The sequence below is a fragment of the Salminus brasiliensis genome, chromosome 7 (assembly GCF_030463535.1).
Source record: "Salminus brasiliensis chromosome 7, fSalBra1.hap2, whole genome shotgun sequence".
NCBI classification, from domain to species: Eukaryota; Metazoa; Chordata; class Actinopteri; order Characiformes; family Bryconidae; genus Salminus; species Salminus brasiliensis.
The window spans coordinates 33,448,701-33,508,700 of NC_132884.1; the positions used below are offsets into that span (position 1 = coordinate 33,448,701).

At 40.7% G+C, this 60,000-nt stretch overlaps 1 protein-coding gene across 1 annotated transcript; it reads left to right on the forward strand.

The window, feature by feature from the left end:
• Positions 1-17,543: 17,543 nt before the first annotated feature.
• Positions 17,544-36,115, forward strand: slc2a1b (solute carrier family 2 member 1b). The gene is made up of 10 exons (XM_072684682.1): positions 17,544-17,981; positions 26,361-26,456; positions 30,001-30,161; positions 30,784-31,024; positions 31,285-31,447; positions 31,601-31,788; positions 32,075-32,179; positions 32,308-32,409; positions 32,539-32,742; positions 32,888-36,115. The coding sequence occupies exons 1-10, from the start codon at positions 17,967-17,969 to the stop codon at positions 33,086-33,088; spliced, it is 1,476 nt and encodes a 491-aa protein (XP_072540783.1). The 5' UTR covers positions 17,544-17,966; the 3' UTR covers positions 33,089-36,115.
• Positions 36,116-60,000: the final 23,885 nt, after the last annotated feature.

A 60,000-nucleotide genomic window follows, 5' to 3' on the forward strand; every position in this document is an offset into this window, starting at 1 on the left:
GGCATAGGCTTTTTAAAGGTTTGAAGGAGGACACAGCAGTGATTGGGTGTTATGGTATGTACTGGACTCTCATTACGCTAGGACACCTGTAACCTGAGAAAGTAGGAAGCATGGCTACATCAACATAATATTTCAGGTTCAGTAACACAGCAGTGATTGCCAGTGATTACCGTTTTTTCATATAAAAACATTTGAATATGAATTTTGATATTCAAAACCTGTTTCTTTATTTAGCTAGAAGGCTAATGTTGCAAATATGTAATGCTTATAACAGCATTGGGCAAATTCCAAGCTTAAACCACCGCACATTTGCCTCAAATGGCTTTGAGTTGTTAAATCGTCCTAAACGTTTTTATGTTTTTTATTCTGACACTTTATGAAAAACTGACAAAACAGACAAAGGTAGGCTATGTTGCAACACTACAAACAGTAGTAGCAGCAGTTGTAGCCTCTTGAAACCTGAAAGTTGTCTGCATTTCTGTGCATTTTTTAATAGATAGCCGCGTGATGAACCCATGGAAGCACGTTATTTGGGATTACTAAACTCAATACGATTTGGGGCCAGGTGTGATAGGTCAAGAATACAGTTTATACCATGCTAATTTCTGGAGTATACACCTCTATTACTTATTAGTTACATTAGCCTCATTGCCCCAGTGAAAATCTAAAGAAGCAAACTTTGGATACCAAACATGTCTTGGCTGATTGACTTTAACTGGGGTAAGCAAAACATTGTGTACATGTAATTTCTGAATATGGGATCCTATAGTGCACATTCCTCCCCTCTCAGTAATTCACATTAGTCTGTGTTAGTGTTAGTAGACTTGGCTATGGGCCGTGGTGTGTACGTTTGTGCTCATATATCTTCCTCTATTTGTAGCCTGAATGTATAAAAGCACACTATTTGCCTTCCATGTTGGCAAGTAAAATCCCTACTGTATCCAAGGCCACATTTTAAAGAGGGAGGCAACTGCATAGTTAACGTCAGCGCAGGATAGATTCCTTTGTTTTGTTTATGCCGAAGATGGGTTACAGCTTTCTGTATAGCTTTCTGTATCAAGACCTGTGCACAATAGGTTTGCTCAACCTCAATAGAGATCCATGGAGACCTTAATGATCGCATAGAGTTTGAACTAAAGGGTAACATAAGTCAGATAAGTCTAACCTTCTTTAACAAAACCTAGGCATAGCAAGGAACAAGGGAGCATGGGAAAGTGAAGAAAACCACTAACCCATTGCAGTAAAACTCCATATTTCTCTTTTCACTGTTTCCCTATTCGTTCATTCCCCATTCTAAATACCTGTAAAATAAACCAACCCTGTGACCCTTCTGGGACCATCACTGGAATTATTAGTTTACCAGTTCACTATACACAGAGATCTGGCCCAAGTGCAATATGAACTCCATCCTGGGGCATTCTGGGCAGTAAAGGACATTGTGATAAACTTACATCTGACTGGTTTGCTGTAGATTAGCTCATTAATAATTCAGCAGCCCACAGTTAAGGGAAGCAACAGGCAGGTAGAAAAAGACAGCCATGCTGTGCGGAAAGGGCCTGCTTGTTATATCACTCCATTTCCTCTTTTCTTTAGAGGTGGGAACTTTGACTGAAATTGGATTCATAATGATTCATCAGTCACAGTATGTGAGTTCATCACAACAGTCATTTGCCCATCACCCATGGGCACGTAGGGGAGAAACACGCAGCTGGATGCTCTTGAAAATCCACTGCATCATGGAATGTGTGTGTAGATGTTTATATTTAATGCATTAGGCAATTAGTGACAATTTGCAAAATGTATCAATATGATAGAGAGGTGACTTAATATGACACATTAAAAAAAATGAAGAGGGCCTGTAAAGGGCCTGTGAGTAATGTTGCTTTACATTATAAAATGTTTAACCAAATGATGGTATTTGCAGCTCTAAATAAATCTGGTCATGGGCTTAGTGTATGGAAAAAATATACAACATAATGAGCATAATACATTGTTAGGTATGGCAGAAATCTTCATATACTTTGTGGGATCACTGTAAGGTTTATTAGGGGTTCCTTGGATTTGAACTGTTCGATTCATGAGATTCAAGTTGGACCTGTGGACCTGTTTGGTGAATTACTACATTTCAGTGTTCATTAACCATTCAGACCACATCCTCCACAGACCTTCAGAAACCCCACAGGTTTTTCTTCATGATTCAACTGTTGCTAAGGCCCCAAGTGTAGACACAAACAATCTCTTTTGTGTGTGAAAACTAAAAAAACAGGCATCTTCACACCAGTCCAACACTTCAGCAAAGAAAAAAGATGAAAATAGGAGCCATCAGGCTGCACAGATCCAGTTTCAGCTGCTTCTTTCCAGATAACTAACCAAGTGTCCACCAACAAGGGCCTTATTATACTACCAGAAAGGTGCTGCATAAGCAAGAGCACGAACAAAGCAAAACCACCCAATTATTTAATTATATTCAAAGGTAATGTCTGGTACAAACAGGTCTACGTGTCACATGCTTCATCAAGCAACATCCAGTCATAATTCCTACTGGCTAGAACCATTTTTGGATGTCCATACATGTCATTAAACTGAATATATCTGATGGTGAGTCATCGTTTGGCCAGACTGACCTGAACGTATCTCGCAAAGTGAATTCCTTATCTGTCAATGGAGCAGTTGTCAAACATTCATAATAGATTGGTTGACCATGGTCATATATTTTATGGGGAGATTATATGGCCATAGGTTGGTTAGACAACAGGGTGCAGGTGGGTAGTCAGGAGGAGATAGTTTGTCTCTGTCTGTCTGCTAATGCGATTGAAATAAGATATAAGTTCAAAACACACCCAGACGATTTAGGGCCTTGATGTAGGTCTGGAATTGAGTTTCTCACACTCATAACAATATTACTTAATCCTAGAAATTGTCAGAATTAATAAGTGAATAACAATAAGAGTTACATTCATAGAAATGTAACTTTTATGCCTTTTGTTTTAGAAAACTCTTTCATAAGCTCTGTTTGGATGAGATTAGTTTTACACATCTAAGCTTAGAGGTATCTTTTGAATTATTAGCCTATTCTAACTAGCTAAGGCTTTTCTTGGGTAAATAGCAAAGCACTTTGTAAGTCGCTCTGGATAAGAGTGTCTGCTAAATGCCGTAAATGTAAATGTAAATGTACACGTGGGGTTGGAGTATTGTAATTTTATCACAAGACGTCAGTAAAAATGACTGATGTACACGTGATAAGACTCTCTGGCTACTCAATTTACACACTGCCGTCGCCTCCAAAAAAAATGGGTTGAAAGCAATCTCATAACCCACTTATAGTAATAATGATTATAGTTAATAACACATATGTAGGCTATAGGCTACATATTTATACCTGCCTAAAGCTGCCAGCAGTGTAGGCCACTGAGGAATCTTTTGGCTCATCTTCTGGATTTGACTTGGTTTGCCACAGACTTCAATGACTCAAGGTATCTGTGTCATGCATGATGAAACGAAATGCCTCCTTGAGTGCTTCCATACTTGAGATGGGACTAAAATCACAGAGAAACTGGTAATAGTTGCATTCCTCCATCTCCCCATGTAAAATTAATTCCGTTCGAATGGGTCTGTAAACTTCTAGCACCAGTCATTGATTTTCATTGACTGATTTTAAAGCTTGCGTTGGTGTATTCTTCCATTCTCATTTCTTCATTCAGAATTCTCATAACTCTCACTGTTATTGTGATTTTGCCTTCCGCTGTCAATCAGAGGAGGGGGAATTTCCTTTTTTAAGTCTTGGTTCCGCTTAAGCTTTGTTCCTCATGGCCTTGTAGTTGCTTTTAGTTTGAGCCTTTAAAAAGGTCTTTGTGATGACCTTCATTGTAAATCAATACATTGATTTGACAACCGTCAAAACAATGAGGTTCACCTGAAAAGGGGGGAAAACAGAGGAAGTAATGTGTAGCTTCGAGGACAGAGATCAGTAGGTGTGGCATCACACGTATAATGTTTTACAATTCTGATGAAAGATTCTCATGATTCATAAAACCTGGTTGCATCATGTGTCCTATCCTCTTCCCTTCTGATATAAGGTCAGTCATGGGCAGGGGTGTGTTAGTCTATGAGGATATGACCATTTGTCACATACCTACCTTCATAATGTAATATCCTATAGCAGGGGTACCCAGTCCTGGTCTTGAAAATGTCCTGTAGAATTTAGCTCCAACCCTAATCTAACACACCTGATCCAGGTAATGAAGGTGCATCTTCACATTAGGTGTATCTTCAATATTAGAGGTAGATCTGAACTTCCAGATCTTCAGGGCCATGGTTGGGCACTCCTGTCCTACAGCTTGTGGCAGAACCAACTTCAGTAACTTGATTCCTGCACATTTACAATCCATAGAATTTCTGCAGTTTTTTTACACTGATCCTACTAATATGGACCAATGTCAAAATGTGGTTTCTACACTTACAATCTCTTGCCTGTTCTGCCAAGAGCCGGAGAGAACAAAGGTCAGCCCACGCCTCCTGCAATACAAGGCCTGCAGCCACATCCTTATAAACCAACATTGCAGAAGGCCTTAACTATTGAGAGGACAAGGCTAAGTTTTGCCATATGATCCTCAAGATCCCCAACCAATTGGTGCACTGTAGAGCAGAGGGAAACACAAGGTTATCTGCATGTAGGTGGAAATACAGCCACTTGTGTCCTCAGACACCACCAGCATCAGATGGCATGTAGAACTGTTGGGTCTTGAACCTATTTCCCAATGGCAGAATGCAACTCTACACTGCTTGGTTTGCATATTAAAAAGATCCCAAAGTCAATTTACACTGATCAGCCATATTTGAAAAACATCTGAGCCACTTTGACGAGGCCCAAATTATGATGGTTAGACTTCTGGGTCAGTCTTGTGGGTTTTTTTTTTTTGGTATGCAGTGGTCAGTACCAACCAAGAAATTACCTGGTCCAAAAATAGACAACCGTTAAATCAACAACAGGGTCATGGGTACCTAAAGCTCGTTGATGCAATCTACAGAGACCCAACCTCACAACTTATTGGTGCTTGGGACCTGCTGCTAATGTTATGGTGCCAGATACCACAGGACACCTTCAGAAGACTTGTGGAGTCCATCACTCAAATGGTCAGATCTTTTGTGGCAGCACAAGGGGTTAGGCAGGTGGTACTAATGTTATGGCTGGACAGTGTATACCGATGCATGTTTTCTAATCTTCATAATTTCATCCAGTACTAATCTTTTAATGACATATTTAAAGAACAGTGGTACTAGCAGTGGTACTAGCAGCAGTAAGTCTCATAATGCTTCTTATCAATCCATAGTCTTAAAATGAAGCCTATAGAGCAAGTGTCTCTTAGATTTGTCAAAGCACTTGCAGATTAAAGAAGATAATTCCATCTTTTTGTGAAGCATTGGTAACGAAGATGATGTGTGACATGACTATGCGCAGGAATACCAAATCTGCTGCTGTAACATGGCCAACCCTCATTTAGAGTAATTCTGCAAATCCCCCTTTGACAAGATTTTGGCACAGTTTAGAATAGATTTAACAGCCTACTTAAATGCTGGATGGGGCCAAGCACACTGCCACAGTAGACGGCCTATAGAAAAAAACAAAGGAAACAAAAGACAATACCACAATTTGATGGATTCTATATTAGAAAAGTCAGTCCTAAAAGGAAAATTCAGGCTTTGAGCTCAGGAAACTTCTGTATGAACTTAGTTTGTGTCATCAAGGCCCTGCACTCGGTATGCGCTGTTCTTGCACATGAAACTTTATGATGCAAAGTTTCTTCTGTCAGATGTGTGCCAAATCCCTATTGCATCAAGTGGCCTGACCCTTTGTACATATGCCTAGGGTACTGTATGTACCAGCAAATGTGTTAACACTAATAACCCTAAATAACGTTTTAAACTCCAATCAGAAGTTGTTGTTATTAAGTTGATGAATCTGTTTATTTAATGCTTTTTTAGTTGTTTCTTTTTTAATTTAGTTGATTTGTTGTTTTAGTTTGTAAACTGCAGTCAGATACTACTTAAAAGATGACATAGCTGCTAAATATTGATTTAATTAAACTTAAAAGTTAACAATAACATAACATAATAATAAACATAATTGCTAATAAACATAATTGTTTATTATTTTGTTAAAATGTTTAATAAGGTTTGTTATTATTTAGTTAAATATTTGATCAAAATGTATAATGCTAGTTATTGTTCTTAATAATACAATAAAATAAAAGATTCTAGGTCAATTACACTCTAGCAGTAATTAAATTCTAGCAGTAATTTCATAGAACAATGCATATTCTGAAACATGTGGATGGGTTTTTACTTTCCTGGGTATTCTGAAATCATAACCTACTCATTGTATTACATAATATTTCAGTCATTAATGATATTTTATTATATTTTATTTATTAACATTTAGATACTGACAGTGTTATAAGCAAGACCTTTAGAGGATAAAAAAACAGATTAACATTTCAAAATATACAAATAAACTGAAAAAGTGGGGAATAGTTTATTCATGGTTTATTATCAATTATTAAATGCGAGAAATAACAATAAATAATAATATAGTTAATAAAAATATTTTGCAACATCTAACTGAATATATGATCTAAAATATGATAAAATATTACAGTATAGTATATGCTCTGTTGTATTTTACATTTTACTTTGCATTGTAACTGTCATGCTTTTGTCCTATTTCTGTGTGTCTGTGTTTTTCCTCTGCTTATCTGATTGCCTTGTTCATCATGTGCTCTTTAGCACATGGCTCTGTTTTGTTTGTGTATTTGTCGCCTCACTTGTCTCTGCCCTAGCCCTGCCTAGTCATTAGTGATACCACCTGTGCCTTCTTTGTAGCCCTGCCTGCTCGTTATCTTTCCCAGGTGTACCTTGTCAGTGTAAAAGTAGTCCCTTTGTTTCAGTGTTGTGTGTGTTTCACATCATTCCTTAGTTTAGTAGCCTGGCTTGTTTGTTTCTTGTCTGCCTGTCTGTCTATTTGTTTCCTATCTGTCCTTCAGTTTGGTTTTCTGGTTATGTTTTGTTTTTGTAGAAACATGTATAGAAAAAACTGATTTGTTGTGCTTTAATGTTGGAGGTGGATAATATGATGATATTATCGATATTGCTAGGATTTAAAGAGCACTACGCAAGTGCACATTTCTTTACAGAGAGTGTAACCAGTTCTGTTCAATTATGTGGAATAGAAAACAAAAGAATAAAATTCACTGTACTCAGTATGGGAGAATATTTGGATAGTGTTTTTTAACATCTGCAACTTTTGGGGGGTTAATTAATCTTATCCCCACCACACGTTCCATGTTTGCACATTAATGTATCTATACTGTATTGTTTCTGTTCCATGTAGAATCATGATGGTTCTGGATGAATGCAGTTTCACCCCACTGTGTACTTGTACTCAGATGGAATGACAATAAAGGCCTCTTGACTTGACCTGACTTGACTTTACAGTGTATGTACTGCTCTGCTTTGGTCAGGCCTCTAATTTTAAAGTTCTGAATTTTACTTGAGACCTAAAAACAATCCAACATGCAGCTCTCTACCTCACTGCTGATTTGGTACTTCTACTCAAGTTACTTCACAGAAATATCAACACATTTTTACGTGATTAATGGATTATTTCTCAAACCTGCATTCTGTTTAAGTAAAATATTTTTGTACACCACTGAGAGCATATTAGTACTTCTTCAAGCTTATTATCTCTGTAGTAACAGCACTTCATTTGGAGTATAATCTTCCTGATCACTCTCCATCATTACCCAAGTGATCCTTCAGATCTCTTAAGTGCACCTGCAACGCTAAATCATCAAGAACCATCAAAGGCCTACACAATTACTGCTGTGTTAGAATGTAGGCCCTGTAAGGAGTTTAAATTCGAGCAGGCTAATCTGGTTATATAATGCTGTACTTACCACATTTCCAGTAAATGCCTGGTTCTAAATCCTCCATTCTGCTGGTAACAATAAGCATAAACAAGCATGCAACACAGTCTTAAAGGGTTTAAACTTGACCTATCCTGACCCTAAAGGTAAAAGTAAGCTGCCCCACACTGTTTATTCCAGTCAGATCCCACTTTCTGCATTAACTCTTTGCTTTCCATGTCTTGCATGGCTTCTTGATGCTGTGTGCATGGAGCAGATTGAAACGTTCCAAGTGTTTAACAGCTCAAAGGTCAGACACGCAACAGTGCTGACACTGCCACACTTACACAAGCCCAGTGGGTCCTCATGGGGAGGATTAAGGATTAGCAATAGCAACACTAGCGGAGAGACGAGCTTTCATTTGGAGCAGAGGTTGCAGATGCATGAAGACGTATTTGTTAATCTAGGTGACGATTGATGTCTGGGCAAAGTAATAACGCTCACCACTAACTAACATTCACTATATGTCCAAATGTTTGTGGACACCCCTTTTGACGAATGCGTTCAGCTAGTTTAAGTTGCATCCATCGCTGACACAGATGTGCAAATGCACACAGACAGCTTTTCTAGACCCTGCAGAGAAGTACTGCCAATAGGATAGGACACTCTACATAAACATAACACACAATCATAAACCTTGGCACTGTGCCTAATGTCAGGCGTAGGCTAGAGTATTAAGCCCCCCACGATTGAGCTGTGGAGCATTGGTATTGTGTCCTCTGGAATCATAGTGCTCCATCCAATACTTTTGGGATTTGGAGATGACATCTTGAACCCACTAACACACTTGTGGCTGAATGTAATCTGAACCTCACAGCAATGCCCTAAAATCTAGTAGAAAACCTTCCCTGGATAGTATAGACAGGTATTCCAACAAAGGCAGCATGAACTCTTACTTTGAATACCCTTGATTTCAGAAGAAACAACAAATGTGTCCAGGTGTCCAAATACTTTTGTCCATATAGTGTAGTAAACCAGTTCGTCCATGCGGTCACGCACGCAGCAATAAGTAAGAGTTTCAAGATTGCTCATACAACTCTAAGAGACATTTTGTCAACCGCCATTCTCTTTTCTTATGAGAAATAAGGTCATCTGAGACAAATGTTATATGCTGTCCCTGGTGGTGTTTCCCCTTTCACTCTGTTCTGAGACCAGCATAACTTACAGCTATGTTCACATACAGTACCTTTCAACCGCTATTTGTTTGTTTGTTTGTTTATTCACCCACAGTGAACATTGCATTAGCTGTGCTCTTTCTAAGCTTTTGTGTTGAAAAAGAAAAACTAGATGTAAAAATATCTGCAGCACAAGTAAACAACAAGGTGTTATGAATAATTGCATCACATATAATCATGTGTTTGCATAATCTGGGTACCCAGTGGCCTGTGCCTCTCCCAGGCCAAGAGAGTAACACTGCACTGTGCCACACTGAACTACAAGGCTTCAGTGTTTCTCAGTACTTGTTGTTATTGTGGTTTTGTATGATCATAACTGTAGGCCTTTGCTCTCAACTGTGCCCCCCCACCACACAAACACACTGCTGTAGTATTGTGTAGCTGATAATGTCAGTTAGTAATACTGGAACAAAAACATGTACATGGAACACTACTGAATTATACATTAGTGGATAATGCATAAATAATGGACTGTTATAAATATTTAAATGAAAAGATATATATGCACACACTCACCAAGGCATTTATTAGGAAGACCTGTGCAGTTATCTAAAGAGCCAATTGTGTTGCAGAAGTGCAGTGCTTAAAATTAAGCAGATAAGGGTCAGCAGCTTCATGTAATGTTTACATCAACCATCAGGATAGGGAAAAAAATGATCTCAGTCATTCAGGCATGGTTGTTGGACTCATAGAGGCTGGTTTGAGTATTTCTAGACCTGCTGATCTCCTGGGAGTCTCTGGAGTTTTCTCAGAATGGTGTAATGCAGAAAAGACAAAGAAAAGACTCAAGTGAATGGCAATTCTGCAGACTTCTTGTTGATTAGAGAGGTCAACAGAGAATGACCAGACTGGTTGGAGCTACAGTAACTCACATAACCATGAGGCGGAAGGGCTGCAGCAGCAAAAGACCACGTCAGGTTCCACTTTCAGCCAAGAACAGAAAGCTGAGGCTACAGTGGGCACAGGATCACCTACGCCGGTAAACAGCTAAAGCCTTGGAAAAATCTTGCCTGTCTAATCAATCTTGATTTCTGCTGAGGTACACAAATGGTAAGGTCAGAATGTAGCACCAACAGAATAAATTCACTGACCTAATCTGCCTTGTGTCAACAGTACTGGTTGATAATGGTGTTGTAATGGCATGGGGAATGTTTTCCTGGCACACGTTGGGCTTGTTAACACCAATCAATCATTGCTTGAATGCCACAGCCTATTTGGGGATTGTTGTTGACCACTGTGACCCTTCATTGCCGCAATTTACCCACATTCTAATAGCTACTTCCAGCATGATGATGCATCATGTCTCAGTCATGTCCAGTCACCGAATCTGAATCCAATAAAACATTGTTGGGGTGTTGTAGAAGATTTGCAGCATGAAGATGCTCCTGAAACTTCTGCAGGAATTGTGTGAAGCAGTAATGTCAACTTGACCAAAATTTAAAAGAATGTTTTCAACATTTAGAGTAACCCATGGTAAAGCAAAATGAGGCCTTAACCACTATTAGTATAGTGTGCCTAATAAAGTGCTGTATACATTTGCTAATTGTTAGATACAGTATAATACACTAGGCAGTGTTTTCAGGTATTCCAGTGTGTTAGTTTCAGAACTAGATGTCTTGTAATCGAGGTGAAACTTTTATTTGTTTTGTCTACTGGTCAGTCTAGCGATGTGGGAGATAAAGCTGTGTGCTGGCACTGGTCAGGAGGAGTGTGGCATGCTTTCCTTTCTTACTTGTCTGAATCTCTAGGACCATGTTTCAGCATTTGTGCCTGTAGGGTTGGGCCAGAAGGGCAGGGAGGGCACTGGGTGGTGTTTTGGCTTCCTTGTCAGACGTGTTGGGCATGTTCATTGGACTGAACCCAAGAACATCCTTGGCTTACTCAGTTGTGATGGTCATGTGTGACTGTTGGCATAAACCTTAGATCCACAGTGAGCTAGTGGTGTACTATACCAAAGGCATTTAAGCGAAGATCAAGCATTGCTTGGCCGAATGACACGGTAGCATTCATGGACTCTAAGGGGTAACACGCCTGGGGACCCAGTTGCTGTTGGATACTAGTAGGGTCAGCTGACAGGGCATTACTTGGGACAGCTACAAAGATGGATTAGGGTCTTGACCGTGTGGAGTTCATGTCCCTGAGCCACAATGCCAAATGATCCAAGCCTGCTGCTGTATTTGGTTGTATAGGAAATATATGAACTATATATGCTCTGCCTAGAAATACTAATGCTGTAGTGACTACTGTGTGGTTGGACTAGCGTTACAGAAAGTTGAATGCTTTTTTGGTATGTCTGTGACATGTAGCATGTGAGGTATAGAACAGTTATCGTTTTGGCATGGGGGTAAATTCAAGACTGTTGTTTTCCAAATTAGGTCCCTGAGCTCAAACACACTGATCTTTCTAGGCTACACAATATATGTCCAAATGTATGTGGACACCACTTCTAATAAATGCATACAGCAACTTTTACTGGAGCAGATAAACATGAACCTATTGGAACCATGCCTAATGCCAGGCATGAGCTAGAGGGGGTATAAAGCCCCCCTGCATTGAGATCAGTAGAAGCAGCAGTAGAACTGTGTTTTCAGGAATGATGGCGCTCCATGTTGGGGATGAGGTGGGTTGGTGATCATCCAATATCCTGACCTCATTAACGCTCTTGTCGCTAAATGCAATCAAATCTCACTGCAATGATTCAAAATCTAGTAGAAAGCCTGCCCTGGAAAGTAGAGACAGTTACTCCAACAAAAGCAGGATAAACTATTGTTAATGCCCTTGATTTCAGAAGAAATAGTTAACGCATTCTATCAACTGAAATAGTAATGTGGATACATTTAGACTGTTACACTGAAAAACAGGAAATTGCAAGATTGCTTTGATCTAATGCAATGCTCAACAACTGGAGATAATACACTAAAAGTCAGCTAAATAAAAGGTACTGTCATAAGAAGTGTCAATAAGCTGAACAGCATTAAATTTTTTTACGTAATCATTTTGAAAACAGACTTCAATTCAGTCATTCTGGAATGAAGCCCGAACCCTTGTTGTATAGTAGTCTTTCACAGTAGCCTTTGTTCTTGCCTAGATATTATACACTTCAATGATTTAACACAATGTTGCTGTCTAAACTTGCCCTCTGACTTGCCAAAAAATACAGTGGCACACTACAATAAAGAAAAATGAGGTTAATTCAGGGTGAAAGGCTGTATGTCAGTTCAGGAATAGGGCCAAAGGCTAGTAGTATGACTCATTACATTATTGTCAGTCCCCACCCTGCCATTATTATTGTAAGAAGTCACCTTTAGCCTAAATTGGGTTTCTTCTAATACCTTAAGCACAGATTTAGGGAACATAGGTAGCTCCCATGTACTGCAAACCAAATGTCTCACTCTTGTTTGCACTAGTTTGCACCACTAGTCATGCTCATAGAATAACGACTAGTGACATTCAGTTTTTTAACTGCTAAGAAATAGAAATGAAATGTAAAATGCTTCATATGCTTTACATATATGATTATAGAAGACTCAATGATGTTGGAATAAGTTATGTTGGACATTTAAACAAGTTATCATAACCAACATGAAGCTGCCTTGCAAATAAACAGTAGGGGAACTGTCTACACTTGTGCTACAAACAGTTAAGAAGTCCTTATGACATTTGAAGGTGTGACCACAGAGGAAATGAGAAAACATTTAGCTGATACAGTTTCAGTTGAACTTATTTTGGTAAATGAGATGTATTAGTGGATAATATTTAGAAATATCTTTTCTAAAGTGTAAAGAACACTGTAAATGGTCCAAACCAGTTGACCCCTTGAGAATTCTGGGTTCGGTGCATTCTGTAGGCTTATACTTCAAAATTGCTTGAAGAGGTGCATCCTGACTGAGCTATGAAATCATAATAGTTAGAAGTGGATGTCTGGACTGACCAGCAGTCCTGACCATTGAAGGGGTTAAATGATTTTCTTTGTTAATTATATTTCTATTAAATAATGTTACTTAGTAATGATTTTACATGGGTTAACAGGGAGCCACTAATAGATCCAGGCTTCCATTCCTCAGTCCTATATTGTAAGAATGCCTCAGTCAGTTTGCACTGTTTGCAATGTAATTAGTAAATAATAAACCAGCTCAACTGTATGGGGAAACAAATTACGTTGTAATAAGGCTTCTCAAAAATGTCTTGTCAAATGGCTAAAAAGTAGAACTTACTATTTTACAAAGCTTTACCACATACAGTAAGTCTGAGTGAGGCGGACCAAAGGGGAAGTGGCTGACGTGCAATGCAGTAGGGCCTGCGATGGCTGCTAAGCCCTGCATTAGTGCAACAAAAGACCCAGTGAATGGGATCAGTTATCCAGGTACGTGCAGGAGTCCACTAGCCCAGCCAAGCCAAGCCCAGCCCAGCTCAGCCCAGAGAGCTCATGGCTACTGAGCGTACATTAGTCTGATTGGCTCGGACACATTTGTGAATTAACCCAGTGGATGTTTGAACAGCACTGTGGTGAGAATCCAAGTAGCGTCAAGGGGCTAATAACAACAATGCACATATCCAGGGTGTCGTTCATGTTGCTGAATTGCATACTGGTGTCCAACAATTGTAGCATGTCACATAGCTTACGATAATGTAATCATGATAGAATAGTGCACTATAGTTTATAATCTGCCAACGAAATGATGTCTGGGAATGCAAGAGTATGTAAAAGACTTTGTTTCACAACCCAAATGTCTTGCCATTCTGTCTAGACAAATTTGTTGTGTCAGGTCAGCAACTTTCAGCTCAGCAGTGTAAATGGACCTGACCTTCAATTCAGCTCACAGGTTTCCAATCATCTCATTGAAATTATATTACACAATGTGGACAAAAATATTGGGACACCTGCTCATTTATTGCTTCTTCTGAAATCTAGGGTTTTAAAAAGTTGAGTCAATCCTGCTTTTGTTGGAGTAACTGTCTCTACTGCCCAAGGGAGGCTTTCGGAGTGTTGCTGTGTGTATTTTGAAGCATTGCTGTAAGGATTTGGTTGCATTCAGTAACAAAAGTGTAAGTAAGGTCAGAATGTTGGATGATCACCACCCCACCTCATCCCCAAATCCCCAACTCATCCCAAAAGTATTGGATGGAGAACTTTCATTCCAGTGAACACAGGCAGTTCAACAGCTCCACAGCCTCTAGCCTGGCATTAGGCATGGTGCCAGTTGTTTATCTGCTCCAGAGAGTTCTATTCTGTTGGTAGTACTTCTCTACAGGGACTAGACACACTGTGTGTGGGTGCGATTACACATCTGTGTCAGCAATGAGTGCAGCCTAAAGTGGCTGAAGGGGTGTCCACAAACATTTGGACATGTAGTGTATAGCATGTTCACCAGTGCTATGGGAAGAGGGCAGTTCATGAAGATGGATGCAGATCATTCAGCAGTATTTCACAGTTCATTTAGTAAACTCTTACACAACATATCGTGGCCAGGCCTCCGATACTCCATGTGTGTTTTTGCAGAGGAAGGTTTTGGCAGTGGAACGCTCAGTCTCTGCATCTTTATGATCACTGTGTGATCGTGCTGCCTTTTCCTGCCCCTCTGAGCTGATTCTTTTGTTTCTTTTTTTGTCAGTCCGGTAAACGGATGCTCCATCTCAGACAAAAGGGAATGAACGGTAAAGAAGTGCAAGGCATTTTCCTCTTTTTTTCCCCTGCATTATAGACATGTCTTTCTAACACATGACATACCTGGAAAAAGCACCGATTTTTCTTTTTCTTTTGCTGTACACACACTTTCATTTAAACTAATATTTTCTTCCCCATGTTAATTTCTTTCCCATGTTGTGCTCCAGAATGAAGAGAATCTGGTCCCAGTAGCTGGATACAAACAAAGTTCAGAAACAAGTCTTTACAGGAACAGTATTGTCATTCTGAAAATTCTGTTCTTTAGAAGACATGGTCCAAACTGGGGGTGTCTTCATTGTGTGGACTTACAGTAGTTAGAGGAAGACCACCCACTGGATGCAAGTTGTGATTATTTATTACAGAAATAATCTGACGGCGCAAGTCAGAAACTATTGTTTTACTTCTGGTACTAGAAATCTCTTGGGACCTCTTGGATTGGCATTATCATGCTTATTGTTGGTTCTTGTAGTTTATAAAAGTTAAAGAGGTGCGAGTCTTCTTGCTCTTCCTTCTCTCACACAAACTGTAGTGTGATCTGGTGCGATTGAAGGCCTAGAAAGCCCCTGACTTTCACCAGACGTCTGCTGTACAACGAATGGTGTGCATTTTGGTATAAACCCTCATAAGGTTCATTGGGAACTGCTTATCCTATCATGTTTTTGTCTTTACAATCCCTCTACGGTGTTTGTGTGGTTTAATAAAAAAAACAGTCCAACCTCAGTTTAGCTTGACTCACTCTTTTAAAAAGCAGGCACATATGTTGGTGTAATGTAGGCACTGATGATTTTTGTGACATCTTTTATTACATAAATAAATCATAAATAAACATTTATTTGAAACTTTGCTGTTTAGACTGCACTGTTGGGTAAACTGCAATTCAAAATACTACATTAAACTATTACTGTGTATTTGCCCATGCTACAAGCCCTTTAACATTTCCACACCCACTGGCCAAGTCCAGACTGCATTCCTTACTCCTCTCCTTTCCTATGTAGTTACTGAATAATACACCTTGAAATGTGAACATCTGTGAAGTACTAGGGGGTTAATGAACTTGTATAGCAGGTGAATGCTAAAGGCAGTAGAATATGCAGCTTTCAGGAGTGGCACTGTTCTTGCAGTTATTATTGTCCTTCCAGGGAAATCATGAAATCAGAAAGCATGAGAGTGAAACACATAATGCCATAGATTTTTATTATTTAAATGAATGTCCTAAGAAATAAGCACCCAGTATCCAAAAACCTCCCTGTCATTTCAACAGCAGACCCACATTTATTTGTCTTCGTGTCTGTAATTGTTTTTGTTGCATTTCAAAGACCCAGAGGAAGCCATTCTTTGTCCTTTTGACAAATTTGAATTTGTTTTTATTTCGTTTTTCACATGTGCTGTTCAAATGCCTTGCTCTCCTCAATGATTATTTTCTTTCTCTTTTTGACCCCCACGTACACACACTTTCTCACACACCCGGACAAAAGGTAAAAAGCCAGTTCTGAATGATGTTTTGAGAAAGTATTTGTTTGTACAACCCTGCCCTGTGTACAATTGTGAGGGAAAATAGGACTGATATGAGTCTAGCTGAGCCTAAATTACAGATTAAAGAAGTTTTTTATCACCTCAGAGTCTTTCACAATAGCCTACCAACATAGGGAACTCTTCAGAACAGTTGTGGTGGAAAGAAGGACTCTCAATTAGCTGTTAGTCATTTTGGACAATACCTCACATCACATGCACTCAGCACTGGAAAAACAGAAACATACATTGAGTGGCAGAGTGAGATCATTCCTATCCACTGCTGAATTACACTGTACAGCTCAAGCTAAACAGTATCTTTACAAGGCCAGTGCTGTAGTCCATAACCTGCTTCTGCTCTCACACGTTCACTGCTATGGTACTTCCCCGTTCATTACATACTGGAAGCTTATTTTTAACAAACTCTTTCCTCGGCTCACAGACTTCACAGGCCTTATGTTTCCTTAACGCTGTGCTGAGGAAGTCCTACAAGCTGTGTTTTTGTCTGTGAGTTAAATAAAACATTTTGCCGTAATATGAGTGCTGTGTATTTGCATTTATACACATGCAAACATGGACATGTATGTAAAACATGTACACCTGACCCCAATTACTTGATTTTGCTCCTACACGCAAACAAAGGAAATCAGGCTGTACTCTGCTGTAAATCCTGCTGTGAGGATTTTAAACCACAGCCACAGCATGTTTGTCCATGTTCAGCCTTGTCCAAGAATCCATACATACAACTGCACGCTTGTAAAATGGACAAAAGTATTGGGACACCGGCTCATTCGCTCTTTCTTCAGGCTGTTTATCCTGCTTTTGTTGTAGTAACTGCTGTCTCTGCTGTCCAGGGAAGGCTTACTACTAGATTTTGGAGATTTCTGAGCATGCTGTGAGAATTTGATTGTCAGCTACAAGAGCGTTTAGTGAGGTCCGGATGTAATCCCAACTCCCTATTTTAACGCCAGCAGTTTTGGATGGAGCACCATTATACCAGAGAACACAGTTCTATTGCTCCACAGCTCAATGCTGGGGGGCTCCATGCTAGCCAATAGCTTTGTGTGTATTTTATTGGCAATAGTTCTGTACAGGGAATGCTTTCATTGGAAGGGATGTCCACAAACATTTGGACATTTGGTGTGTGTGTGTGTGTGTGTGTGCGCCTATATATATACTTATATTTATATCTTCAACAAAGGCCATGTGAGTCAATGCTGAATAGCCTCCAAGGGAGCCAATCTGCACTGTCTGGTGGCCCATCCTCCGAACACACCTCCAAGAGGGGCGTGGCCCCGGTGTTGCGTCACCTAGGCAAAATATATTTACCGGCAAACACGCACAGCCGCTCAAGCAAGCGGAAAAGCGAGCAGAGGAAGTTAGAGGAGGAGAAAAACCTCCGAGAGATCAACTTCATACCACCACTAGTCTCCAGAATTGTTTTAGAGGACTTTTAGCCACGTTTAGTCTGGTTTTCTGCTCTTCTGTACTCTTGAAGTAGATTATTTAAACTTTTTTTTAATCCAAGAACCGGCGACAGAGGAAGACCGAGGAAGAGGAGGAAGAAGAGGAGGAGAGAAGACAAGCCTTACAGTACTTGAGTTACAAGGCAGACGTCAGCCCAGCGCGCGCCTGTCCAGCTGTACGCACGCCACGATGGAGGGAGACAAGGTAACGTAGACTCCGGCGCTAGCGCTAGCCTGAGTCCGAGAACCGGGCATTTCTCATTAGTAACACGGCTAGACGGACAGCCAGGTGAAAGTGGACATGTGTGGAGGACGTTTGTGCTCTTTGTTGCTCTTTCCGAGGGATGTAGCTATCTAGCTTTAGCACGTGTGCTGGACCTAACGCTAGCTTTAGCTGTAAGAGAAGGACGGAGGTGGCTAGCTAGCTGCTTTAGCAGAGGCTAAGTTTCTCTAAACTTCCTCGGCCGGTCTGAGTGTGTCAGAGCTGACGGTGAACTGCCTGTTCATGTGCTGCTGTCAAGCATAGAGGAGATTTGGAGAACACGGTGGTGAGTGAGTGAGTGAGTGAGTGAGTGGTTTCTGGGATGATAGGAGTGGATAACTACACATAGGCTCTGGAGATGTTCTTCAGAGGGAGCCAGTGCTCCTCTCCTCCACCAGGGAGGAGGTCGTGTAGTACGTGTCCTGCCTCGCTGCCTCATCGATCTGACGTAACCTGATTTGATGTTTGCCATCACTTTTTTACTCAGTCCTCACTTCTCTACTGAGATGATATCTGACACTATCTCACCTTACATTCACTGCTGATGTAAGCTTTAATATTATTATTATTATTATTATTATTATTATTTACAGAAAATCACTTATAAAACCCACATTTTGAACAAAGCTCCTGTCTTTTGACTGGCATTAATGGAGAAATTGAGAAAGCTCCTCAAATTCATAGCTCCAGCTCCAGGAATCAGAAGAAGTGAAATAGCTGGTGCTCTCTGTGAGATGTGATGTTTTTGTTGGTGATGCTTTCTCCGCACACCTTCACTGACCATGTAAGCTGGGTTTAAGGTTTCCAGGCCGTGTTTAAAGCCATGTGAATTCATCTTTTGATTTGTGTTCATTTGAAAGAGATTTGAGAGAAAAGCATCTTCTGAAATCCATAGTTTTACCACCAGTAATCAAGAGGCTTTATTATATCTGAAGATGCAGGTTTTTGAGGTCCAGTTTCTTTGTTTATAAAAGTGTTATTGGATTGTAAACCATACATCCAACCATCCATTCATATATCTATAAAGCTTCTGAACGGTTTTTCCTGGCAAACTAACAATAATAATGTGGTAATAATAATAATAATAATAATGCTATTAAGGATGACTGAATACTTCTTATTCTCTGCATTTTAGCTTTAACCCAGGTGTAAAATTCACACAGTCTGATAGGCTTAGACTATATTTGATGTTATGACAGGATTAAACTGTGTAATAACTACATATTATCTCAAACAAATCTGTATGTTGTCACTGTCGAGTTTAGTTTCTAGTGTAGTTTTCTATAACTGTTATATAAATAAAAACTTTACAGCTGAAGGGAAAAAACATATATTTCAATGGAAGTCATTTGAGCATTTCTATTGAGCATCTTCAAATTGAGCAACTGCAAGATTAACATTATGTCATTAAACAAAAAAATAATAACAGTAAAGGTTTTTATGTTGTCGTTGTAGTCGGATTCATTATATAGACATGATAGGCACTGGTAAGTGCAAATTACTCTTACAAAGGATGGATAGAATTACCATAGACTGAAAGGCTAATTACCATGAACTGAGAGGCTCATACGTGACTACTAGTCTGTTTAATATGGCTAACCTGACCTCAGTGATCACGCTGTGGTTAGCAGCTTCCTGTCTAGTGGCGTTTGTTAGATATAAACTGTAGATTTCATTGGAAGAACTAGAGAATGATTGTCGTACAGAAGCATTCGGTGGAAATTAAATATGTCTTCGGTCATTTTGGATTTAGTTCAAGCTCCCAGTCTTGTGGTTTGCTTTGTCGAATGTTTTGGAAATGAGAATTTCCTCTGGTTCAGTTGTGCTCCTAGATCTGAATCACATTCTGTCCTCACAAATATAGCTCCGTATTTGTGGCTTTGTTAAAACACAGATCTTGATAAGGGGATTAATGGTGGACGTGCTGGGAAGAGTCTGAAGAGTCCTTAGAGAGAACGGCAGCACAGCTGACCGTCCCAGGCTGGGGAATAGAAGTCAGCCGCTTGGGTCACAGACCTGCTCTTTTCCCATCTGACCAGGCAGTGTTGTGCCTCTGCCTGGAGTTGTCACTGACAGCTCAACACATAAACCCGCTGTAGCTTAATACCTCCAAAACGTGCACATATGTACGTGGTGTTAATAAGACCCTTGTGCCGGGGCTTTTCATACCGGGTTGTTTCTTGATCTCACTGATGCCCATTTGAGGAGGTGGTGGGGGGAGGGTTACAGGGCTTGGTTTGGGGGGTTGTCTTTGTGCTGGACAAACATTTAGAAGAATAGGCACTGCAAGCGTGCAGTTGTATGGATTCTTGGATACAAGGCTGAACATGGACAAACATGCTGTGGCTGTGGTTTAAAATCCTCACAGCAGGATTTACAGCAGAGTACAGCCTGATTTCCTTTGTTTGCGTGTAGGAGCAAAATCAAGTAATTGGGGTCAGGTGTACAGTTGACCTGCGATTTGATTGAAGCTGATGTAACTCAGTTTTAGCAACCCCTCCTCGAAAAAAAAGTGATTTGATGAAACTGACAGTCAGAACTTTTGATTAAGCCGAAAGGCCGCTTTTCACTGCCTCTCTTCAAAAGGCTTAATTCCATTTTGGCCTCCTGAAGCCGGTCCAGTTGCTTTCCTTCACACTCCTGCATGACTGCGCCTTGAGTATGCACTCCATTGTTACTGTCAGTTTTTCCTAATAAACGCTAATGAGGAGTGCTGGATTAAGCAGACGTTTGATGGAATCTAGTGTGGCATTACAGTAATTTGTTTCCTTGAGAAAATGGACAAGGAACTGTGCTTGTGTAACTGTGCTTATGAAAGACAGGCCTTTGTTTTCAGGCTTGCCAAATAGTCCAGTCTGGGCTTATGTGGCCTTTGTGACAGGATGGAAAGGAACTGGGTAGTTGGATCAGGACTGTAGGTGGTATAAACCGGTTACTGTCTGTGCTGCACTCATGATGCGCTCTCAAGTTGCCCTGTGAAACTGAAGGGAGGTGAGGTTTGAGATGGAGGACGTGCCGACTGTGGTGTCACACTTGCAGAGAGCCAGAGAGGGCGGGAGAGGCTGCTGAGTAAGGGAGAGAGAGAAGGTGATGCCAGGCCATTTTGGCTCCACCGCAAGTTGTTTCCACAAATTCTGAACGCTCACAGCAAGTTCTGTATGAACTCTTTATGTAACACTACAAGTCTGCTTCTGAGTTTCTTCCAAAAATGCATTACGATATCACACTGTCATAAAAACCAAGTTTAACACAGTAAAACACATCTAACTTTCTCTAATGGGGGTAATGGTGAGCTAGTCTTCATATAGCACTTGACTGTCTTGTTTGTGTAACAGGTTTTACTGGATAGCTAAAACCTATTATTCTTTTTGTCTGTTACACATTCATTTAATATGCATGACACATTGGCAGTAATTTGGCCTCTCATATGCACAGTCTGTATATTTTAGCTTTTACAAAACAATTAAAAACATAAATCAATGTAAAAAAGATTTTTGTTTTGTCCCTTTATCACAAAATGAATAATGTAAAGAAAAACTAGAAGATTTAGTCAAAATGTAAACCAATGGCAAAATTACAAAAAAAAAAAAACACCATGCAAATGCAAATATGTCCACGAATACCTTCCTGGAAAAAAGGACAGAACACATGAGCTGAAACTCCACCCATGGTCTCTACAAGCCCCAACAGGAACACCTACAAGAACACCTGCCAGATTCAAATGATGTCAAAGTGAAAAATGAGAGAAATTTAGATATTGTGTGGCAATATCTACAAGCAGTAGTTTACAGACACACATCATACATGTGTATTTAGTGTATAAAAGACTTACTTAAAATGATTACTTACATAAACATAATTTAAATATTAAATTGCTATTTTAATTCTTCATTAAATGTTTCATCTTGTTTTTTTGACTCTGGTCTGTCCCCCATTTACTGTGGTGTGTTTGACCTGAATGGACGTACTTCTCTAGAACTGTGAATGATGGAGGTGTTGAAATAGGAAGTAATTCACTCTGGTGTTTTGTGCCTGTGGTCTGCTGTGTAACTTCAGTTTCCTAACAGTAGTAGATTACCTGTGGAAAAAGCGTTTCTACCTTTTGCAGTCAATCAAAAGCATATATACCTATACCGTGGATTGTCTTTTGTCCTTGCATACTTTGGGCAGGTGGAATTCCTTTTCATTTGTTTCCACCCACTTTTTAAAGAACAGGCTTGCGTGTGATTAACGCTTGTTCCTTATTACTTGCACATTTTCCATGTACAAGCGTCAGGACTTCAGCTGGCTGCATCACATGGCCTGCTCTGAGCAAACTAAGGCTGGAGTATGGGTGTAATCTGAGAGACGTGGCCTAAGCGGAATGGAACCTGTGTTTACATAAGAATGAACACGGCAACTCAAACCTGAAGAGTTAGATATTTTTGCTAATGTGGCATGTAGTAAACATCAGCGTCATCTGTACGTTATAGAAGATCACAGTTCTTAGTCTGAGTGTTTTTACTGTCAGTTTCTCTTCAAGATGGGTGTTTATAAGGAACACTGACCTGCACACACACAAACCCGACTCAAAGGTTACATACGCCTGAAGAATGACGCAAAGATAGTAATTTTCCATTAAAGAGGCAGTGACGTATCACAAATTCAGAGTGAGGCTGTTTACAGGGTTCATCTAAACAAAGTGTGAAAAACTCTGGTAGAACTTTCACATCACTCTGACTCAGCCAAACCAAGAGACACGCGCCTGCCGGCCAGTAGGAGGAGTTTATTTTGCTCGTTTATTTTGAGGTCTAATAGTTTGAACTGCCTTGTGAGGACATGCCTTTCAGAGTAGAAGAATACGACCTCTCTTCAGTTTTGTCCGCTGACAACTTCCTTGTCTGGGGAAGACCAGGCTGTAATAGACTGGGTTTATATTGCTTACGAACAGTATGGGCATATGGGCAGTTCTGGCAGTCTTATGCCAGCTTATACTTTTTGAGCAAGTTTGATTGTTATGATTGTTATAAAAGCATTAAAAAGCATGACCTTGTCTTCCCCCCGAGCCTTTCCAGGAATTAAAGCTGTTGTCTACTGTAAACTAACATCCCAATTTACACTGGCGTCTGTGCGTTGCAGCCAACTTATGGCATTATCAGCCAAGGGGTGTGCGAGTTTACAGTAGCACAAGACCACATACACAGTATGAAAACGAGATTGAGGCAGGAAATGAAAGCGTTAGTAAGAGAGGCACACCTCCCTTGCCAAGATGTGGCGTGTTAGAAAAGCGTATGTTACAGCACTGATATCCCATCCCCCCCGGGTAGCGCTCTCTCTACACTTACAATGGAATTTGTGTGCTTGTTATATATACACGTGTGCGCCGTGAGCGCCTATGTGTGTGTGTTTATTAGTCTGGAGCTGTCGGGGCTTGTGGAGGCCACGGGTGGGGTTATACCTCACGTGTTATGTACTCTCTTTTTTTTTATTTTTTTTATTACAGACATTTGTGTACATCCCTCTCTGAATTTCTATGGTGGTTGTGACTGCTTTGGCTATAAAACTATTTTTACATTGACTTCCATTGAAAGTTAAAACGGTTTTTCCCTTCTCCTGTAAAGTTTCCAATTTGGAGAGACCACGTTTTTGTGTGACAGCGACGATCTTGATGTTTCTTTTTGTGAAAGATGTCCTGTTAAAGCTCCGCTCAGTTGCCTTCTTAACCAGGCTTAAGGCATGAATGTGACAGAGAAGTATTTCATAGATGAACGTGAACACACCCCGCTTGCGCAAGAAGAGAACTGAAGTCTCCATATTTAGAATTCTCAAAGCCTAAATCTCTCTTAAAGAGACACACACCCACCCTGAGAGGTCTCCTGCTTCCAACTCAACACAAACTCATCTGAGAATAGGAAGGATATAGCTTTATAAGGGAAGTTGGCCCAGCTATCAGCTTGTATTTGTTACACACACCACATACAGGATGTTCCTTGTCCAGCCTTTCATTTTTAACAGCTATGCCCAGGCTGAGGGATTGGCTGTGTCCTGGTACTATGCCTAACTGAACGAGGTGCCTTTAAGACTTTTTTTTTTTTCCCACAGATCCTACATGAAGCTGTGTGTGTGTTTGTGTGTGGCCGTATCCTGTACTGGAGTTGGTTAAACAGCCCAGTCATAGACTCGCTGACCTCCAGCGGCTCTTTAAACACCCATTCTTATTGGCTGAAGGCCAGCAAATGGGTGTGTTCAGTTCCAGTATTCTTCTTGTTTGCCACTCAGGGCTTTGTGTCGGTGGGTAGGTGTGTATGTGTGTAGGCATTTCTGGCGTCTGTGTGTGAAGTGAGATGCATGACCGCGCTAAACACATGTTGACTTTTTCCAAAACATAACCTCACTTCTTAGGTAGAGACACTAGGTGTACTGGCTAGTCCCTGAAATGTCTGTGTAGAGAAAAACTTCACGTGAAAAATCTGCTTCTAATCTCTCTGATGGACAGAGGCCCTCAGCAAGGAAAGCAGATGCTTTTTAACCCCTTAAACACCACAACAGGACCTGCTTGTGGGATTGTACTCCTGTAATTAAAGAATAGCTCTTGCATGGTGCTCTGTTTTACGTGGTATTGCTGCATAATTAGCCTTAGGATAGAATAAGTATGGGAGTTTAAAGTTTAAGATGTTAAAGTAGCTCTTTATAAAAGTTCATTATTTGCTGCTTTTCTTATTACAGACTTCAGAAGAAGTTTTATTACTTATTAGAAAGTCTCTAAGACTCAAGCCTCCTCCGTTTTCTTCACTTATGGGATTTTGAGTCTGGAAATCTAGAATCCACTGGATTGGAGTACAGGATTTAGAGACAGAATGTTGTGATTCAACATTTGGTGTGCTTTGTTAGCTTCATGGCATGTGGAAAAAATGTCCGCTCAGGCTCTCCTGTGGGATTACACCAGTAAAACGTTCTTCATAATAACAGGAACTCGGACAAAGATTGTGTAGCTCAGATGCAGTTCCCTCCCCCTTACATGGAATGTGAGCCATGAGGTTTTCAACTCCTGATGTAAATAAAATATATTGTCCTTAATGTCAACTGCATTCAGACTGGCATAGCTATTAATTAGCTAAGCAGGAACATTTGGTAGACAGCACATTACAGTATTAAACAATCACATCATATCAAAACTAAATGAAGAATCTGTGAAAGTAATCAGTATCTTTTCATGTCTAATGCACAGCATCCCTTCTACTGTTCAGCTATCAGCCAACATATCACATATTATATTAAATTATATTTAAACAGTACTTAATTATTAGGAATATGTTAAGAACCATCTGTACAAAACATCAACATATCAAGTCACCTAACCTTCAGATTCATTTGAGAAAGTATAAAATGCTATAATCACAATACAAATACTTACATAATGAATCTTCATCTTTGAGCTCAAATACAGTGATATTTACCAGTGATGTATTTTTTTTTGCACCATTGTTCTTGCAACATTTCCTTGAATTGATGACTCACAGCTGAACTAGTGAGCTGAATGTGAGCTGTTTTTCGTGAGAAATGGAGGGAACATTTATGCAACGAGGGACTGCTTAAATTTCCAATTTCTTTTCTACTATTTTTAAACAAAGCCCCCTTTCACCTTCAAAACTTGACCGATATCTGACTGTTGGCTGTAATACTGTTTGTAATACAGTTTGTAATACAGTTTGCCAATCTTAACTTGCTAGGGTGAGAACTAACAAGCCCAGACCAGAACACTCCGGCCTGATATTTGTGTTTGTTTAGGTCTGGAATGAGGAAGAGGCTGTATGAGCCGAACTACCAGCATTTCCTTAACTTTTTTTTGGATAAGTGTTTTGTTTTTTGAGGGGGCTTTTTGATTAAGATCAGAATTCATCAATCATATTCTTGATCTTTTTGATCAAGCTTGGTAAATGTCAAGCTTTTTTTGTGAATTATATTGTCACACAGAGACTTTCTGTGTTGCAGTTTTACCAGATTATCTATTTGGCAGTGTTTACCATTTAGCCGTTGCTGTAGGTTTTGTAGAAACACAGAATTAAATAGTGTCTTTGTATGGCTCTCACGGAAGGTCAGAGCATGTTATCATACACTACCTTTAGCCAGATTTAGGTTTAGGTGTAGCTTCAGCTGTTAAATCTGAGAAGTGACAGAGACGAAAGAGAAAGAGAATAAGAACGATGTGTCTGCTTCGGAGCATTCCACTGCTCTCCCCTAAAGGGGGCATTCTAAGATTGCATATTTCATATGTACTCATGGTCAGAAGTAAATGTGGAGTGTATACTGAATGGGGGCTTGTCTTTTTTTGTCTATCTGCAGAAGGTGACCTTTCAGCTCATGCTGGCAGTGGGGACAGCTGTGATTGGCTCTCTTCAGTTCGGCTACAACACAGGTGTTATCAACGCACCTCAGAAGGTGAGTTTTAATTACACACACACACCAACTCACATAATGCTGACCCCAAATATAGAGACACATGGACAGGGACTAGGGGCTAATTTTAGACTTTCGTGTTCTTGCCAGCATGCTGCCAGTGCTTGAACAGAACATGTAAGATCATATGAGTTCATTCAAGATGCAATATGATAGTACATTTCTAGCCTGTTGGTGGACAGGTCTGACACTATGGATGATCACTCCAGGCAACCACACATGCTCAGAGTGTAGAGGCATATGTGTGTGTATATTTATATATTATTTTATTTTTTTTAATTAAGAATAAATCTTTTACAGTAGTGTGAGGATCACCCAACCCAAGCTAGTCAGGACTCTGTGTTCTTGGTATCAGCAAAGCTTTGATGAATGCCTGCCCAACCCTGTAAATAAATCCCTTAGTCATCAGAAGCTGTAAAAACTGTAAGGGACAGATCTGATCAACCCAGTCTCTGATTGGTGCATTAGAAATTCCTGAGCCACCCTTACTAATCAACAACCTTGCTCTCCTTCCTTCGCCTTTCTTAACTTGTCAAACAAAGGCTTACAGATCAGTTGGCAGTTGACTTCTGAACCCTCTGTACTTTCTCTGAGGTGGAAATTATTTGCAGTTCAATCAGTAGGTAAATGTTATAGTAAATTAGTATCAGAAACACTGTGCTAGGATGTATCTTTCGCAAAATATATTTAAATAAGGGATTTGTAACCTTTGATCTTCCAAGGATAATACTTGGGTTGCATAAGATAGGATTACAGTCTGTGAGTTGTGTATTATGCTAGGATAATTAAGCCAGATTTGTAATATAGTTTACTGCTCACATTTAACTGCCAACTTTGGCATATTAGAGTTTTTAGACATGTTGAGAAATGGAGAGGAAGGGGACCAGGCTGAGCAATGGGACAAGAGGGTTGTTGATGTGTGAATGAGGCTTTACTGGCAGTAATTTAGTGTAGGGCAGTGTAGGGCACCTACGCATGGGCACATACACTGTTACTTACACAATGATTTAGGCCTTAAAAACTAAAAACAAATAACTGATACACATCAGATACTTTGATGGACAAGGATTACAGTAATACCCAGTGGCTCAGATGCTTTAGAAATAGGATAGGTATTACCCTCAGTTCCTATGAACAGTTTGAGACTAATGCAGAACCAAGTTGCCAATTTCTTTATCAACAAACTACAGACAGATGTGTATGTGACTTCCCCTTCTCTAATGTTGGATAAGGAGTAATAGTAGTTGTTTTTTTTGTTGTTGAGGAAACTCATTGATAAAGTCTGAAATGATGTGCCTGATGCTTGTGCCTGTGTGGGCAAAGTGTGACGCAAGATTTCATTGAACGTCGACTCTGATAAGATTGCTGCATCTTCAAGGGCTCATAGCGTATGAAACTCCCCACCTTCCAAACGACATACTCACGTACAGAAACAACCTATCAAGAACTTATCAAGAAGGTCTTAGAAATATTTCTGCTAGTTACACTTAAGTCAGCCTCCAGCTCCAACATGAATGGGCTGTGTGTTTCATTGTGGCCAGGTGGATCTGAGCCATTCTGCAACTGCTGCTTCATAATTTATTAGGCCTCTTTGGAAACTGAGATGTGGGTCATGTGAACGGATGAAGGTGTATTTTTGTTTTAATAAGAGTGTTACATGCTGTATCTCCAAACAATTTCAATCCCCATTACAGGCCGAGATCATGTAAAATGATCAAAATGTACAAAGTGCAGGATTACAACCATAATTTGTGAGCATGCAGTAAAATTTGATAACCAGTGTAGAAATATTAGGTATTTTCTATTATGGGACCATAAGTAAATAAACAATAATTGAACATAATCTTAAATAAAATTGTGTTTAGTGTTTAGTTGCATTAAATCATTAGTACATAAACTAATAATGCAGCGACACACAGCCCATTGTCCTCAGGTTAATTACTTACGCTGCTGATTTAAATGTATGAAATATTCTATATAAAACCCAATAAATTTAGTTGCAGCTAAATCTAAAAATTAATTCTAATATGCTAGTCCTCGGTGCATTTACAGCTTTCAGATAGTAGAAAAGTAAAAACTGGAAAAAATGATGCCCTGAGTGATCTGCTGTGATCTGAGTGAGCTGATGATTATTCTTAAAAGATATTATGTTTATGATATAATAACTCAATCGAAAATGGCAATCAAATCTTAATGTGACATTAAATTACTGCAATACATAATAATTCAATTACATAATCATTTATCATTTTGTCCCACAAAACATAGAAAGTAAATCATGATTGCGTATTTTAACATATCAACATCTACATTGTATGTATTATTATTGAATATAAAATATAAAACAGTAATATTACACATTAGTGTAGTCTAGCTCCTACAGTCAGTATAGACAAAAATATGCTCAGATTAAAACTGACACTCACTTTTTCATTTAATAAGCACTGTGCTAGAGTCACTTTCCAGTTTCTCATGACTGGCACAGTTCTGACGTATAACACTACTGTATAATGTCAGTTCATGCGCCAGATATCTATGACAGAAGCACATGACACAAGCTAGACGTGGAATATTGTGACGGTGCCAGGGGCATGGGGGGTCATCTTGTACTCTGAGAGAGAGAGAGAGAGAAAACACCTGAAGGTTGCCTTGGAGCGTGGCTTTACCAAATGCAGAAACTTGATCTCCCTAAAATGGTTGCCCTGGGAAGACTCTCAGCACAACATAGCAGTGTTCCCATGACACCTCCCTTTGCCATCCTATTCAGGACGTGCAGACATGCACTCACACCACTTTCAGTACACTCTTTCATGCGCTCTGTTTGTTTTTCAGAGTTGCTAAATTATATTTGTGAATAGTTACACTCTTAAAGTAGAGATATAAAGAGAGAGCGAGACTAAGAATGCCAAAGCTGCATTACCTTTGACTAAACTGATCAGTGTTTGTTGAATCATCTGGATGCCTTGATTCATCACATCACCCACAGAACTCTCATCAGGACAGGGCACATCTATACATTACAACCCGTTATGATATCAGTACTGTAAAGGCCAATAAAGTTAAAGAAACAATATTACAGGACTTTTATTATAGATATTATAAAGCCTTGCTCCGTCCACTCCTCTATGAAAATCTTCTGCCTTTTGTCTCAGTCCCAGTATTTGTCAACACAGACGTGCCTCCTGTAACCTGAGTTCCCTTCTGCCCTTTTCCGCATTCAGCCACAGCAGATAAAAGTTTGCCAACAAAACACTGACCTCATCGCCATCTTCAGGACAAATGTGGCAACTGCATTTAGCATATGTTTAGCGTAGCTTGGAGATCACAGTTTGTCTGGTATGTTAGGTCAGTAAAGACACAACTGTCAAAAATGTATAGTAGTGAATTCGGACACCAGTACTGTAGATCAAACAAGGGTGATTATTTTACAGGGATCAATAAAATCAAATTACAATCACCACGAGTGTTTGATGATATTATTTGAGCCACTTTATGACAACTGTGTGTGTTTTTGTATGTTTTGTAGATCATCGAGAGCTTCTACAATGAGACGTGGTTTGACCGGTATCATGAGCCCATCACTGACACGGCCCTCACATCGTTGTGGTCTATCTCAGTGGCCATCTTCTCTGTGGGAGGGATCTTTGGCTCCTTCTCTGTCGGACTTTTCGTCAACCGCTTTGGAAGGTAAATGCAACATGCACTGATGGCCAGTTTACACAGATACAGATACATTGCATTTTCTATTATTATGTCTTTTCTATTATGTCTTTGCAAATGGTGGAAGCATACACAGATCAGCCATAATAAAACCACTGATTTAAAGTGAAGGGAATAATGGATTATCTGTTAAAAATGGGATATAGGGATATATAAAGGGATGGGATATACATATCAGGAACGGTCTGTTCTTGGAGTTGATGTGTTGGAAGCAGGGAAAATGTGATGTGCTTGAGTGAAGGCTAGCCTGTCTAGTCAAATCTTTCAGAGGAGCTACTGTTGCTCAGATTACTGAAAAAGTTAATGCCTGCTATGTCTTCTAGATTACATGCCTCAATAGGTCATAGCTGTTTTTGTGGCATGAGAGGTATCTACACAATATAGGGCAAATTTTAATGTTATGGCTGACTGGTATATATTAATGTAATGCTCCTCTAAAAGCTTTCTGGTAAAACCAGTTAAGTATGTGGACCTCATTTTCTCTCTCTCTTTCTCTCTCTTTCTCTCTCTTCTCTCTCTCTCTCTCTCTCTCTCTCTCTCTCTCTCTCTCTCTCTCTCTCTCTCTCTCTCTCTGCCTGTGCTTCTGCAGGAGGAACTCAATGCTCTTTGCTAACGCGCTAGCCTTCATCGCAGCCGCACTTATGGGCTTCTCCAAGATGGGTGCTTCTTGGGAAATGCTGATCATTGGCCGTTTTGTAGTGGGGCTCTACTCTGGCCTTTCTACCGGCTTTGTACCCATGTATGTTGGCGAGGTGGCTCCAACTGCTCTCAGAGGAGCCCTGGGCACTCTTCATCAGCTAGGCATTGTCATTGGCATCCTTGTGGCACAGGTGAGCTTTGGACAATGCTTCACACCTTATTCAAGCTCACATATGAGCTCCTGTGTTGTGTTTGTTTATGCTAAGTAAAGTTCCTGCCATTACTGTCACGTGGAAGACTAACAGTAGTGAGATTTTGTATAGAAAGAAGTGCTACAGGAGAAAATCCACTGCTTAATCCATGTAGTTAGTGAAAATTGTTGCCTCAAATAGCAAGTAGGAGAGCTCAGTGTGGAACAGTTTAGAAACTAAACTGTTTTCTTGCGGTGCAGGTGTTTGGTCTGGATGTGATCATGGGCAATGCAGCTCTGTGGCCTTTCCTGTTGGGCTTCACCTTTATTCCAGCCCTGCTGCAGTGCATCCTGCTGCCCATGTGCCCAGAAAGCCCCCGCTATCTTCTAATTAACCGCAATGAGGAGAACAAAGCCAAAGCAGGTCAGCACACTTACCAGCACAACACTTGAAGGATTAGCCAACCAGAATATGATGCTTTGAAAAAAACACTAGCTCTTCAATACAGAGAGGGGCATTCTGACTGGCTCCGAATGATAGAAGTCACTTTCTAATGTTTTTTGTTTGTGTGTGTAGTGTTGAAAAAGCTGCGTGGTAACACGGATGTGAGCGCGGACATGCAGGAGATGAAGGAGGAGAGCAGGCAGATGATGAGGGAGAAGAAAGTGACCATTCCAGAGCTGGTCCGCTCACCAATCTACCGCCAGCCGTTGATTATTGCAGTCGTACTGCAGCTGTCCCAGCAGCTGTCTGGAATCAACGCTGTAAGAAGACACATACACACACATATGCACAACCAATTTAGAATGCTGTTTACTACCTCTTGATGGAGTTGAACTTTACTCTTGCAAATTTTGATATCAATAAATATGGCTTTGAAAAAATAGAGATCAGAAGAAACACCTGGATAACCACCATTCTGAAGGCTGCTAACATCGAATAAATGTAGATAAAGTTCAAAAAGAGAAAACCTTTGAGAAAGTTGATATTTTCCTGCACAATTCTACAGTTATACTGGTGCTGATGTGTGTATTCTGTTTATGTGTGCAGGTCTTCTACTACTCCACTGCAATCTTTGAGAAGGCTGGTGTGGAGCAGCCTGTCTATGCTACTATTGGAGCTGGAGTCGTCAATACTGCTTTCACTGTGGTGTCGGTGAGTCAAATGTCAACACATCTCGTAAAGTTCACTTGCTTGAGCAAACCGAGACCATTATGAATTGATGTTTATGGATAATAGCACTGTTGTAGATGTAATGCCTGCTTTCCCCTTCTCTCCTGTAGTTGTTTTTAGTGGAGAGAGCCGGACGCAGATCTCTGCACTTAATAGGGCTGCTGGGCATGGCTGCATCTGCTATCCTGATGACAATAGCTCTAGCACTGCTGGTACGTTCCTACAGACACTCACATGCACGCATTCATGTGTGATTGTGTGTTCCCAACAGCGTATGTCTAATCGAAGTTTGTTTTAGTCATGAGGGGTTATTTATGCTGCTGTTTTGTGCCACCTCACAGAGTCAGCTGGAGTGGATGTCATACGTGAGCATTGTTGCTATCTTCGCCTTTGTGGCTTTCTTCGAAATCGGCCCAGGTCCAATCCCCTGGTTCATTGTGGCTGAGCTGTTCAGTCAAGGCCCCCGGCCTTCTGCTTTCGCTGTGGCTGGGCTCTCTAACTGGACGGCCAACTTTATTGTGGGAATGTGCTTCCAGTATGTGGAGGTAAGAAACCATCAGACAGGTATAATAAGTCTTAATGTAGTCTGCCATGTTATAATGTCTGGTCTGATTGTCTCTTTTACATTCTCATTCAAATGGATGCAGAATCTCACATATCTCTCTTTCTCTTTCTCTCCCTGTCCAACAGCGTCTTTGTGGCCCATACGTCTTCATCATCTTCACTATACTGTTAGTATTGTTCTTCGTCTTCACATACTTCAAGGTTCCTGAGACGAAGGGACGGACATTCGACGAGATCGCCGCAGGTTTCTCCCAGCGAGCAGCTGGAGGGGCAGAGAAGCACTCGCCGGAAGAGCTCAACAGTCTGGGGGCAGATTCTCAGCTCTGATTCTCAGCCATCAAGCCCATCTTGTCATTCCCTGGCACTCATTCACACAACTACTGAGAGAGGGGCATGCTGGCGGTCAATCTAACACATTTCCCCCTCTCCTGACTGCAACTGCCTCTCGGGCCTGCTGAAGTGCTTCTTTTATGCAGAGACCTTTGAGCATTGGCGTATGCTGAAAGGTGGGAAGGAGGCTAAGTTATGAGATTTTTTTTTTAGACAAGAGAATGTTGTCAGCCTTATTTTAGATGTACGTGAGTGCGTCTTTTATTTTTTCACGTTGTATCTGTTACATCTTTGTCTGTGTGAATGAACTTGTTTGTGGTCGGTTGTTCCTACCATGACACCAGCATACTTTTAACGAGGCCTGTTGACTTAAATTGTGGAGTTCCTTCACGTTTAGCCAACTAAAAAATTCAAGTAATTCCATTTAACTGTATTTTGTCTCTAGTGGTCAACAATTCTGGAAGTGCTTTATGCTTTTGTTTCTCAGCTTAGACTATGTGACTGTCATCTTTATCCTTTTTTTTTTGCTTACATATCATTGACCTTCAGCTCACCTTAAACCAAGGATGGCCATCTCCAGGCCAGAAAGGCTACAACACTGCATGGGACAGTGCATTCACCAACATGGTCTCATCAAGGAGCTTTGAATTACCTCATGTAATTCAGGCAAGCAGGTTAGACTGAAGAAAACACTGAATTGTGCAGTGCTGTGGCTCTCCAAGGCTGGAGTCTCCCATTATCTACTTGAAATGACTCTGAAATGTCTGACAGCAGATCTATATTTATTTAACAAATTATTTTTATACAATGCAGGATACACTGACAGCCTCTTTTTTATCTTTACCATGATTTTTACCTGATTAATAGTGACTCATTAATTATAATGGTCTTTAGCTACATTTGTACACATCGTTCCAATTTCTGTCTCCTCAAACAAAAGTTCTTTGAATTGCACTGAGATGAAGAAAACATTTCTAGATTGAAATCACGTCAAACCTGATGATCCATGGTATGTCAGCAATACTATACTATACAGCTGAGCAGGAGGATGCATACTGTATAGGTCATTAAGCATTCATAGCAAGTTTTAGCAAGGATCAACTCATCATCAATACATTATCACCAAGCAATGTCCGCACTAATGAACTCCAAACTGACTTCAGAGGAAGAGTTGAGCGTTTAAACCTGTGCAGGATCAGAAGTACATGCAAGCACACCCAGCACACTTTAGTTTGCTGAAGCAGGAGGAAATCAGCATGCCCACAGCTCTAGAACCTGTCCTGTTTTATGGTTTGTGGCTTTTGAGACAGGTCAGGTGTGTTATTTAGTCTTGCTATGTACCATGAGGCTACAGGCCTCATGCATTGTGACTCCTGGCAACTGCTCTGTCCCACACATACTCTCAAATTCCCCTAGCAGGCAATGTATGTCAGTTCAACATCAGAAAGACGTTGGATTCTTAACATCAGATAGATGTTGAATTTTAGTTAAAAATGAAATCAGTCTTGGTGTAAAAAGCTGAGGTGGATGTTTAGATTTGGTTTCTGTAAAAAAAACAAAAAACCTCCAAGCTCCAACATTAGACAGATGTTGAAGTTTGGCAGCTTAACACCATGATGTCTACCAGCTAAATGCTGGTAATTTACGTCACGTTACATGACGTTTGAAAGACAATGTTCTTAACATCACCTCAGCATATGACCAGCAAAATATCAGTGTTAGCTGTCTTAACTATTCTAAGTCATTAGACGTTGACTTAATGTTGAATTTTGGTCAGCCTACAATCAATCAGTGAAGTCTGTCATTGGTGGCCAGCTGGGCACCTACGAGCAGCTGTGCCATTCTGGAGAAGTTTCTGGTTTCTTAAATTATCAGGAATATTAGTCAACTGCTGAAGGCATTTGCTAGGAGTGCATCCAAATCCCAGACACAGATATTTACCATCCTTTTTTTCTCTGAGTGTGGGACTTTATATTATACCTGCTTTCCGAAACCTACTGTATGTATCAGCTGCGTGCCCTTTTCAGTGGCACTAGATCACGCATTTCTCCACGTAGTCTTTTTAATAGCACCAGATAGAGCCTTCTAGATTTCTTACAAAGCAAAAAAACCCAAATCCCCGTTTATACAGTAGAATGACTGAAACACAGCGACGTTTTCACACGTGACTGCGCGCACCCATCCCCGACCTTTTAACGCTCATTATTTTTGATGCGTATCGTTTCAGGCATGAAAAAGATGACTCATAATGAGTTCTGAAATCATTATCAGATCTTGTGTGGCCAGTTTCAAGGACACATGGCATTTTATGAAATCAGGGGGTGCATGTTTTGGGGGCTTTCAGCCTCATTAGCAAATACATCACCCCAAAGCATTCCACAGAGAGTTGGGAGCAGAAGTAGAGAGTTTGTGAGCACGGATGTGTGTGGGTGTAGAAGTGAGTGTGCATGAATGTGTGTATATGAGTGTCCTCTTGCACATGTAAAGCACTGTATTACATCAGAGTAGTGTGTTGCCACCAAAGTCACACCTATATTTTGCTGTTATATAAAGTATATATATATATCAATAAATATATTTGTTACAAATGATTTGCACCTGAATCAGAACACCTAAAAGCACTGGTGTGTGACGCTGTAAATCTGTTTAGGCACTCTGTGAAACACGCAAAACTCACAAAATCACAGGGTTGAGCTCGTCATTGCCTTAAAGTGTTAAGTGGCCATGACAAATATGTAAATATGAAATGTAAAAATAGAAGCAATTGTAAACTGTATAAAATTGCAGCAGATCTGCAACTAGATTAATCATTTTAGCTGTTGTACATCTGTTTTTTATGTAAGATCTTGCCTTTTTTTCTTAGATACCTTGTTCTGTAGTACTTCTTCATACTGTAAACATTTAGGTTTATAACTCACCTTGTTTTTGTTTACCATTTAAAACGCCTTGTATTTATTAGTTTGCTTAATTTATTTAGATGTTGTGTCTGATTTTAGTATGATGTTTAATAAAATAGTTGTTACCAAAAAACCCTTTGTGTTGTAATGAATAGAAGATTCTCCCATCGTTTGCTGTTCCTAAGCTCCTTTTGTAAGATAACTGGATGTAACAAAGGAGGGTTCAACGTCATTGCCCAGCAGTGGGGAAAATCATGTTGAGTCCTGCCGTTAAAATCCTCTCTGGTCTTTCTCCGTGGAGGCGAGAGAGTGCTGCCTGTTGTTGCACTCTGTACAGGCTCAGTCCTGATCCAGCAATAACCTTATCAGGCATGATTAGCTGAGCTGGTTTGGGACAGCCAGTGTTTCCAAAATGTCAGCCAGATTCCCTGCATGGTCACATATTGGCAGGGTTCAGCACAGCACTGGGCTTGCCTGCAGTTCTGTGCGCATCCACTTGGTGGCACTGCTTGTTTGGAACATTCTCCAAAATATCCAAAAACCTATTCAACACTTCTTTAATTAGGGCTCAAAACAGATATTTTATATCAATTAAATAAAACATTATTGAATTCTGTGCATTTTATAAGTTTGTACTGCAAGCTCCTAGTCAAAGCAGCACTTGTGCATTTAAGCTTGCAGATTCCACCTACTCTGATTTTAGAAAAATAATGCAATGATCTGTGTGAGTGGGACTATTAGAATAAGTCAGATGTGAGCTTCTCCTTTAAGATGAATGTACATCAAACAGTGTTAAATTCAGATTACAGTTTGAGGGAGTGAGCACGAGAGTCTGCTGGAGTCAATCAGAGACAAAGGAGTGAAGAGGCTCGTTTAGGCCATCTGCCACACCTCACAAAAAAGATCAATAGGCCTTCTGACTTAGAAATCCACCACAGAAGAAAATGATGATCTGGATCAGATGTGTTTAGTTCAGTTTGGAGGTAGATCTCCAGTCTGGAAGGTAGATCTCCAGAAGTAGGGTTAATCAGTCTTATGGCCTGTATTTTGCGCTTCTGTCCATTTTCAAGGATGACCGTATGTCATAAACTGTCAGACTGTCAACCACATAAACAAGCATTTCAGACTAATTAATATCACAATCAAGCACTGCTTGGAATTTGGAATTGGGATTTAGGCCTACTGTTTACATGATGCTGTTCAGTGGAATCGAAGCCTCCATTACTTGTTAGCTACATTAGCCTCACAACTAAAGTGCAAAACCCCAGAAGGGAACTTCAGACACTGATCATGTCATCAAATGGGTTTAAAATCACATGACAGCTTGAGGGAGTGAGCACAAACACCTACTGGCCTTTGATTGTGTCAGCAAATAACATACTAAGCAAAGATTGGAGTCAATCAGAGATTAAGGAGTGAAGAGGCTTGTTTAGGCTATTTGCTAAAACTCACAAAAGATTGATAGGCCTACTGATTAAAAAATCCACCAGAAATAAAACAATGATCATCTGGATCAGATGTGTTTCTTCATTACAGGTAGAAGTGACCTCTTCAGGAAGATTGATCTCCAGGGCTAGGGTTGATGAGCACAGGATAAAGGCATGTCACGTAAGCCAAAAACGGAAGCAATAGCGTTCTTACAGCCTGATTTTAGCACTTTTGTCCTTTTGTAAGGACAATAGTATGTATTAAAGTGTCAGAGATCACATAAACAAGTCTATTTCAGATTGCCTGACATCGCAGCATGATAAAAACTCTGCTTGGGATAATTTAGGCATACAGGTTACATGATGCTATTCCGTGAAATCGAAGGCTCCATTACTTGTTAGCTACATTGGCCTCACAGCTCCAGGGCAAAACTCCAGAAGGAAACTTCACCAATCATGACTTATCTCTTAAGATTAATGTAAATCAAATCAGATTACAGCTTTAAAGAGTAAGCACAAGAGCCTAGTGGTCTTCAGACATGTCCGCATGTAATACCAGGTTTACAATGGACAATTTTAACTTGTGTTTGGAGATCTCTGACAAAAGCCTCAGGTTGAAGACAAATCACCATTCTCTCAGTGCTGGCTCAGTTCATATGTGTGAATTGCTGAAAGATGCGATCCGAGAGCCCGCTGAGTTACCACAGATGCCTTGTAAGACCCCTGACAGATATCTAGCTGGCTTAATAGATGGACCTGTTGGCAACTCTAAATAGTGTGAAAAGTGTTGAAAACTGAAAGTTAGTACAGCAGCTAGCCACAGTGTGAGGAGGACAACGAGCCAATGACTCTGCAAGTCATTTAGTGTGAACCTAGCATTACATGCTCAGTAAAGACTGGAGTCAATCAGAGACTAATGAGTGGAGAAGGATCGACAGGCTCAATGATCCAGAGTTAGAAGTGACCTCTTCAGGAAATTAGATCTCCAGGGGTTGGGTTGATGAGGACAGGACCAATGCACGTCACATAGGCCAAGAACAGAGCAGCGGCAGTGGTATGAAGTGTCAAAATCACATAAACAACAGAATATTTGCCATCTCAGTGTGGTTGGAAGCATTGTCTGTGATGAATCTGGGCGTACAGTTTGCATGATGATGCTAATTGATCAAATCTGAACTTCTGCTACTTTACGTTAGCCTCGTAGCTCCAGTGCAAAACTCATGAAGGACATTTCTGACATCAAACATGCTTTGGCTGAATGCCTATTTTAGTGATAAGTACATTTGTGTTAATTAACACTGCTTCATTAAGGGAAATTACTGCTAGACTGCATTCCCATTCAAGAGAGGGACATGTAGTGCATGTTAGCAAAGCCTGGAGAACAAGCAGGTGATATACACAAAAAAGGAAGGTAAGGAAATGCACATTCAGCACACAGTACGTGTGATTAAACACTCGGACCTGCTGGGAGAAAACAGCTCTGTATGCTTTGTCTTGTTTAACCACTTCTGATTTACTGCGTCATGTTAATTCTTATGAGCACAATGCTAGTTCACCATCAGGGTCGTTCTTTGTGAAGCAGATCTAATGCAATCACTGCAGCAGATGCACCATCACTATCACACACCCTGCATTTGCTCTTACTCTCATGGAGGAAATGATCTGAAGTTAAGTGAGCTATCAGCTCTAATAACATCTAGAAGAATCAGGGGCTTTGTTGGAAGCCCCTTTTCTCTCCTTCTATATTTCTCTCTTGCCTGCCGGAAACAGTGGAGAAAATTGGGCTCCAATTTCACGCACCTTAGAAGGACAATAGACAGTAGTTCAGATGCTGACCTTTTAGGGTGGAAACACACTGAGAGTTACTAGGGAAATACACTGATTCAACTAGACAGTTGCTGCAAATTGCAGTGTGGTTCTATAATGATAGCTTGGGTGTTGGATGGGACTGTTAAAATTGTGAATGCTATAGATTTGGTGGTGTCTTTTATTTTTTTGCTGATGACACTGTCAGAAATAATGGTACTATATAAGTAGAAACAATGAACATGTACACTCAAACAATGAAGATGTACACTCAGAGGCAAATGGTGGTGCCAACTGTCCAATTGTGTCCCTTTTAATGAGTTATAAAGGTACATTACGCTCACTATCCCTGAGTATAGGCATCATATAGAGACTTGGGCATGTATGAAGACAAAGTAATCTCTGCATTGGAATTCTTGTGTTTTTAATACAAAAAAAAAAAAAGAAAATCCAATGCAGATGTTGCTTTGACTCCATACACCCATTTTCATGGTGTGATTTGTGCCTAATTGGTGTAACTAAGTACTGACACCCCTTTGGCAAACATCACAGCATGAAAACTCTTATAGCCAGCTAGCCAAAGTCTTTCAGTTCCTTGTCTTTTTCTTTTTTTTTTTTTGTCCTAACCCATTCGTCTGCACAGAATTCTTCTAGTTCTGTGAGATTCCTGCACTGCTGTTTTGAATTTCCATGCTGGTTAGGTTGAGGGACTGTGAGGGCCAGGGCAAAACCTTCTGCTTGCACCTCCTGAGGTAGTCCATTGTGGATTTTGAGGTGTGTTTATAGACATTATTTACATTTACATTTAAGGCATTTATCTAGAGCCAGTCACAAAGGTGTTTCACTGTTTGCTCAGACAATATCCTTAGCTAGTTTGTAAAGGCCTAGCCAATCCAAAAGATACCTCCAAGCTTACATACTCCTAAATACAGACTCAGTATGGAGACCACAATACTCAACATACTCTACACTTAAGTGCTTGCCTAAGCACTCTTGGAAGAGGTGAGTCTTTAGTCTGAGTTTGAAGACTGTGAGCAACTCTGTTCGGACACCCAGGGGAAGTGTCACCATGACAGAAGAAAGTCTGGATGCATGTCTTCCATGGATCCTAAAGGATGGTTGGTCTAGCAGAGCCGTACTTAAGGGGCTTTTGGTATTGATCGGCTTTTGACCGCTGCCATTAATTACAAAGGGGCTGGTCCATTCTTGACTTTTTATCCTGCAGTTGATGGCCTCCTGTTATCATTGTTAGCAGATTGTTTTTACAGATGGTGTGATGTTTGCCTCCAGAATTTGCTGGTGTTGAACTGAATCCATTTTACCCTGGTCCAGTAAAATGTTCTCTGTGCCACTGGCTGCAACACAACCCCAATGCACAATCCATCTCCCTGTTTAACAGTTGGAGAGAAGTTCTTCGTCATCAATCCAAATAACATGTTTCCCAAATGCATCAGGTTTGTTTAGATGTTCCTTTGGAAACATCTGAAGCTGAATTTTGGTTGTAGAAAAGCAGGAAAGGTTTTCTTTTGGTGATTCTCTCATGATGGTGCGGGATTTGCTGCACAGTAGAACAGTGCACCACCACCCCAGAGTCTGCTAAATCTTCCTGAAGGTCTTGTGCAGTCAGACTGGGCTTGTGTTTTGCTTTAGTAGCAATATTACCAGCAGTTCCCTCAAAACGTTTTCTTGGTCTTCCAGACCTCGACTTCACCTCATCGCGCCATTTTTAAATTACATTGCAAACTGGAGACATGGTTACTTGACAATGAGTTGCTATCTTATATAATTAATATTTAATATTAATTATAGTTAACAGCTGTTAGCTGTTGTAATTAGTAGTGAAAAAATAAATGTGCCTCTGCAGGTAGTAATCCTATTTACTAATGCAGATTTTCTTTAGGTATTTAGGTTGGTCACTTTACTCAGTGTGGTTTAAAGCAATGTGATGCAGATCTACAGATCTAGGCAGACAGTGTTCATTATGATGTGAATTGGTGAAGTCATAGAGGTCATTCCCAAGATAGGTAATTAACTAATAAGCTAATGTCACCAATATTTATGTATGTGATATAGTACATTTTAAATGAAATCACATCCACACCTTAAATATTCACCATGATCAAAGGAGGGCTTATTGCACAATGTTGCAGCATTTGGGCCTTGGTGTCCTGTGGCCTGTGGGAGGAGAAATGGGGCGTCCTTGTCTGATCTGCCTGGAGTGCTGAATGAGCCACTGGTTACGCAGTCCACTCACCTTGCTGGGTTTTCATTATTGTGGCCATGGAGGCTGAGTGTTTTGTTCAAGGGCATGGGGCGCTGATTACAAGTGCTAGGCTACAATTATGTCAGACTATGAGTATGCAATGTTTCAGCATGTGACTTTTTTTAAATGATTTAGTAAAAGGACAATCAAATCAGAGGTAATCTGTAAAACACGCAGAGGAAGAGAGACCACCCAATAAAATGTGATTGTTAATGACATGTAGCTGTTACCAGGGAAACCTGACTGTGTGTGTGTGTGTGACATTGTGTATGCGTGTAGGCTGTGGACAGATGTGAACTCGCTTCAAAAAGGGCTTTGAAGATCATGTAGGCAGCAGTGGTGTGATGTCTTACCGTCTATTGTGTCTATCTTGGCCTCGGTCATTCTCCTCAGCAGCACCTTATGGTTTATTCATTGTCTGGAACACAGATTCTGTTGGTGGTCTTTCAGTTTGCTGCCTAAGGTCGAGCCCCCTTTAAAAAAAACATTTAGAGACAGAACTAACACTATCCCTTACATCCTGGTGTTTCTTGACAAGTGAAAGCATCTTTTGTGTTTGCAATATATCAAATATTTGTCATTAGACAAATTATACACGATATGGACAAAAGTATTTGGACTCCTGCTCATCTATTGGTTCTTCCGAAATCAATAGTATTAAAAATTGTCGACCCTGCTTTTGCCAGAGTAACTGTCTCTTCTGTCTAGGGGACACTTTTTACTAGATCTTGGAGCATTGCTGTGAGGAACTGATTGCATTCAGCGGTAAGAGTGTTATTGAGGTCCACCCCACCTCATTCCCAACTCCCTGTCCCAATCCCTGATGTGGGCTTGTATCAGACGCATGGTTTCCATGTAGCAACAAATGAAAAACCATGGACCTAGCAACGACTTAGCAACACCATAGCAACAACCTGGGATACCGTAGCAACCACTTAAAGTTGCTTAAATTCAGTAACATGCAGTAACAGAATACCAACCAACTGGGAACACCATAGCAACCACCTAGCAACACCATAGCAACAACTTAGCATCACCTACAAAAGCATAGCATTCACCTGGAATACCATCGCATCTACAGAGCAACACCATGGCAATCAGATAGCATGTAAACCACTTGGAACCATGTAGAAACAGCTTAGCAACTCATATGGTCCTTAAACAACAAACTCTCGCTAGTTTGTACTTTGTTGTGTTGTGGATGCTGTGTTTGTGTGCTTTCATGCTGTTCAGTTTTTAAGTGAAGGAAGGAGTGTATTAGTTTTAATGTTAAGTTTAAATAGCCACAATCCTTCTTTAGAATGGTTTACTCATTAACTAGCTTTAATATTAGTATTAGTTGTTATTAGTTTAAAGTCATTGTGAATATGCTGATTGTATATAAATAATATCTATGTTTTTTTATGTCCCATGGGAGAATTAAGCTTATTTCAAGCTGCAGCACCCCCTTGTGGCCCATTGACACTATACTAAATGCTGAGTGTCTCCAGACCTTTTTTATAATTAGTGTATTTGGTGACTTTAAGGTGCACCCATAGCTGACTTGGACAGTCGGCTCCTCACACACAGCTTGTGTTAATCACCTCATAAACGCATTCCCAATAGAGTGGGGCTCTCCAGAGTAACCACATACGAACCCTCGGCTCACCATACCCAATGCCAAGCATCAGGTGGTAGGTTATAAAGCCCCCAGCACTGGACTGTGGAGCAGTGAAAATGTGTTCTCTGGATTGATGAACCTCTAACAATTCCTTTAGGATACGTTGGAGTAGTCTTTGTGATGCAGAAATAATTATCCAACACCAGTAGCACACGTCTCTAATGCTCTTGTGGCTGAATGCAATAAACAGCAATGTTCCAACATGTAGTCTAAAGCCCTGGTCAAAAGAGTCAAGGCAGAAGGAGGAAAATGCCCTATTAATATCCTCAATTTCAAACTGAGTTCAGAAGAAGTATAGGATGAGAACATCCATCTAGCAACACCACAGCAACCACCTCCTAATCACTTAGCAGCAGTATTGCAACCACCTGGGATACCATAGCAGCCATTTAGCAGCCATTTAATATCCACCTAGCAATGCCATAGGAACCACCTGGGGTACCATAGCAACTACCTAACAACCACGTAGCAATAGAATACCAACTAACTGGGAAACCATGGAAGTCACCTGGCAATCACTTACCAAAACCATAAAAACCCCATGGGATACCATAGCAACTACCTAACAACCACCTAGCAACCATGTAGCGATAGAATACCAGCTAACTGGGAAACCATAGAAGTCACTTGGCAATCACTTACCAACACCATAGCAACCACCTAGCAGCACCATAGCAACTATCTAGCAACACCATAGCAACAACTTAGCAAAGACTTGGCAACAACATAGTAATTAATTGGGATGCCATGTAGTTTACAGTCCTTACCAAAAGAGTCAAGGCAGAATGAGAGGAAATGCCTTATTAATATCCTCAATTTCAAATGTGAAGATTTTAAATGGAGTCCAGAAGTACACGATGAGAAGATGCAAAGACTCGGACACAGAGTGTGGGCTAAATGATGTTCTCACAAGGATCTCATCATGAGAAATATAGCAGACAGTATGTTGCACACATTTAAATTGCTCCCATTTGCCAAATTTGCAATGTGCAACCAATGTGCCAGAGGTTTTCTCTAACCTCAGGAGAGATGGCTTCTCAAGGTCACACCCACCAGCACAGGCCTTAATGAGATGCGTGAGACAAACAGACTGACTGACAGAAAAACAGCTCCACCCACGGTCATGCATATGGATGTGGCAGAACATCAGGCTGCATCAGTCTTGGGAATAGAGAGGAGGCGAGCATCTCTGAGGAACGTACAAATACGCTTAACAAGTGTAAGTCTGAAGAAGGAGCGCTCCAGTACCGACATTTCCCACAAGAACAGTGAGCCGGTGCGGCTGAGGAGAATAGGACTAGCACTGAGTATTATAATCGATTGCAATCCCACTGCTGTGCAGGCCAACTTCCTGTAAAGATGGGGAGATGAAATAACATGGCAGAATAGAGCCTGTGTAAATTCTGTTACACAGCTTAGCCTTGAAATACCTCTCTAGTCTTTTCAAAACTAAAATTCAGTAAAAACAAGAAAAGAAGAGAAAGAAAGAAAAAGGGAGAAAGATCATGCAGGGATTTCCAGTGCGTGGGACAGCACCAGCAGAGCCCTATTGTTTCTGTGGTCTGAAGAATCCAGAAACATTAACAGACAGCAAGACTGAAAGCCTCAGGCCTGATAAGGATTTTTCTGCACTAGACTGATTGCGTCTCAGCAATCTTTTGTCAAACATGCCTCTGGCCTAGAGGGACAAATATGTATCGTAAGCTTCCTTCTCAGCTAATTATCCACCATAGATTTCCTAGAAACTGGCTCTGTGGATGGAGACTGTAAAATAAAAGAAGGAAAAACAGATAAAAAGATGAAAGAAGGAGAAGGAATGATATTTCCAGATTTGCAGCTGCACATACAGCAGGGAGAGAGAGAGACAGAGAGAGAGAGAGAGAGAGAGAGAGAGAGAGAGAGAGAGAGCGACATGGGGTGGAAGAGCAACAAAGGTAGGCTGGAAAGTGCAGAGGGGGAGGGTTTCATTATCCAGCATTTGCCCCAGTCTGGTTCAGTCCTGCTCCCTGAGGAGAACTAGAGTACACTGCTTTTTCTTGCAGCACCGCTGAGCTGCTCAGCCCCCAGAGGAGGAAGCCAGCTGACTTTCAAATGAGCCATTTGAGTTTACCAGCTGAGTTTACCAACTGAAAAGACTTCTGTGCGTACCGTACCATTCAGCAGTGTAACCAATTTTAGGATTGCAACTGGCCTTTAAAGGACCCCAGCTTCACCACCAAGTTCAAAAGTATTCACATCTACAGATTTACAAAGTATTAAGAGGGGATTAGTATAAATACAGTAAAAAAAAAAAAAGTAAGTGGACTCTTTAGCTGTTTGTAACAGTTAGCATTTTGCTTCAGTTTATTTTTTTTTACAGAATCAGGGATTAGATTTTATTTATTGAATTTATTTATTAAAGGTTATTCTAAACAGAAACATAATCCACTTCACCTGTGTCCACTTGGTAAGCACATTGTGTGCATTTTAGGCCTTTTACTATAAAAATAACACAAAATGACTGTACTGCTGTATGTCTTTCTTAAGAACGATTATCAAGACTTTGTGAACCAGAATGATGTAATATCATATTTAACTGGTTAACCACATTTTAACGGGCCCATATCCTGCATTTATTGGTTCTAAAATTTCCACTTAGGTTGAGATTTGATAATAGTGTGGGTTTAAAGACCAAAACCAGTCATAATTATTTAAAGTGACCGTTTTCCAACCTCTCTATATGCGTCAGAAATAAGTATGTTTTGTTTACTGTGCATTTAAGATGGATGTCATTAGTGTTACGCAAAAGCCTTGTATCTCCAAAATTGCAATAAAGATGATGATTAACTGCTCTGTATTGTGCCTGATTTAAAAAGCAGTCCAGGCTGAAACACCTTATTACATGAATAGGAGAGGCTAAACTGCTGCATTGGCAGATAAGCAAAGGTGTTGGGTTTCATGGCAAAATAATGAACTTAAAACAAAGCTGTATTCTCTGTTCTGTGATAGTGAGGATGTGCACCAGCTGTATTTAGAACTATGTAAGTTTCTTTGTTAAAAGCCTGCTATTACCCTCTGAAAACATATGCTGCCACCTTTTAGTCAATATACATTTATTACATATTTATTTATTATATATTTAAACAGAAACACATGAGTAAAAGGATTATTAATTAAATATGTTGAGTGCTATATCAGAATCTCTTTATTTTGCCAAGTATGTTACACATACAAGGAATTTTACATAGAACAATAAATAGAATAAAGAATAGCAGATTTAAAAAGTATTAAAGTAATAAAGTAAAACAGAGCTGTAAAACACCTTTTATGTACATATATAATATGTATATAATTATATAAACATTTACAGAAAATTAACATCTCTACCACTGTGCAATAAGCCTAGTGCAAATGTTATGCATGTTATGTATCAGTACTGTGTTGCTGTGACAACATACAGACTGAAATTTGAGGATCGAGCTGCTTCTCAGCTGAAGCTGTTAAAGCAAAGAGTCTGAATGTCCTCAAACTCATACAGACAGAGCAGCAATGTCACAGCCCTCGCTGTGTGATCACACAGCATCCAGGCATTGCCATGGTGACCTAGGTGTGATCTCAATGTGTGTCCTGTCCTTTGATTCAACTGTCCGTCTGTTAGACTAATATTTGTTGAAAAAAACACTGCTTTTTTTACCCTTCATCCAAATAACCATGACTCTGCTGCCAGGGTGAAGCATACTTCAGTGGTTGTACTTTAAAACGTTGTTATTTTACTTAAGCATCATATAATCCTGGATACTCACATTTTTACTTAATACGTTTTATTTAGATCTCTAAAATACTCAATTCTAATCTCAAAGTAAGGACTTTCTATTGCCAATCAGTTCTTGAGCATTTATTTGTGCTGTTTATTTAAAGCCTTTAGCCAGTCCATTTTTTTCACTTTAAAGCAACACCTACAGGTGGAGAGTGTAATTCACAACTTGCAGAGCCCAGAGTAGCAATGATAGAGACGCTTTTCTGCTTATTACAAGTTACTGAAGCATCAACATAATTTTGAAGCTATAATTTAAGGTAAAAATACCACATAGGGTTGCTTTAACCGAGCCATTGTAAAACAGTAGCCATACCTTCAGTTCCTCTGTACTTGTTCCAGCCTTAAAAAGTGGACATATTAGCATTAAGTAAAGTCAGTATCATCTCTAGTCATAGTCTTCCAGGCCTTTTTGTGTTGGTGCCTTTGTTCCTTCCAGACTGAAGGAACCAGACTGAAGAGAAATGCTCTGTGGGGTACAGGTCAGGTGACTAGACATGAATACTTTGCTTTACTGGTCTTCAGAGACTCTTAAGCTGCTGGAACTGTTCATTTTTGGACCATGTTTCTACTGAATGGTGGAGCATTGCCCAGATTTGAGTAGTATTCATGCATGTCCATGTTTTTTTATACAAAACAAAAAAGCTTTGAACCAACGGTAACTTAGGGTTGAACATTGGATTGGTGGTGGTTTAAATGGGACAAAGAGGGTCTGTGGGCATACGCTATGTAATATTTTAGCACTCTAATGTATGCATGTGTGTACATGTAAAAGCATTGCTTTTTTGTGATTATTCTTAACAGCACACTCAGACTGAACACCACCACTGACTATGACTACTGAGTACTGATCTAACTGTTGATGTTAGAGCAAGGGTGGCATACTGTGAGGAGTTTAAGGGCCTGTGACTGACAGGGGCCCTAAAAATGAATTAATTGAGTATATTGGCAGAATTGTGGAGTTGTAATATTGTTTTATGGGGCCCAAAACCCCTGGCAGTGTCCCTATGTCAGAGTTTCCACTCGCTGCCATGTCTTACTGTAACAATATGCAATGAAGGCCGATTATGGGTTTCAGAGAGGCGTCTTGGTGAGCTGAATTCATATACATCTGAACAAAGCTTGCACAGCCATTTCCTATCTCCTTAGACCTTGAAAGAGTAAACACTTGCCTTGATGCAGCTGATTAGATGAGAATGTATTGATCCTAATAGTCCATAGCCCAAAGACAGATACTCCACTCCTCTACTCACCCACTCACTCAGGCTCCAGGGAATAGAAGCTTTATTGTTTTTGTGAGTGTGTGTGTGTGTGTGGATACAGTGTGTGCATTCAAAGGTAAATGTTTGTGTGTATGCATGTGGATACAGTGTGGGGGAGGCAGGTGAGGTAAGGTTTCAGTACATCAGCAGTATGCCTGCATGTTTGTGTGCCTTTTTTGCTGCAGTGTGCAGTTATAAGCAGCACAGCCCACTCTAGGTTCTCAACCCACTGATGTCTCTCTCAAAAATAGTAGCAGCAATTCAGAACACATGTTCACGCTGTACTGGTGCCATTCAACAAGGTGCTGCTGTTTCACTGTAATGGAAAAAAAAACGAAACAACAAAAAAAACATGGGTTCCTGCTACTTGAAGGGTTCTTAACAAGAACAACGTTTCACTGAGTCTGCTCTGCAGCCTGAGTGTGAGGATGAGCCCAAGTCAGTTGGATGAGAATGGCTTTTGTTGGGGCTGAGCATAGGCAGCAGCATCAGTATATAACATGACACAGAACAGCACACCAGACATACAGTAAATCTGAGCCTGGTTCGTTTTCACCCTTGGTGCAAGTTGTTTGGGTAGGTGTGAATACTGTAATCGCACTTGACACCCTTGAGAGGAGGCAATCTTGGTCTGGTCCCAAACTAGAGCGATTTGTTTGTGGTGAGAAAGTGACCTGACCTCGATCCAACCCAACTATCAGGTGTACTCTGCAAGTTTGAGCTAAACGGCTCCCATTGCTAGGTGTGGCCCTGGTATACTGACCAAAAAAATTAGCTACTACAGCTATGAACAAATGCCATCTCTGCTGTTGCTCCATGTTAAATTGCACAGAAATATGCTTAAGTCCAGAACACTGGAGCTTCTCCTTGTGTTTACTGTCTTGCTCCTGGACAGACAGTCTGACAAATAAGCAGAGAGAATGTTCTCACATGGTTTGTTGTGAAGCCTGTGATGAACAAATGCTTCAAGTTTACAAACTGGACCAAAGCAAACCAGCTATCAGTGTGAAAACAAGCTTACTGATTTGGTCTGGACCTCATGACTGTTCAGTTCAAGCCGAAATGGCCTTGGACCATAGTCTGGACAAAAGGACCACAATTGAGTCCAACCAAAAAAGGTGTCTTGGTCCAGGTCCGGATCAAACTGAGCCAAAATCATCACTTTTTTGAATGGTTCAGACATTTGCACCAATTACAGATAGTTGAGGCAGGTTACCCACCAAATTGACAACATATTGATGTCAGGCGGCTAAAAGGACGTAGGTAAGTTCTGCTAAGTTCTTCAGTGTGCCCACACCTACACATTACACCTACAGGAGCTTTTATGACAACCTATTCTAAATCCATAGGCATTAACAATGGAGCTGGTCCCTTTGCAGCTCTAACAGCAGGTCTGGAACTCTGCAGTTACTGTGTCAGCAGAGCGTTGGAGACTCCTCAGCACTCTGTAACAGCACACGTTTTGCTACGTTGTGGCTGTGGTTGCTAAACACTTCCACTTTTCAATAACACCACAGTTAATGGTTGAATATCTAAATCTAAATTTCACCAACTGACTTCATCCTATTACATACAGAACCATGCTGGAATTCAGAGCTCATCAGAACGACCCATTCTTTCACTAATCTGTGTAAAGGCAGACTGCATGGCTAGGTGCTTGATTTTATACATCTGTGGCAATGGGACATAATGAAACACCTAAATGCAGTGACTAAGTGGTGTGTCCCAATACATTTGTCCATATTGTGTGTGATAACACTGAATTGGCATTAGAAGCAAAGGGATCACTGCTGGCCACTTTTTGAATAGCAGGCGAGGTTTGCTGTCTAGGCTTTGGCTTGGTTTCATTTACCTCAGAAGTCAGATGCCGGAACTGGGAATGACATCACATCCGAGTTGACCGCATTACAGTAAAATATTCAGATAATTTTACAATATTTCAAAACATTGAAAAAAAAGTAAGCTAAAGACTTTGGACTTTACCCCAACTGGTTTGACAATCCTTTACCAGTGTTTTATGCTGACTCTAAACAAAATATGTTCCACTTTTTATGTCCCACGTTATCATTGTTCTGGCTTACTTCTGAGCTCAAAATGCAGATGAGAAAAAGTGTAATATAATTTCTAAAAATGTGAACTAGTGTAAAAATCCCCTCTAATTTCTGCTCCATCTTCTCAGCAGTGATATTCGTGTGCGGTTCAAAAGTGGATGTGAGACTTGATTGGCTGCCATCCAGCAAAACCTCTCACTTCTCATTTGCATGAAGCTGAGAAAAGCTAAACTTTTTTATCACTCTCATTTCTTTGCTCTGCATCCGCTCCCACAATTCTCCACGTACTACCGCCCCTCTCCATACGAATAAACAGGAGGTGAAAATGTACTGCGGTGCGCTGTAAATGCAGTGTAAGGCTTTTTCTTTAGTAAATTTATAAATATTGATACACCTATGACCATATTGATTTGCCTAACCCCAAGAGATCTATTCTATTAATTGCAGTATGACTCTGTGCTCATCATGCTTTTCCTCATGTTTTCTGAGTGTTGTAGATTTCCACTGTGGAATCTATAAATACTCTCCATTAGTAGGACACAGTGTTCCGTGAGTGAGGCTTTGCGAAAAGACGAATTTTTGGGTGACTCATATTAGTGTCATCATTGCATCGTTGTGTTGGTTTGCTCTCTCTCTCTTTCTCTCTCTTTCTCTCTCTCTTGCTCTCCCTCCCTGACTTCTCATTCTCTTTTAGCAAAAGCAGCCCTTGTGTAAAATCAGGCCATGTTGAGTGCTGAACCTCTACACTCTGGTGCCTGAGCTGTAAAGCGTTGAAGGCCATTACCTTTTCTAGAGCGTTTTTATTGGCCCAATTATCTCATTATGAAACCTGAGTGGCTCTTATGTTCCTGCATTGCATTATGGGTCACTGTACCGTGTGCTCGGTGGTCCACACTTCATCAGTTCGTGCCTTCCATCTCCATCGGAAAATTTAACAACGCTGAGAAGAAACTGGAGACAAAAGAGAGACGATTAGGACAGTGAGTCTGTTCTCTCTCTGATGCATTACTTAAAGTTCTTTGGACTCTTTTAGATTTTTCGGCGTGTTTAGGCACTGCCTGGGGAAGGAATTTGGGTCAGAATACATCATGCACACTTTCTAGCTGTAAACAAAGGGTTGCATAATCAAGGCAAAAATGCAGTACAATTGTTTTGATAGCTCATGATTTATTTGTATGCGGCCTGTTCTGGAATTGTGGGTACATTTCATCAGTGGCGAAAGTGTTGATCAGTCCTCGACATTTTATATAAAATAATGAGAGAAGTTTTTATACAGAAAGATATTTTTAATCAGTTCAAGTTGAATGTATGAATCAGGAGTTAAAGACAACGTGTGGCTAGGAGTCATGTAAATATGTTGTGTATAAACAGTGGCTAAAATGTACATCAAGCATTATTAATAGTGAACAATGCATGTAATTAGCATTGTTATTTAAGACAGATTTAGTTTTAGTTAGTTATTTGGAAAAATAACAAAATCTGGGAAACATGAATCGTATCCCTACTGCAAGAATGATCCATGCATACAAGATCTTTAACATGGGGAGTATCATAGCATTTTTATTCTTAAAAAATAAAATAAAAAAATAAGGTTAGTTCATGTCTCTGGTCAAATTAATAAAAATTCTTTAAACTTTTGCTGAGGCATCCAGGTGCTACAAAGGGTTTTTCGGTCAATGCTATGGGAGAACCACTTCTCTAATGAACCATATTTGTAAAAGAACATTTGAACTGATTGATGAGAAGATTCTTCACACCCACAGATCTCTTTCACAAACATGTTTTTTATGGAATCAAAAGTGTCTCTTTTATGGCATCACTCAAAGAACACTTTGTACTTGTATTGATTGCTGTCCTACAATGACCTCCAGTATCCTTGTAGATCCTTGTTTATGTTCTGATTAGTTTACCAATCAAATCTTCTCAATTCCTGCTGAAATTCTCATAGAATCAAAGGAATTCTTTATGATCCAAGAGTTGAGGACATACACACTCTCCACTTCATTAAAACAAGAGGGAATCATAACAGAGTCGGGTCGCGTGACCTTTTTGTTTGTGCACCAAACAAATCATGAATTAAAGAAGAGGCAAAGATGTTCCTCTCATGTTAACTGGTGTGCATGTCAGGGTTATCAAGAGCTTATGTTGTACACATAATAAGCAGTACACAAAGAATGTCGAAAGGAGAAAAGAAGATGAATAATAAAAAAGGGATATTAAAGATTACACATTTGGAAACATGTAGCAAATGTCTGATGACAAACTCTATCCTCATGAACCATCATGAAGCTGTGTCATTCAGGGCTATTAAAATCCATCTTTCCATCTCTACCTTCAGTTTCCTCTGATGAGGCTTCTGTATCCCATCACCCTGCTCCCAACTACTTAAACCAGATGCTCCAGAGAACTCCAGCCCTTGTACTCAGAGTTCTCCCTCATTCTTCTGTCATCTCTTCCCATGCTACAACCACATGTTGAAGGCGTGGTCCAAACCAAAGGTGGAAAGATCAGGCCCAGACAGTAAAAATCCACATCTGTTCCATCTGCCAGGACACATCCTGCTCTTGGTCCAAGCTAATTAGGAAAGCCAGGGAGTTGGAACCAAATTTTGAGGACCTGAATGTTCCACCATTTGAACCAAACTCACAAAATCTTAAACCAGAATCATGGAACACGTGTGAAAGGCAATACTGACAATGACCTGCCAGGCATGTTTATTTGTCATTAGAGAAATGTGCAACGAGCCCTATAAATCCCACTGTCTCTTTCTCTGTCAGTCCACAGTGATGCTCTCTCATTCTCCCACATGATCTACCACTCACTGAAGCCAATGACACTGAGGCTTCTGGCAGAGAATCACTTAGGCCAGTTTCTCCAAGCTGACACGTCCCCAGCATCACTTAGCTCCCTAACTGTCCAGACTTTCTTTGTGTTCTTCCAACTGGCCTCAGACGCTGCTAGCTCAAACTCTCTGGGTCATGCTGTAAGCAGGATATTTTGCATTCTGTCATGTCTTTGGCAAAAGATGTGGTGTCACGGTGGTCTGCTATTGAGGTGCAGTTCATCTCAACCTTAGAACATTTCGATTCATCCAGCATGTGAACTGGCAGAATGTTTATGTATTTATGTAACCTCTTGAACTGGTTTGAAAATAAATGGAATAAATTCCAGCCTGCCTGCAATAGTGTATAAAAAACACACACAAAAATACCAATGGAGTGCACTGATGTTTGTGGATCTAGGGCGGATGTGGAGGCGAGGACCTTTCTGGGGTATAAATATAAATGCATTGAGCGATTGCAGGTACAAGGTCTCAAGGTTAGAGAAAGAGATGCAATATTTAGTGTGAATAAATGCTGTACTGAAGATACAAACAGACGAATAATTGGGCCTCTGAAAGGTAAACTTGTGGGTGGGATACTTCAAAGGCCAAATTGGAGACCAGATTTTAACATCTCTAACAACAAGCTTCACTCAAACAAATCAATTGGTATTTAGCTACAAAGTCTAACACTATTGGATTTCTCAAGCTGCTCTCTCTCTCTCTCTCTCTCTCTCTCTCTCTCTCTCTCTCTCTCTTTGTATCTGGCTCACTCTGTCTCTGCCAAACACCTTGTTTTTCTTTTTAAAAAAAAGGAGGGCTGTGACTGCTGAATCTATCTTGCAGGTACGTATCGATCTTACAATGATAGGCGATCATGAGCAGACTGCCCACACACCGCTCCAAAAATTACTAGTGTGTAGGAGGCAGGGGAGGTGGCAGGGTGCCAGAGAAAGTGCAGGTATTCTCTCCGGGGATGGATTACACTACACAACCCTTCAGGCCTCTCTCCAAAACAAACTCTAGCAAAGTCCAACTTAAGTGCAGGAACAACAGCAGCAGGAGCATTTTTCTGACTCCCTGAAGATTCAGTGGTCCGTTACTGATGGCCTACAATATCTCTCCAGACTGCCAGTTGAATTTCTGGACTTGTTAAAGCTGACACATGACAACTAGATATCACATGGGAGTACAATACAGGATATTATTTTTGGATTTTTTTGGATATCTCTGTTTTGGCCTTACAAACAACACATCGAAACTACAGTAGGAGTCTCTGCAAGGACATTCTTTTGCTTGGTTGTAAGAATGAAATAATGTATAAAAGTAAGGTTCTGATATCTTGTCAAAAGATTGAGGCCTACAGAGGGAATGTATTCTGAAGAGACATATTCAGTAGTGGTATTTCCATTAGTATTGTGTGTGCTACTGTTAGCTTCACCAATGCAACAACACAAAGTCATTGCCATTCTTATAATTCCTTTATGCTATGTTGCCAGAGTTCTAGTCATAAAGCCTCTGCACCACACCTTTTGAAGACAGCACAGTGGGGGTGTAACAGTACTCGTATTTGTACCCAGTCATCACAGTACAGATGTGATGGTTCGGTACATGCAGTCGTAAAATAGAATGGTATGCGCTATTAGGGAAATTACGATAATTTTGCAAGCACACATGCCACCCCGAAACCTTATACTGTAAGTCGTTGGATCTGAATGGTATTGTGGGAACTGTAATGGCTTAGGAGTATTGCTATGGTAGCTGTAGTCTTGTTTGCCCCTCCGCCTTTCCTTCTCTTTTTCGTCTTTCCCACTGCTGTGTGTAGAGAGAGTGAGTCAGGCGCTCTGTCTTTACTCTCTTTATTCTATTTTTATTTATTTATATTTATTTATATTTACAAAATTTTGGCTTTTAACATCTTATTCTTATAAAACCATGGTGATTGAACAAGTGTGTGTGTGTAGAAACATAGTAAACACATTCCAGTTTAAGTTTTAATGCTTAATTAACACACTACAGTATTTACTACCTCCGAGGGACTGTTCAAATGCAATGAAAAGAAACCTGGCTTCCTTTTCCCTGTTGTATCGTACTCCGTACATAACCATGAGGTATAAAAGCTCACTGAATTCCAGCATGGTACTGTGATAGGATGCCACTGTTGCAACAAGACAGTCATGTAATGTCTTCCCTCCTAGATATTCCACCATCACGTGGTGAGTGGTATTATTGAAAAGTAGAAGCGTTTAGGAGCCACAGCGACTAAGTGGCAGACCATGTAAAGTTACAGAGCGGGGTCGATGAGTGCTGAGGAGCATAGTGCCCAAAAGTCCTCCAACACTCTGCTGACTCCATAACTGCAGAGTTCCAAACCTGCTATTAGAGCTAAAAGAGGACCAACTTCATATTAATACCTATGAATTCAGGATGGGATGTCATAAAAGCTCCTGTAGGAGAAATGTATCTGTGTCCCAATACTTTTGCCCATATAGTGTATTGAGATTGCAGAAATTTAGAAAAATTGGTGGAATTCCAATTTTATGTACAACAGCCTGGTTTGCATCCCACATTTCCCTTTATTTAAATTTGACAATTATTTTGACAATTTGAAAAATTTGACAATTATATTCTAGGCAGAACTGTTAAGAACAGACACCATCTCTCAGAATTCATGAACATTTATACAATAATTTAAAAACACAGTATGGTATTGTTATGAAATGGTATTTTACTGTACAATTACCATATTGTTTGCAGTGTTAGCAAAACACAAAATGCTTATATCATGTCCTGTACTAAACTATGTACTGTAGTTGTCTGAATTCACTATAGGGCTGTAGAAATCTCTGTAGTATCAGTTCAGATCTTCATCATATTTAACTTTCATGCTGAGTGAGTTTTAGAATCCATCATACCAGTGACACACTCAGTCGAACTCCACTAAATCTAGATTAGCTCAGCTTTATAGCACTAACTTAAAGAAGGGCACTTCAAGCAATAAGCCTTTAAGATGGCTGTAAAACTTGCTCAGTAAATGATGCCATGACATGAGCTGATATCTCACTGCTGGAGGCTCTGTGCATGTGTTTCATAGCCGAGGATCCAACAGGGAATTCACACTCATGCTGGGTTTCTAATTACTGTTAAAAATGTATATGAACTAATTATGTTATTCATGCTGTAAAACAGGAATAGAAATGATCTGCCTAATTAAAGTAGGCAGTGGGGAAAAAAAGTATTTAGTCAGTCAACAATTGTGCAAGTTCTCCCACTTAAAAAGATGAGAGAGGCCTGTAATTGACATCATAGGTAGACCTCATCAAAAAAAAAAATCTGAAAATTACATTTTTAAATAATTTATTTGCAAATAATGGTGGAAAATAAGTATTTGGTCAATAACAAGAGTTTATCTCAATACTGTTATATATCCTTTGTTGGTCAAACGTTTTCTGTAAGTCTTCACAAGGTTGGCACACACCGTTGCTGGTATGTTGGCCCATTCCTCCATGCAGATCTCCTCTAGAGCAGTGATGTTTTGGGGCTGTCGGCGGGCAACACAGACTTTCAACTCCCTCCAAATGTTTTCTATGGGTATTTACTGTGCTGTAAACACTGGTATGCTGGTCACTATCAGCACCACACCAGCACCTGACCGGCATAAACCAGTATTCACTGTGCTGTAAACACTGGTGTGCTGGTCTATCAGCACCACACCAGCACCTGACCAGTATAAACCAGTATTCACTGTGCTGTAAACACTGGTATGCTGGTCAACCAGCACTACACCAGCACCTGACTAGTATAAACCAGTATTCTCTGTGCTGTAAACACTGGTATGCACCACACCAGCGCCAGACCAGTATAAACCAGTATTCACTGTGCTGTGAACACTGGTATGCTGGTCTATCAGCACCACACCAGCACCTGACCAGTATAAACCAGTATTCACTGTGCTGTAAACACTGGTATGCTGGTCAACCAGCACCACACCAGCGCCAGACCAGTATAAACCAGTATTCACTGTGCTGTGAACACTGGTATGCTGGTCTATCAGCACCACACAGCACCTGACCAGTATAAACCAGTATTCACTGTGCTGTGAACACTGGTATGCTGGTCTATCAGCACCATACCAGCACCTGACCAGTATAAACCAGTATTCTCTGTGCTGTGAACACTGGTATGCTGGTCTATCAGCACCACACAGCACCTGACCAGTATAAACCAGTATTCACTGTGCTGTAAACACTGGTATGCTGGTCTATCAGCACCACACCAGCACCTGACCGGCATAAACCAGTATTCACTGTGCTGTAAACACTGGTATGCTGGTCAACCAGCACCACACCAGCGCCAGACCAGTATAAACCAGTATTCACTGTGCTGTAAACACTGGTATGCTGGTCACTATCAGCACCACACCAGCGCCAGACCAGTATAAACCAGTATTCACTGTGCTGTAAACACTGGTATGCTGGTCTATCAGCACCACACAGCACCAGACTGGTATAAACCAGTATTCACTGTGCTGTAAACACTGGTATGCTGGTCTATCAGCACCACACCAGCACCTGACCAGTATAAACCAGTATTCACTGTGCTGTAAACACTGGTATGCTGGTCAACCAGCACCACACCAGCACCTGACCAGTATAAACCAGTATTCACTGTGCTGTAAACACTGGTATGCTGGTCTATCAGCACCACACCAGCACCTGACCAGTATAAACCAGTATTCACTGTGCTGTAAACACTGGTATGCTGGTCTATCAGCACCACACCAGCACCTGACCAGTATAAACCAGTATTCTCTGTGCTGTGAACACTGGTATGCTGGTCAACCAGCACCACACCAGCACCTGACCAGTATAAACCAGTATTCACTGTGCTGTAAACACTGGTATGCTGGTCTATCAGCACCACACCAGCACCTGACCAGTATAAACCAGTATTCACTGTGCTGTAAACACTGGTATGCTGGTCACTATCAGCACCACACCAGCGCCAGACCAGTATAAACCAGTATTCACTGTGCTGTAAACACTGGTATGCTGGTCTATCAGCACCACACCAGCGCCAGACCAGTATAAACCAGTATTCACTGTGCTGTAAACACTGGTGTGCTGGTCTATCAGCACCACACCAGCACCTGACTAGTATAAACCAGTATTCTCTGTGCTGTGAACACTGGTAAGCTGGTCTATCAGCACCACACCAGCACCTGACCAGTATAAACCAGTATTCACTGTGCTGTAAACACTGGTATGCTGGTCTGTCAGCACCACACCAGCGCCAGACCAGTATAAACCAGTATTCACTGTGCTGTAAACACTGGTATGCTGGTCTATCAGCACCACACCAGCACCAGACCAGTATAAACCAGTATTCACTGTGCTGTGAACACTGGTATGCTGGTCTATCAGCACCATACCAGCACCTGACCGGCATAAACCAGTATTCACTGTGCTGTAAACACTGGTATGCTGGTCACTATCAGCACCACACCAGCACTTGACCAGTATAAACCAGTATTCACTGTGCTGTAAACACTGGTATGCTGGTCAACCAGCACCACACCAGCACCTGACCAGTATAAACCAGTATTCACTGTGCTGTAAACACTGGTATGCTCGTCACTATCAGCACCATACCAGCACCAGACCAGTATAAACCAGTATTCACTGTGCTGTAAACACTGGTATGCTGGTCTATCAGCACCACACCAGCGCCAGACCAGTATAAACCAGTATTCACTGTGCTGTAAACACTGGTATGCTGGTCACTATCAGCACCACACCAGCACTTGACCAGTATAAACCAGTATTCACTGTGCTGTAAACACTGGTATGCTGGTCAACCAGCACCACACCAGCACCTGACCAGTATAAACCAGTATTCACTGTGCTGTAAACACTGGTATGCTGGTCACTATCAGCACCACACCAGCACTTGACCAGTATAAACCAGTATTCTCTGTGCTGTAAACACTGGTATGCTGGTCACTATCAGCACCACACCAGCACCTGACCAGTATAAACCAGTATTCACTGTGCTGTAAACACTGGTATGCTGGTCACTATCAGCACCACACCAGCACCTGACCAGTATAAACCAGTATTCACTGTGCTGTAAACACTGGTATGCTGGTCTATCAGCACTACACCAGCACCTGACCAGTATAAACCAGTATTCACTGTGCTGTAAACACTGGTATGCTGGTCTATCAGCACCACACCAGCACCTGACCAGTATAAACCAGTATTCACTGTGCTGTAAACACTGGTATGCTGGTCTGTCAGCACCACACCAGCGCCAGACCAGTATAAACCAGTATTCACTGTGCTGTAAACACTGGTATGCTGGTCTATCAGCACCACACAGCACCAGACTGGTATAAACCAGTATTCACTGTGCTGTAAACACTGGTATGCTGGTCAACCAGCACCACACCAGCACCTGACCAGTATAAACCAGTATTCACTGTGCTGTAAACACTGGTATGCTGGTCACTATCAGCACCACACCAGCACCTGACCAGTATAAACCAGTATTCACTGTGCTGTAAACACTGGTATGCTGGTCACTATCAGCACCACACCAGCACCTGACCAGTATAAACCAGTATTCACTGTGCTGTAAACACTGGTATGCTGGTCTATCAGCACTACACCAGCACCTGACCAGTATAAACCAGTATTCACTGTGCTGTAAACACTGGTATGCTGGTCTATCAGCACCACACCAGCGCCAGACCAGTATAAACCAGTATTCACTGTGCTGTAAACACTGGTGTGCTGGTCTATCAGCACCACACCAGCACCTGACTAGTATAAACCAGTATTCACTGTGCTGTAAACACTGGTATGCTGGTCTATCAGCACCACACAGCACCTGACCAGTATAAACCAGTATTCACTGTGCTGTGAACA

Coding starts and splice junctions, on each gene's coding strand:
- slc2a1b (XM_072684682.1), top strand. Junction 30,162..30,783: donor TTCGTCAACCGCTTTGGAAG/GTAAATGCAACA, acceptor GTGCTTCTGCAG/GAGGAACTCAATGCTCTTTG. Junction 31,789..32,074: donor AGCTGTCTGGAATCAACGCT/GTAAGAAGACAC, acceptor TTATGTGTGCAG/GTCTTCTACTACTCCACTGC.